Source organism: Triticum urartu, chromosome 5, assembly GCF_003073215.2.
Source record: "Triticum urartu cultivar G1812 chromosome 5, Tu2.1, whole genome shotgun sequence".
Classification (NCBI taxonomy): domain Eukaryota; kingdom Viridiplantae; phylum Streptophyta; class Magnoliopsida; order Poales; family Poaceae; genus Triticum; species Triticum urartu.
Window position 1 is genome coordinate 469,831,237 of NC_053026.1, and position 72,089 is coordinate 469,903,325.

General features: G+C 44.7%; 2 protein-coding genes across 4 annotated transcripts; one reads left to right on the forward strand and one right to left on the reverse strand.

Moving 5' to 3' along the window:
- Positions 1–13,055: 13,055 nt before the first annotated feature.
- On the forward strand, positions 13,056–16,344 carry LOC125509914 (fasciclin-like arabinogalactan protein 2). Its single transcript, XM_048674949.1, has 2 exons — positions 13,056–13,555; positions 15,156–16,344. Exons 1-2 carry the CDS (start codon positions 13,211–13,213, stop codon positions 16,062–16,064), a joined length of 1,254 nt encoding a protein of 417 aa, XP_048530906.1. The 5' UTR covers positions 13,056–13,210; the 3' UTR covers positions 16,065–16,344.
- Positions 16,345–20,246: 3,902 nt separating this feature from the next.
- On the reverse strand, positions 20,247–25,560 carry LOC125509915. 3 transcript variants are annotated; one of them, XM_048674952.1, is made up of 5 exons: positions 25,331–25,560; positions 24,793–24,890; positions 21,165–21,431; positions 20,906–21,073; positions 20,247–20,811 (listed from the first exon to the last, which is right to left on the reverse strand). In XM_048674952.1, exons 1-5 carry the CDS (start codon positions 25,377–25,379, stop codon positions 20,446–20,448), a joined length of 948 nt encoding a protein of 315 aa, XP_048530909.1. In that variant the 5' UTR covers positions 25,380–25,560; the 3' UTR covers positions 20,247–20,445. The 3 variants fall into 3 exon arrangements, with proteins under 3 accessions (XP_048530909.1, XP_048530907.1, XP_048530908.1); XM_048674950.1 differs by having other exon boundaries at positions 21,165–22,052; XM_048674951.1 differs by lacking the exons at positions 24,793–24,890; positions 25,331–25,560 and adding an exon at positions 22,654–24,784 and having other exon boundaries at positions 21,165–22,052.
- Positions 25,561–72,089: the final 46,529 nt, after the last annotated feature.

The following is a 72,089-nucleotide window of genomic DNA, read 5'->3' on the forward strand; positions in this document are numbered from 1 at the left end:
CCGAAGAGTGGCTCACCCATAGTGGAGTATGGGGAGCAATCATCTAGTCTCCATCAACCCAACGCAATCAGGAAAGGTGGTCCATCTTGAGGAGGACAAGATCGTCATCATGTAGCTCAAGTAGATCATGTGCAAGGCAAAGGTTTTCCCTTGATAGGTTTTCTATTTTACCGGTCTCATGGTGGTAGTTGGGAGACCGGGTTATAGGATCGATAGCTGTACTATCAAGGGGGGCTCTCAAGTGAGTAGCTTGATCGTATCGTTCGTCGAGAGCTCAAACCATTGCATCCTTGCATCATGTTTCTTGGTTCTTGTTTGGTTTTCTTTGTGAGTCTTAGAGCTTATGGTCATCTTGATAACAAGCTTGAGTTCATCGAAAACAGAGTTTGCATGCGTCTTCTATGATGTTTTCGGTGTTGGAGGTTTTACCGGTCTTATCCGAGGAAGGGTTCTCACCATTTTCTTTTGGGCCTTTTCTCATTTGCTTCTTATTGTTATTTCTATCAAGATTGTGTTATCCCTTGTCGCTAGCTTTCCAACAAACTTGGTTTCGTCGAATTCGGAGTCCGTTTGTAGAAGTTGTGTCAGTTTTGGTGTTCTGAAAAGAATGTAGTGGTACTACCATGGACAGGAGCGGATGTAATTTTTTACCACCGCTCTTGGGAGCGGTACTACCGCTTGGAGCAGTACTACCGCGGCTACTTCCGTGGCTACTTCCGCTCGGGACCAAAAACTCGTCACAAGTCCAGCGGTGGTAGGCACAGATATAATTTTTTAGTACCGCTCGCAAGCAGTAGTACCGCTACCCTTAGCAGTAGTACCGCTACCCCTAGCGGTAGTACCGTGAGGTCAAGCGGTACTACCGCTCCGATGGTTCTTCTGGCTTTTTTGCCTCCTCGCTGTTGTGTTTCAAAGGGCTACTACCGTCCTAGCGGTAGTACCGCTCGGTGCGGGCTGTGAGCATAACGGTTGGATTTTTCCCCACCTATAAAAGGGGGTCTTCTTCCCAATGAACCTTATCCTTTGAGCTCGTGTTCTTCCCCCATTGTTGACCTTCTTTGAGCTTGCTAACTCTCAATCCCTCCATGGATTCTTGCTAGTTTTTGAGGGAAAAGAGAGAGGAGATCTAGATCCATGTTTCCACCAATCACTTTCTCCTCTAGGTGAGGGGAACCCCTTGGATCTAGATCTTGGAGTTCTTGGTGTTCTGCTTCTTGTTCTTCCTCTCATTTTCCTCCCTAGCATTAGTTGCTTCGGTGGGATTTGAGAGAGAAGGACTTGGGCACTCCGTGTGCCCTTGCCATTGCATTTGGTGCATCGGTTTGAGTTCTCCACGTGATACGTGGAAGTTACAAGTTGAGAAGCTTATTACTCTTGGGTGCTTGGTACCTTTGAGCTTGTTTCTCTTGGGTGCTTGGGCGCCCTAGATGGTTGGTGGTGTTCGGAGCTCAATCATTGTGGTGTAAAGCTCCGGGCAAGCGTCGGGGTCTCCAATTAGGTTGTGGAGATCGCCCCGAGCAATTTGACGGGTACCGGTGACTGCCCCCAAGGGTTGCCAAAGTGTACGGGTTCGGTGACCGCCCCCAAGGGTTGCCATTTGTACGGGTTCGATGACCGCCCTCAAGGGTCCCTTAGTGGAATCACGGCATCTTGCATTGTGCGAGGGCGTGAGGAGATTACGGTGGCCCTAGTGGCTTCTTGGGGAGCATTGTGCCTCCACACCGCTCCAAACGGAGATTAGCATCCGCAAGGGTGTGAACTTCGGGATACATCGTTGTCTCCGCGTGCCTTGGTTATCTCTTACCCAAGCCCTTTACTTATGCACTTTACTTTGTGATAGCCATATTGTTTCTTGTCATATATCTTGCTATCTCATAGTTGTTTATCTTGCTTAGTATAAGTTGTTGGTGCACATAGGTGAGCCTAGTTGTTGTAGGTTTTGTGTTTGACAAATTAACCTCTAGGTTTATTCCGCATTTTTTCAATCCTAAACCGTAATTATTTTAAAGCGCCTATTCAGCCCCCCCTCTAGGCGACATCCACGATCTTTCACATGGTCTAACTGTTGGGGAATGTAGTAATTTCAAAAATTTCCTACGCACACGCAAGATCATGGTGACGCACAGCAACGAGAGGGGAGAGTGTTGTCCACGTACCCTCGTGGACGGAAAGCGGAAGCGTTAGCACAACGCGGTTGATGTAGTCGTACGTCTTCACGATCTGACCGATCCAAGTACCGAACGCACGGCACCTCCGAGTTCAGCACACGTTCAGCTCGATGACGTCCCGCGAACTCCGATCCAGCAGAGCTTCATGGGAGAGTTCCGTCAGCACAATGGCGTGATGACGGTGATGATGTTGCTACCGATGCAGGGCTTCGCCTAAGCACCGCTACGATATGACCGAGGTGGAATATGGTGGAGGGGGGCACCGCACACGGCTGGGAGAGATCAACAGATCAACTTGTGTGTCTAGAGGTGCCCCCTGCCCCCGTATATAAAGGAGCAAGGGGGAGGCCGGCCGGCCCTCTATGGGCGCGCTAGGAGGAGGAGTCCTCCTCCTAGTAGGAGTAGGACTCCCCTTTCCTACTCCTATTAGGAGGAGGAAAGGAAGGAGGAGAAGGAGAAGGAAGGAGAGGGAGGAAAAGGAGGAAAGGGGGGCCGCCCCCTAGTCCAATTCGGTTTGGGCTAGGGGGGCTGCGCGCCCTGCCTCCTCTCTTCCACCACTTGGCCCATGAGGCCCATTACTTCTTCCTCGTATTCCCGTAACTCCCCGGTACCCCCAAAAATACCTGAATCACTCGGAACCTTTCCGACATCCGAATATAGTCGTCCGTCTTTACGTCTCGACCATTTAGAGACTCCTCGTCATGTCCCTGATCTCATCCGGGACTCCGAACTACCTTTGGTACATCAAATCACATAAACTCATAATACAACCGTCACCGAAACTTTAAGCGTGCGGACCCTACGGGTTCGAGAACTATGTAGACATGACCGAGATACGTCTTCGGCCAATAACCAATAGCGGAACCTGGATGCTCATATTGGCTCCCACATATTCTACGAAGATCTTTATCGGTCAAACCGCGTAACAACATACGTTGTTCCCTTTGTCATCGGTATGTTACTTGCCCGAGATTCGATCGTCGCTATCTCAATACCTAGTTCAATCTCGTTACCGGCAAGTCTCTTTACTCGTTCTGTAATACATCATCCCGCAACTAGCTCATTTGTTGCAATGCCTGCAAGGCTTTAAGTGATGTGCATTACCGAGAGGGCCCAGAGATACCTCTCCGACAATCGGAGTGACAAATCCTAATCTCGAAATACGTCAACCCAAGAAGTGCCTTTGGAGACACCTGTAGAGCACCTTTATAATCACCCAATTACATTGTGACGTTTGGTAGCACACAAAGTGTTCCTCCGGTAAACGGGAGTTGCATAATCTCATAGTCATAGGAACATGTATAAGTCATGAAGAAAGCAATAGCAACAAACTAAACGATCAAGTGCTATGCTAACGGAATGGGTCAAGTCAATCACATCATTCTCTAATGATGTGACCCCGTTAATAAAATGACAACTCATGTCTATGGCTAGGAAACTTAACCATCTTTGATTCAACGAGCTAGTCAAGTAGAGGCATACTAGTGACACTCTGTTTGTCTATGTATTCACACATGTATTATGTTTCTGGTTAATACAATTCTAGCATGAATAATAAACATTTATCATGAAATAAGGAAATAAATAATAACTTTATTATTGCCTCTAGGGCATATTTCCTTCAGTCTCCCACTTGCACTAGAGTTAATAATCTAGTTCACATCACCATGTGATTTAACATCAATAGTTCACATCACCATGTGATTAACACCCACAGTTCACATCGTCATGTGACCAACACCCAAAGGGTTTACTAGATTCAATAATCTAGTTCACATTGCTATGTGATTAACACCCAAAGAGTACTAAGGTGTGATCATGTTTTGCTTGTGAGAGAAATTTAGTCAACGGGTCTGCCACATTCAGATCCGTAAGTATTTTGCAAATTTCTATGTCAACAATGCTCTGCACTAAGCTACTCTAGCTAATTGCTCCCACTTTCAATATGTATCCAGATTGAGACTTTGAGTCATCTGGATCAGTGTCAAAACTTGCATCGATGTAACCTTTTATGACAAACCTTTTGTCACCTCCATAATCGAGAAACATATCCTTATTCCACTAAGGATAATTTTGACCAATGTCCAATGATCTACTCCTAGATCACTATTGTACTCCCTTGCCAAACTCAGGGCAGGGTATACAATAGGTCTGGTACACATCATGGCATACTTTATAGAACCTATGGTTGAGGCATAGGGATTGACTTTCATTCTCTCTCTATCTTCTGCCATGGTCGGGTTTTGAGTCTTACTCAACTTCACACCTTTGTAACACAGGCAAGAACTCCTTCTTTGACTGTTCCATTTTGAACTACTTCAAAATCTTGTCAAGGTATGTACTCATTGAAAAACTTATCAAGCGTCTTGATCTATCTCTATAGATCTTGATGCTCAATATGTAAGCAGCTTCACCGAGGTCTTTCTTTGAAAAACTCATTTCAAATATTCCTTTATGCTTTGCAGAATAAATCTACATTATCTCCGATCAATAATATGTCATTCACATATACTTATCAGAAATGTTGTAGTGCTCCCACTCACTTTGTTGTAAATACATGATTCACCACAAGTCTGTATAAAACTATATGCTTTGATCAACTTATCAAAGCGTGTATTCCAACTCTGAGATGCTTGCACCAGTCCATAGATGGATCGCTGGAGCTTGCATATTTTGTTAGTACCTTTAGGATCGACAAAACCTTCTGGTTGCATCATATACAACTCTTCTTTAATAAATCCTATTAAGGAATGCAGTTTTGTTTATCCATTTGCCAGATTTCATAAAATGTGGCAATAGCTAACATGATTCGGACAGACTTAAGCATAGATACGAGTGAGAAATTCTCATCGTGGTCAACACCTTGAACTTGTCGAAAACCTTTTTGCGACAATTCTAGCGTTGTAGATAGTAACACTACTATCAGCGTCCGTCTTCCTCTTGAAGATCCATTTAATCTCAATGGCTCGCCGATATTTGGGCAAGTCAATCAAAGTCCATACTTTGTTCTTATACATGGATCTCATCTCAGATTTCATGGCCTCAAGCCATTTCGCGGAATCTGGGCTCATCATCGCTTGCTCATAGTTCATAGGTTCGTCATGGTCAAGTAACATGACCTCCAGAACAGGATTACCGTACCACTCTGGTGCGGATCTCACTCTGGTTCACCTATGAGGTTCGGTAGTAACTTGATCTGAAGTTACATGATCATCATCATTAGCTTCCTCACTAATTGGTGTAGTAGTCACAGGAACAGATTTTTCTGTGATGAACTACTTTCCTATAAGGGAGCAGGTACAGTTACCTTATCAAGTTCTACTTTCCTCCCACTCACTTCTTTCGAGAGAAACTCCTTCTCTAGAAAGGATCCATTCTCAGCAATGAATATCTTGCCTTCGGATCTGTGATAGAAGGTGTACCCAACATTTTCTTTTGGGTATCCTATGAAGATTTACTTCTCCGATTTGGGTTCGAGCTTATCATGTTGAAACTTTTTCACATAAGCATCGCAGTCCCAAACTTTAAGAAACGACAGCTTAGGTTTCTCACCAAACCACAGTTCATACGGTGTCATCTCAACGGATTTAGATGGTGCCCTATTTAACGTGAATGTAGTTGTCTCTAATGCATAACCCCAAAACGATAGTGGTAATCGGTAAGAGACATCATATATCGCACCATATATAATAAAGCATGGTTACGACGTTCGGACACACCATTACACTGTGGTGTTCCAGGTGGCGTGAGTAGTGAAACTATTTCACATTGTTTTAACTGAAGGCCAAACTCGTAACTCAAATATTTTACTTCTGCGATCATATCGTAGAAACTTTTATTTTTGTTACGATGATTCTCCACTTCACTCTGAAATTCTTTGAACTTTTCAAATATTTCAGACTTGTGTTTCATCAAGTAGATATACCCATATCTGCTCAAATCATCTGTGAAGGTCAAAAAATAACGATACCTGCCGCGAGCCTCAACATTCATCGGACTGCATACATTAGTATGTATTATTTCCAATAAGTCAGTTGCTTGCTCCATTGTTCCGGAGAACGGAGTCTTAGTCATCTTGCCCATGAGGCACGGTTTGCAAGCATCAACTGATTCATAATCAAGTGATTCCAAAAGCCCATCAGCATGGATTTTCTTCATGCGCTTTACACCAATATGACCTAAACGGCAGTGCCACAAATAAGTTGCACTATCATTATTAACTTTGCATCTTTTGGCTTCAATATTATGAGAATGTGTATCACCACAATCGAGATCCAACAAACCATTTTCATTGGGTGTATGACCATAGAAGGTTTTATTCATGTAAACAGAACAACAATTTATTCTCTTACTTAAATGAATAACTATATTGCAATAAACATGATCAAATCATATTCATGCTCAATGCAAACACCAAATAACACTTATTTAGGTTCAACACTAATCCCGAAAGTATAGGGAGTGTGCGATGATGATCATATCAATCTTGGAACCACTTCCAACACACATCGTCACTTCACCCTTAACTAGTCTCTGTTCATTCTCCAACTCTCGTTTCGAGTTACTACTCTTAGCAACTGAACCAGTATCAAATACTGAGGGGTTGCTATGAACACTAGTAAAGTACACGTCAATAACATGTATATCAAATATACCTATATTCACTTTGCCATCCTTCTTATCAGCCAATTACTTGGGGTAGTTCCGCTTCTAGTGACCAATCCCTTTGCAGTAGAAGCACTTAGTCTCAGGCTTAGGTCCAGACTTGGGTTTCTTCACTTGAGCAGAAACTTGCTTGCCGTTCTTCTTGAAGTTCCCCTTCTTTCCTTTGCCCCTTTTCTTGAAACTAGTGGTCTTGTCAACCATCAACACTTGATGTTTTTCTTGATTTCTACCTTCGTTGATTTCAGTATCACGAAGAGCTTGGGAATTTTTTTCGTTATCCCTTGCATATTATAGTTCATCACGAAGTTCTAGTAACTTGGTGATGGTGACTAGAGAATTCTATCAATCACTATTTTATCTAGAAGATTAACTCCCACTTGATTCAAGCGATTGTAGTACTCAGACAATCTGAGCACATGCTCACTGCTTGAGCTATTCTCCTCCATCTTTTAGCTATAGAACTTGTTGGAGACTTCATATCTCTCAACTCGAGTATTTGCTTGAAATATTAACTTCAACTCCTGGAACATCTCATATGATCCATGACGTTCAAAACGTCTTTGAAGTCCCGATTCTAAGTTGTTAAGCATGGTGCACTAAACTATCAAGTAGTCATCATATTGAGCTAACAAAATGTTCATAACGTCTGCATCTGCTCCTGCAATAGGTCAGTCACCTAGCGGTGCATCAAGGACATAATTCTTCTGTGCAGCAATGAGGATAATCCTCAGATCACGGATCCAATCCGCATCATTGCTACTAACATTTTTTTCAACTTAGTTTTCTCTAGGAACATATAAAAATTAAACGGGGAGCAACATCGCGAGCTATTGATCTACAACATAGATATGCTAATACTACCAGGACTAAGTTCATGATAAATTAAAGTTCAATTAATCATATTACTTAAGAACTCCCACTTAGATAGACATCCCTCTAATCATCTAAGTGATCACGTGATCCAAATCAACTAAACCATAACCGATCATCACGTGAAATGGAGTAGTTTTCAATGGTGAACATCACTATGTTGATCATATCTACTATATGATTCACGCTCGACCTTTCGGTCTCAGTGTTCCGAGGCCATATCTGCATATGCTAGGCTCGTCAAGTTTAACCTGAGTATTCTGCGTGTGCAAAACTGGCTTGCACCCATTGTAGATGGACGTAGAGCTTATCACACCCGATCATCACGTGGTGTCTGGGCACGACGAACTTTGGCAACGGTGCATACTCAGGGAGAACACTTTTATCTTGAAATTTAATGAGAGATCATCTTATAATGCTACCATCATAACTAAGCAAAGTAAGATGTATAAAAGATAAACATCTCATGCAATCAAAATATGTGACATGATATGGCCATCATCATCTTGTGCCTTTGATCTCTATCTCCAAAGCATCGTCATGATCTCCATCGTCACCGGCATGACACCATGATCTCCATCATCTTGATCTATATCAATGTGTCGTCACATGGTCGTCTCGCCAACTATTGCTCTTGCAACTATTGCTATCGCATAGCGATAAAGTAAAGCAATTATTTGGCGCTTGCATCTTATGCAATAGAGAGACAACCATAAGGCTTTTGCCAGTTGCCGATAACTTCAACAAAACATGATCATCTCATACAACAACTTATATTTCATCACGTCTTGACCATATCACATCACAACATGCCCTGCAAAAACAAGTTAGACGTCCTCTACTTTGTTGTTGCAAGTTTTACGTGGCTGCTACTGGGCTTAGCAAGAACCGTTCTTACCTACGCACCAAAACCACAACGATAGTTTGTCAAGTTGGTGCTGTTTTAACCTTCGCAAGGACCGGGCGTAGCCACACTCGGTTCAACTAAAGTTGGAGAAACTGACACCCGCCAGCCACCTGTGTGCAAAGCACGTCGGTAGAACCAGTCTCGCGTAAGCGTACGTGTAATGTCGGTCCGGGCCGCTTCATCCAACAATACCGCCGAACCAAAGTGTGACATGCTGGTAAGCACTATGACTTATATCGCCCACAACTCACTTGTGTTCTACTCATGCATATTACATCAACGCATAAAACCTGGCTCGGATGCCACTGTTGGGGAATGTAGTAATTTCAAAAATTTCCTACGCACACGCAAGATTATGGTGATGCACAGCAACGAGAGGGGAGAGTGTTGTCCATGTACCCTCGTAGACCGAAAGCGGAAGCGTTAGCACAACGCGGTTGATATAGTCGTACGTCTTCACGATCCGACCGATCCAAGTACCGAACGCACGGCACCTCCGAGTTCAGCACACGTTCAGCTCGATGACGTCCCGCGAACTCCGATCCAGCAGAGCTTCACGAGAGAGTTCCGTCAGCACAACAGCGTGATGACGGTGATGATGTTGCTACCGATGCAGGGCTTCGCCTAAGCACCGCTACGATATGACCGAGGTGGAATATGGTGGAGGGGGCACCGCACACGGCTGGGAGAGATCAACAGATCAACTTGTGTGTCTAGAGGTGCCCCCTGCCCCCGTATATAAAGGAGCAAGGGGGAGGTTGGCCGGCCCTCTATGGGCGTGCCAGGAGGAGGAGTCCTCCTCCTAGTAGGAGTAGGACTCCCCTTTCCTACTCCTACTAGGAGGAGGAAAGGAAGGAGGAGAAGGAGAAGGAAGGAGAGGGAGGAAAAGGAGGAAAGGGGGCCCGGCCCCCTAGTCCAATTCGGTTTGGGCTAGGGGGGCCGCGTGCCCTGCCTCCTCTCTTCCACCACTTGGCCCATGAGGCCCATTACTTCTTCCTCGTATTCCCGTAACTCCCCGGTACCCCCGAAAATACCCGAATCACTCGAAACCTTTCCGATGTCCGAATATAGTCGTCCAGTATATCGATCTTTACGTCTCGACCATTTAGAGACTCCTCGTCATGTCCTCGATCTCATCCGGGACTCCGAACTACCTTCGGTACATCAAATCACATAAACTCATAATACAATCGTCACCGAAACTTTAAGCGTGCAGACCCTACGGGTTCGAGAATTATGTAGACATGACCGAGATACGTCTCCGGCCAATAACCAATAGCGGAACCTGGATGCTCATATTGGCTCCCACATATTCTACGAAGATCTTTATTGGTCAAACCGCATAACAACATACGTTGTTCCCTTTGTCATCGGTATGTTACTTGCCCGAGATTCGATCGTGGTATCTCAATACCTAGTTCAATCTCGTTACCGGCAAGTTTCTTTACTCGTTCCGTAATACATCATCCCGCAACTAACTCATTAGTTGCAATGCTTGCAAGGCTTTAAGTGATGTGCATTACCGAGAGGGCCCAGAGATACCTCTCCGACAATCGGAGTGAAAAATCCTAATCTCGAAATACGGCAACCCAACAAGTACCTTTGGAGACACCTATAGAGCACCTTTATAATCACCCAGTTACGTTGTGACGTTTGGTAGCACACAAAGTGTTCCTCCGGTAAACGGGAGTTGCATAATCTTATAGTCATAGGAACATGTATAAGTCATGAAAAAAGCAATAGCAATAAACTAAACGATCAAGTGTTATGCTAACGGAATGGGTCAAGTCAATCACATCATTCTCTAACAAATAAAATTGCAATGGCCTAATTAAAATGTCGTGCTACCTATGATTAACTACAATGGCCTAATTAAAACTAGCATGCTCTACAAAAACATATAAATTGTCATGTCCGAAGTAATAAAGTGCCATGGAACATACAACGAAACTACCAGGGCCAAATTAATGAGAATGCGATGGAGTAAAAATAATAAAATATTGCCATGGCCTAAATTATAAAATGGCTATGCTACCTAAAATGAACTCAATGTTCTAATTAATACAGGTGCCATGCTACCCACAAAATGAAATTGCCATGGCCTAATTTATAAAAATGTGATGCTACCTATAATAAAGGTACACCTAATGAAAACTACCATAGACTACTTAAATAGAAAATGCCATGATCTTAAAATTACCATGGCCAAAATTAATAAAAATGCCATGGCACATACAATTAAACTACCATGGAAATAATAATAATAATAATAATAATAATAATAATAATAATAAATTGTCATGGGATTTTAATGAAAAATTACCATGATCTTTGATAATATAAATGTCTTTCTCTTAATAAAAAATTGTGATGCTCTTAATAATAAAAGTGTCGTGCTCTTAATAAAAATGCCATGCTATTTTTACAACAATGTGATGGCAATTAACAAAAATTGTCATGCCCTAATTTATAAAAAATGTGGCGCTATCTATAATAAAACTACCATGACCTAATTAAAACTACCATAGACTAATTAAATAGAAATACCATAATCTCATAATTACCATGGACAAAATAAAAAATTCCATGGTACATACAATGAAACTACCATGGGCCTAATTAACTATTTTGCCATGGAAAAATATAATAAAATTTGCCACGGCCTTTAATAAAAAATGCCATGATCTTTAATAATATAAATGCCATGCTCTTATTAAAACTATTGTCATGTTGTTAATAAATAAAAAGTGACAGGCTCTTAATAAAAAATGCCATGTCGTTTTTACAATAAAATACCATGGCAGTTGACAAAAATGACACGGTTTTTAGTACTCTTCCCTCTTAATTGTGTCATGGACTATAATTAACAATTTCAAAACATGGCAAAACTTCTATAGCAAAACTACCTATAAAAAATATGGCAAAAACAAATATAAAAAATTGCCTTGTTTTTAAGAAACAAAAAAAAATCTGAATTTGAAAGGTGTTTCAGCAATCAAAAAGGATTGTGAAACAGGGTTTGTTAACTTGTTGCATCTTCCCAAGATATGACAAGAAAGCTTATCACCTATAAAAAACTAGTGAAAAAGCCAGTAGGTATCAAATTAACCGCGGTAGTTAGTTTATTTGATTCGAACAAAAACCGGACAAACTGGTGCAAAAGTTATGCGCGGACAGGAGCAGACATTTCCCTTGCTTAAATGTTGACAAAGTGCATCAGCAAAATACAAATGCAGAACTACATACAAAAGACATATAAAAACATGGTAGATCATAAACATTGCCATGACAATAAACATCAAAAATCTGCCAAAGGGCCATAGTAGTTTTCGTTGATTAGGACATGGAAAAATGTGTCTCAATTGTTAGATAAAGAGAAACAAGGCAATTATATTTTTTTGACCCATGGCAATTATCTCAAGAACAGTTCATGGGGGTCATGGCATCAACACTGCTACCATCGGACGGAAGCCGGGCGGCACCGACAACTCGATCTCCGGACACGTCCCCGTCGCTGTTGTCGAGTGAGGAAGCCGGCGGTGCCGCACGCCATGAACTGAGAAAGGGAATGGGGAACAAGCACGAATATAGCGCTCCAATGGGACCAGAGCAAACACCACATGGGCCATCGATCTCCGGAGGCCGGTGCACTTCCTAACCCGAATTGCCACTACGTTTTCATCTACTCGGCAAGTAGAGGTAGTGAATGGCATAAAGAGGGGAACCGGGGGCCACCGTGGCATCATCGTCAAGGAAATACTTGCTATGAAACCACAATTTCAAACTTGTTCTTTTCATTTTGAAAGTAGAAATACAAATCACGAGGCACATAGTCTTGCTAAACATGCTCTAGGTCTTGCCGTCAGAGGCCTTCTTTGGCTCCTACGACCTCCGGACCTACATTATTGCATCCTTATGAACACCAATCCTCGATCAATAAAGTTGGCATGTTTGAGTAAAAAAATCGGCTCATCCCGTTGCACCGCACCGCCGGTCGTCGGCGACGGCATGAGGCAATGCAGGAGGAGTACGACTACAAACATGACACGCGACTCGAGATGCGCCACCATTTACTCCCACGCGATGCACAGAAAGAGAGCAGTGGCAGGGCGAGGACAACCGGTGCAATGTCCAGCCGCTCCGAGAGCCTCATCATAATCCATCCATCGACCCCCAGCAAGCCAGGTCACGGCCACGTGTTGGAGGCCCCTCTCGCCCTTCCTTTTTCTTTCTTCAGCCCCATACTGTCCCTTCCCAACCTCACACGCCTCCCAGATTCGCGAGCGCCGGGTGCGCCCAGCACAACCGCCGCCCCGCGAGGGCATCCCCGTAATTACCCCGCAGCTCCAGGGGCACTCGCGCCACCGACTCCCGTCCCTGCCTGCCAGACCCCGCTGCCGCTACGCGCACACAGCTACTCCTACTACATAGCCCAGCCAGCACTGGGCCATCATTACACCATCACTCAGTGGTGCTCCGCTCTGCTCAGCTCAGCGCCCTCCACCAGTCCGCCCCACTCCATCCCGAGCTGAGCTGAGCCGCCACCAGCACTAGCGGCCAAGCTCTAGACGCCGGCTGCCTCACCGACGAGGAGAGGATAATGGAGGCGCTGCGGCGGACGTTGCTGGTGGCGCTGGCGGTGCTGGCCCTGGCGGCGGCGGCGGCGGAGGGGTACAACATCACCAAGATCCTGGCCGAGTACCCGGAGTACTCGCAGTTCAACAAGCTGCTGACGCAGACGCGGCTGGCGCAAGACATCAACAAGCGCCGCACCATCACCGTGCTCGTCGTGGCCAACGGCGACATGGGCGGCCTCGCCGGCGGGGGCCGCACGCTGCAGACCATCCGCCACATGCTCCAGATTCACGTCCTCGTCGACTACTACGGCGGCAAGAAGCTCCACCAGCTCGCCCACGGCGTCACCGCATGCTCCACCATGTTCCAGGTACCGTACCGTACCAAGTTATTGCCACCGACCACCCTCCTCCTCGCTCGCCGCCGGCCAGCTGCTAGTCCCTGCTCTTACTAGAAGAGTCGCCGGTAGATAGCTGCTAGTCTCGGGTCCGAGACGGAGACGCTGACATGTGGGGACACGCTATCCTCCTGTCGGTGAGCATGAAATTAAGGGAGTAACTTTGTCGGCACCGTCCATTAGACAGTTTTTTAAGCTTTGAACCTCAGCTTAGAGTCACTGTATTAGCATCGTTGGACTCTGGACAGTTCTACCTTTTCAGGTTTTAAAGCTGCACTTAGCTCTAACTAACTGATTGCATCTCCTCCTAAAAAACATTTTCTATTGTACTACTGTAGAAAGAAAAGATAAACGTCTATTCTTGAAATAGCAGTATTCATCGTATGCTGTTTTATCCTCAACATAAACACATCTTGAATCCATTTCCGGGCCATTTTCCCAGCTGCTCCTTTGATGTTTGCAGAAAAGCCGTAGCGCCGCTTCATTATTGTTCTTCCTTCTTCGTAATGCAGTAGCAGTTGGTGGTGGATGGGGTTCCGGATAGAATCATAGAATAGCGAAAGCTCCCATCCATGGTGCTGGATGCCCTGCCCAAGCCACTAATCAAAGTTTAAAGCTAGAGATATGGTACTCTACCAAGCAAATAGGGGCCACCCAAATGTGGAATTAATGGCGTCTTTGTACCACTATCAACAAATGACAATGTCGCTTCGCTGAAAAATACGACCCACTAACTAATTTTGGTTCGATACTGACATGACACACGTCGCTTTCGAGGCTAGGCCTGGCCGGCAATGGTTTTATGCACTGATGTGGGTGCACATGCACATGCCCGGCCAGTCTCTAAATTATTGGCCTGCGTGATTATGAAGCTGTCGAGTGAGTGTAGTGTAGCGTAGTGCACAACGGTCGCCGTGAGTCGTCAAGTGGCCTTTCTTTCTGCCGATTTTATGGTCAATCATCGACCCATCGAATCCCTCGGCTAGCGGGTCATTTGAAAATGATGGGAATTGGAACTCCCCAGGCTGGATCTCGCCGTTTTTAAACTAGTTTAAGCCTTGGAGTGATAGATAAGATTGCCTCTTTGTTTAGATTCTTGTAGTATGGAGTGTGTTGCCAACTTGCTGTCGAGTCAACAACCCACTGGTTAGTTGCTTCAATTTGTCTTTCTGATTGAGGCCAAAACAGTGTACTCCACGTTTGTAATAATTTCGGGATTACTGCACATTTGCCATGAAGATGGCCTACTAATTGGAGCAGTACTAGTGTACACATTTGTCACGGAATTCACTAACTCCAAAAGTAATTGGTTGCTATTAAGCGCCGAATTGAATGGGTCACCCTCAACGTGGACAATCCTTTCCTACTGGCTACTGTTTCTCTGTCTGAAAACATGGGCATGAAGTAGGTGAGCTTAATAATTTGGTTCGTGCAGCATCAGCTAGGAGTATCTACTGTACATGAATTCCCATCAATTCAGCTGCAAATGCTTAATTATGATCTTCTTGTTAGTACGAAACCTTTCTACTAGTTCGCCGCGATTAACTGAGATGGGTTAATGGTCGTGGTGCAGGAGTCCGGCGCGGCCCCCGGCATGTCCGGGTACGTGAACATCACGCAGCACCGGGGCGGCAAAGTGACGTTCACGGCGGAGGACGCGGAGGACAGCGCGCCCTCCTCCGCCTTCGTCAAGTCCGTCAAGGAGATCCCCTACGACCTGGCGGTGCTCCAGATCAGCAAGGTGCTGGCCTCGCCGGAGGCCGAGGCGCCCGTGGCGGCGCCGGCGCCCGTCAACATCACCGAGCTGCTCTCCAAGAAGTACTGCAAGAGCTTCGCCGGCCTGCTGGCCGCCAACGCCGACGCCTACAGCACCATCAACGCCACCAAGGACAACGGGCTCACCCTCTTCTGCCCCGTCGACTCCGCCGTCGCCTCCTTCATGCCCAAGTACAAGAACCTGACGGCCAAGGGCAGGACGGCCATCCTGCTCTACCACGCCGTGCCGGACTACTACTCGCTGCAGCTGCTCACCTCCAACAGCGGCAAGGTCAGCACGCTCGCCACCTCCAACGTCGCCAAGAAGGACTACAGCTTCGACGTCGAGAAGGACGGCGAGACCGCCGAGCTGGACACCAAGGTGAACTCGGCCTCGGTCACCTACACCATCAAGGACGACGACCCGCTCGCCGTCTACGCCATCTCCAAGTTCCTGCAGCCCAAGGAGCTGTACAAGATCGCCAAGGACATCGCCCCCGCGCCGGCGCCCGAGGCCCCCAAGAAGAAGAAGACCACCAAGAAGAAGCCCTCCGCGGCCGCCTCGCCCTCGGACGACGACGACGACGATGACTCCGCCGCGGACTCGCCCGACGACTCCTCATCCGACGACGCCACCGCTGACAAGGACGGCGCCGCGCCGTCCGCGGTGGCCGGGTGGGTGACGGCCGCCGTGGCCGTGGCCTTGGCGCTGGCATTGGCAGCTTAATAAGGTGTGTGAACTAGTGTGTTTTTGTGCTGAGTTCTCCCAAAATTCGTGGCCCTTGTTATTTAGCGCGAAAAATAAGAAGGGCCATTTCATTCATATTTATTACCGCATGTCCTGAAGAAAAAGAAGGGAAAAGACAGGAATTTCCGGGGTTTTTGTTGTGATGATCATTTTGTAATGATAGTGGTCAATGGTACTGGAATGTGTGTTTGTGTTTATAATACTACATATGACAGACATCCTGGAGCTTAGAGTGATGTACAATTTTCTAGTTCTACCACTCTACTTTTGCCTTTTAAGCTGTTCGAATGCCGAACTTTCCCTAGCGACTCGTCAACTTTCATGGAGAAGTGGAGCTTCCCATGTGATCGATTGATTTAACTTTGCTTGTTCAGCTTGTAAAGGGCACGATGTTGTACCCCTTTGCTTCTACAAGGGCATCCTTAGGGTTTCTGGCGCCTCACGCTGGCACCACGGCCGGTCTACCTCATCTCTTATGGTTTAGGGCCATGCCACGGAGACGTGGGCGGGCTTCGGTTTTTAGGTGATTTTTTAAGTTTTATTAAGGTTTGTGTGACAGTGGCTCTGAAGATGAAATAAAGTTTTTCTCGTCTATTTCAGTGGTGCTTCTAACCTCATCAGAGGGTCTGCGAAAGTTTGTCTTCGGCTAATCTTATGGGAATCGGTCAGCGTTTGTCTTATGTGGATCCGATCTTCATTTGTCTTTATCTGTGTGTCTATAGGTTGGACCCATTTGATCTACGTGTCTCTTCGTCAGTGTCAACGATGATTGTTGTTCTGATGCATTGATCCTATATGGTCTTAGCATGATGACTTTCCTATTATCTACTATAATAAAGTTTGTGCGACTCCGTGAGGGAGGAGGGACAATGATAGCGGCGCGTTTTCGACTTGCTCCAATTCTTGTAGTCATCGCTAGGTAGTCTACAAACATTGGAGAATGCCTCCTCTTTCTAGCGACGACTACAAGTGTTGGAGCTCTTTGGAAATTAGCGCGAGGTCTACCTCCTTTTGCTTGACCTCCACTTTCTTGGCTCTTGACCGGTCATTGGCATCATTGAACTTGAGCTTCTTCTTTTGTATTTCAAAGAAGTTCTTCATTGCCTCCTCTTTCCACGCTTCCTTTCTTCTCTCTCTTTCCTCTTCTACTTGACACCTCCTTCTGAGTTATGAACCCTTTTAATATTTCTTGCAAGACGGGTGTTGAATCATCATGCTTTGAATTTAACTTGGAGTTGGTCTTTCCCCTCGGTCTCCTCTCACTTGGGTCGATGACCGATGACCACCCCACCTTTTTTGGGACGCATATTGGTCTTACCGCTTTCCACAATCTTTCTTTGTCATCCAACAATGAGTTAAGATTAATGGCCTGCCCCATGTTCGGCCTTGAAGGTAAAAAGCTTTGATGTGTTCGTTTTTTTGATAGCTTACCACATATTCCATGTGGTAAGATATCCAAAGCTTGAAACACCTACATATATAGATGAAACCAACAAGGTACATTCATATGTATGGAAGGATGATATATACTCATATGAACAAGGAAACAAAAAATATACCAAGTCCTTGATGCCAATGCCACTCACGGGATGGGCAACGACATGACCATAGGAGCCACAAAATTTGTTGCACTCCGCTTGGGTAAAGCTCCACCTCTTCTGAAGCGAGGCACTCTCAAATTTGTAGGGCTCAAACTTCCTATGTTCATGGAAGAATTGCTGGCCCTTGTTCGAAAATGTTCCACCTTTTTTGCTTGGTGTCAATTTTGGGGTCTTGTCCAATTTTCATCCAAGGCTCGCGCAACGCAACTTGTCCTCATCCTCCGTGTATGCTCCGGTCCTCATGCTTTAATTTGACGCCTCTTTTTATGAATTATGACCGGGCTATTTGAGCTAGCTCATTCTCAAACAATGGTTCTTCCTCGATGCTGACACTCTATTGGCATTCGGTCTCTTGGCCACCATCCCCTTGGACACCCTCATTGATCATGTCGCAATGACATCATCTTAGTACCTCGGGTCGTCCGGCGTCAGGGCCGGCATTCCATCAAATAGGTCGCGGGCATCGGGAAAGTTGGCCGGGAAGACCACCCATGAGTGCTTCCTTTGCATCGCAGTGGACTCGCCGGCCACATGTGCGACATTGAGATCAAGGGGAGGCACCATGGGGATGATCGACACGAAATCAAAGATTTTTTACAAGGGGTCTCGAGGTAAGGTGGAGAAGCAGGACGTTGCTTGGTCATGTCCAGGAAGGTACCCATATGTCGGAGTGATGTTGACATGGAGGGCGACTCCGAAAGCCTGGGCGGTCGGGCTGCCGCCGAGCCCGTGCTGGTCGCCACAATGGCGGATGCGAGAAAGGTTGGCTTGTGGACAATCCCTAGCATAAAGAAGGAGGTTTGCTCAGCCTTAGCGACGATGACCTCAGTGTCCGCAACGGTGGCCCGTGCCTGAGCGGTGACGACAATATCTTCTTTTGTCTTGACCCTCCGCTTCGCCGTCTCGGCTACTCTCTGCTCCGAGGTGAGCTCTTTCTTCCGCTTCACGGCGGCCACGACACGGGAAGACACGGCGAGGACTTCGGTAGGGGTGGGTGCGTCGGCCACAACTAAGGTGGGCATGGGGTTTGGAAGAGGAAAGGGCGGACGTGAGATTTGGGAGAGTGGAGATGGTGTGTCATGGGTCTACGATATGACAGGCAATGTTGCCAGTCAGTGTGTTAGCATCGGGTTAGTCGAGAATTGTAGGGCGTGACTTACTTAAGGGGAAAGAGCGGGTTTTCCATTGGGTTTTCTGGGTCTTTTTGTTTCTTTGTTTTCCCTTGTTTTTCATCGGGTTTTCTTCGTTCCTTTCTCCATTTCACCATTTTTCCCTTTCTTTCTTTCTTTTTCTTCGGTTTTCTTTATTACTTTTCACGATTCTCATTTCATTTTTTCTTTTCTTTCCCTTTTCTTTGTTTTGCTTCGGTTTGCTTTGTTTCTTTCTCGATTTTCAATGTTTTTTCTTTCTTTTATCTTCATTTTTCTTTGATTTTGTTTTATTTCTTTCTCATTTTCATCTGCTTTTCTTCTTGTTTTCCCTCATTTTTTTTATTGTTTTTCTATACACATTTTGGTATATATATAATACACTTTAACATTTTTACATAAAAGTTTAAATTTTCTTGAATAAATTGTCAACATTTTGTAAATATGTTTCAAATGCTTGTTAATATTTTTTGAATACATTGTCAGCATTTTTTATACATTTTTAACATTCTTTTAAAATGCTTTATTAAAAAAATTCAAATAAAAGATTAAAGTTGTTTAATACATGGTCAACATTTTTATATACACATTTAACATTTTCCAAATGCTTAATTGACATTTTTATGTACAATGTAAAAAAACATCATCATTTTCTAGTACATGGTCAACATTTTTTGTACACATTTAACAGTTTTCAAATGCTTAATTGACATTTTTTAAATACTTTTTCAACACTTTTTCAAATACTTGTATACATTTTTCATATATGTTATAATTTTTTCTCTATGCACATTTAACATTTTTCAAATGATTGGCAACATTTTTCAAATGTTTTTTGTAGAGTGTTTTTTAAATATATATTTAAAATATTTTAAAGTATAAAAAATCTGAAAATAAAGCAAAAACGAAAATAGGAAACATAAAAAGAAAAAAAAGAGAGAAAATGAGGCTGTGGCCACCTATGCGCGTGGGCTGACCCATCTCGTGGCTAACCCAGCCCAAATTTGAATTATGAAATGGGTATGGACAGCAAAACGGACATTAGTCCGTTTGCGCACTACGCTAGGCCGTGGTTTTTGTCCGCACGTACAGAACACGGATGCAGTCGGATGAAATGCGTTGGCCTGTTGGAGTTGCCCTAAGTTTGCCTATGCATGAACACTACAGAAATCAAATTAAACCACTAAAACCCCCGCATGATTAAGTATCTCCATAACCACTGGAATTATGTTCAGAGCGAAACATTTATTTATTTGACTGAGGTTTCATTAAGTGTTTGGCCTGCTGCATATTCTCATTCCTCCCCAAACTCAGGGTACATGCTTGATCTGTGTGCGTGCGTATGTTTTTTCAATCAACAGCGGATTTTAAAACGAAACCAAACCAGACACAAGTTCCATGTTCAACATCCATAACAACAAACCAACGCAAGGGGCAAAACTACCATATCTCAGCTGTACAACTAGTCTCAACACAACCTTATATACTATAATAACAAAAAGCCTAAAACCAAGGACACAACTAGTCTCAACACAACCTTATACAAGGGACATGTTGTCACTCATCGCTGCATTCTTCATCAGGAACGCCCCAACTTAGCTCCCTTGCAAGTCAAAGGGCAGGGCATCGGCTGCAAGGCTCCACGACATTCAACTTAGCCGTGGAGGGAACTTTTCCCTCGACGTAAGTCTGGATAGCCGCAAGCGCTTTAGGGGCTTCCATAAAAGTTTCTTTACCCACAAAGCATCTGTCAATCTCGGAACAAGTCGGCCCACCATCAGTTATGTCCAGTGTGAGGCACTCGAGCGAGGGTGTGCTGTCAAGAATATGACATGTGAGCTTAACCAATAACTTTGTGGAGCGGAATTTAGTGATCTTCACATGCCTAAGATTGGCATAGCATTGTCCTGGAATCCGCCCCAATTGTGAGGGGGGGTCTTCAAAAATTGAGTCATGCTCCCGGCGTCTCATTGGTACCTGCAGATGAAAAACCAACACCCGTGAATTTATTATTGCTCTAAACAATACAGCAGTCACTAAGAAATATCTCAGCAAGCCAATAGTTACTTACATCTAGGTTAAAAGTCTCCAAGCAAGGAGATGCGTCGAGACAAGAAACCAGCAAGAAAAGATCATAGTCCGCATACCGAGGTGCCGAGGCAAACTTCCATCCAAATACAGAAATATTCAAATACTTGAGGTGGAGGAATTTGCTTGCTAGCGTTGGTGTACTGACCATCTGCATAAATAAAAATATCTAACATCAATCCCTTTGCTATATAATGAGATACGCATATGTCCATAGACACCTCAAGCTCTAGAGTATGTACCTCGTAATACGAATGCATAGTAAGAGTTTCAAGATTCGGCATACTGGATGTGAGCACGACGAGAGCATAATGAAGAACGCAGGAATGTGATATGAAGATTTCCTTCATCTGCAGTGATTCTCCAAGAAATAGCTGTACTTGTTGATCGACATCGTCATCATGAAAAACATCATCATCATGGAAAAAGTGAAAACTGGAGATATTTGGAGCCTCGCTTTCAATCACTTGCAGCATGGAACAACCGGACACCATCACGTAGCTGAGGCGCTGCAGCAGGGAAGGTATCTTTATAGAAAATATCTCACTGCAATCATTGAGTTCCAATCGCTCCAAAGCCAGAGAATTGGAAAGAAGGAACCCCAACTCATCACTCTCAATATTCACACAAGACAGACATAGACTCGTCAGGCTTCCCGTGCAACCGATTCCTACCGTGGGGCGGAAGGCGCAACCTAAAAGGTCTAGCTCACGAATGGTGTTTTCACTGCCATTAGATAAAAGTGAGCATGGAAACTCGTAGATTGCTTCGTTTGATAAATGGTCGATATTTGAAAGTATGAGGCTGAGTTCTTCTATGCCTGGTTTAACAGCAATCTGGAGCCAACTATCAAGATAATTTCTGGTGTTGGCATTGTAAATACCATACAATTTAAGCCTGAGTGTCTTCACACCAGTGCCTAAGTGGTTTCTCAGAATATGGTCAACTCTGCTGTTGTAATCTCTTGTTGTTATTCTCCGCCTACGTGCATTTTTCTTGTAGCCCATTGTTTTCTTACTGAAGGTGAGGTTGGGCCGGCACCTCCAGAAACGTTTAAAGGAGTGAGACACGCTCGCAGCACGCGCAGCATCTTTCAGTGGCAAAAAGGAGCATATATGACGCCAGATATCCTGCATGCACAAGTGCACAAATTCAAATTTTGAATTGCAGAGGCAAAAAGTATTATTAAGTACTCTATCCGTTCCAAAATACTTTTTTCTAGAACTGTGCTAAGTCACACTTCATTAAGTTTGATCATGTATATAGAAAAATATATTAATATCTTACTACATCGAATACATATAATATTAGCTTGGTGTTGTAGATGTTGGTATATTTTTCAGTAAAACCTGGTCAAACTTAAAAATGTTTGACTTGGAACAAGGAAAAACCTCAAGTATTTTGAAACAGAGGAAGTACAAGGTAATAAGACCAAAACCTTTGTGCAGTGTCAGACACAGCATCAGGCATGGTGTGCATACGTGTCCAGGTCGTGGCTAAACATTTTCACGTAAGAAGAACAGTTGTAGCTTCAGACAAGGCTGGGACAGGGTAGGAGCATGTCATCTGGCATGCATGGCCTTGTGCAGCGGAACACGCAAACTAAGAGCATAAGCCGTTGGAAACTAAACGTTCACAGGCAAAAAAACAGCCATCGCAGGCGCAACGCCCCTTCTGATGAAAACCAGGTTTTTCAGCACCTAAACATCCACATCTTATAGGCGAGCATACCTTAGTCCAGTTGACCAAACACTTCCCTCCTTTAGCATCCTCAATTCCTCTTCACCGCACCAAAGAAAGCTTCTACGGATTTTGTCAATCTTTTTGATATGCCACTTGGAAGGTGTGAAAATGGTGAAGTAATAAGCACCGAGTTAACCAGACTACCAGAGTGAGGCGGCCCATTTTGTCCAGGAGCTTTCCCTTCCAGGGCTTTAGCCTGTCAGTAATCTTATCTACTAGGGCTCTAATTCAACTCGCCTACGCAATCTGGTAGGTAGGGGGAGGACCAAATACTTGCAAGGCAGGGAGCCCACCCGTCCTCCAAAAGCAGATAAGATGTCACTGGTATCAAGGTTCTCACATCTTATGGGATAATAAGCAACACACTTGCCGAGATTCAATTTCAGCCCAGACAGAGCCCCATAGAAATTTAGAAGACCTGAGACCATCAACAGGATTTATAAACAGCGCTGCATCATCAGCATAAAAACTGGTCCTCCTCTTAGCAGCTCTTTGCATGACCAGGGAAAAGAAGGCCATTTTCCATAGCAGAGTGAAAAAAAAAGATCTTTTGAAGAGGTTCCAGAGCAAGAATAAAAAGCATTGGGGTTAAGGGATCCCCTGTCTCAGACCTTTCCTGTGCATAAAAAGCCTTCTTGGATCACCATTTAGCAGTACTCGAGAATAGGAGGTGGCAAGAACTAGGGAAATCAAGTCCTTCAATTTGGAGCTAAAACCAAAAGCATTGAGAACTCCGATAGGATAATCCCAACGGACCAAGTCTAAAGCCACGGCAAAGTCGAGCTTTGCGAAAGCAAAGGTTTCTTCTTGGTGTGACTTCTTTCAGAACACTCTTGACGAAAAGAAAATTGTCATGAATGGATCTTCTAATGAACGCACTCCGCCCCGCCGAAACTAAAGAATGCAACTCTGGGGCGAGCCGAGAGGCGAGCAATTTACCAAAAATATTCATGATACTGTGCATTAGGCTTACCGGCCTAAAATCCAGGGCAGAGGAGGCATCGTCTTTCTTCGGGGTGATAATGAGAAAAAAGGAACAGGAAAAAAATGCACGTCACAAGTCTGTCATAGATCTGCATCAGACACTAGTGCATGACCCAAGACTCTTGTCCTCTCATTCCTCCAGTTACCTTCCTCTACATCTTGCGTGCATCGGAGAAGAGGGTGGTTTGGGAGAAGAAGGCGGAGATACAAGAAAAGATAAAATCTGCTTGGCCCGGCCTTTTGCCATCTCTGAAGCTGCTCCATATATTGTTTTAGCAAGTGGCAGCCAATGATCTACAGACGAAGCCTTTGAGGAGTCATGGGGACATTGTAGAGAAAACTACAGGAAGTGGAGGAAATGTGCAATTCATATGCAAGTACAACACGTGGTTAAAGCACACTTGCATAAGACATCCGAGGTTTGGCATCTTCAAAGCGAAGTTGCAGATGCTGGAGAAGACTAAGATTGTAGAACTAGTTGCTGCATTGCAGCGAAGTTTAGATACTTATCCTAGATTGAAGTTTATTACATAACTCATGTTGAGCATTGTCTTCTAGCTCATCCTAGTATATTGAACATTACCCAGCTTTTTTGATCCAGAACTATGATAAATTGGTAATATCAGAGTATAGGACGAGTTTCTTGTTTCAGTTAGCACAAATATATATCAAATATATATTATATGTAGTACACACATTACATCAATTATATTATATTTAGTAGCTGGTGGAATCACTGGGTAGCTTAATGGTAAAACACATGGCCGTGCTACCAAGCAACCCAGGTTCAAACCACTTTCCTTGGGTGTGCTAGTAGCCCTAGGCAGCTAGGCTAAGGACAAGCTGCAATGGCTTCAAAGGTGTTTTCACCGTAGTAATCAGGGTAAATGAGACACAAGATGTTGCTGGTTCCAGGAAAAATAGTTTTACAAAGTATGCACATAATAAAGATATAAAGGAATCAGATACTAGAAACAAAGTTGTGTGCTGGAGAATTAAAAGTGCAACCATTGTAAGTTGGAACAGAATCACAGCTACCAAGGATTGCAGCCGATTGCAGTTCACTCATACATTCAGGTAGCATAGTGATATATAAATCTAATATCGTTAATAGTATTCCGTTATCAGCGTTTCTTGACATACCTCCGGAAGGCTTGAGCCTGAATATGTTAATCTTTTGCCAGTTTGAGAAACATCCACTTGCGAGCGCTTTAGTTTAGCAACTGAACCAACTGATACATCTGCAGCAGGTCATCGTTATGGTAAGTAGACAACGGCAAACGAAGGAACACAGCAAGCACATCAACACACATATATATTGATCTAATATAAGTATGACCCGTTGTGCAGCTTTGTGCAAGAACACCAATGACATTGTAAGAAAGAAAAACTAGTTCCAATTTTATAAGAAGGAAAAGCTTTCTTGTAAAATTTCCAATAGAACATGACAGCGACACACACAATACAGTGAGATCTGAGATGGATATGCTTGGGCAAACTGTCTTTGCACGCCTCCCTACCAAGTCAATATTTTTTGTATGAACAACTGGAACATAAAGGGGGCTAATTTGTTGCATAAGGCGGTGGAGTAATACTTAGTAGCCTGAATTTGAGACCTACAGTATGTGCCAGACAGGGCATATGAAGATAAAACAACAGAGACGAAGAAGCAGTGGCTTACGGCGGCCTTGGATTTGCCGGCGACGAGGATCCTGCTCCGGCGACATCATAAGACGGCGGAGTGATAGCAGCCGGTGGGTCGACACGGAAAATCCCCTCTTTTTCCGCCCTGCCTCTTCTGACTCTTGAGCCCTCTATTTTTTGGGTTTATTTGCACCCAGTTCGTTCGGGATTTTTTCTTGGGAAAAGGAATCCGCGTGTGACCCCGGGCCTCTCCTCCTGTCCCCTGACTGGGCAGGCAAAGCGAAACCCTGAGAAACTCTCTCGCATGGGCCTACCAGGAGATGTTTTTTCTTTTTAAGTTGCCCTTCAGGAAAAAAACATATTTCATCATGTTTTTTTTAACACATTAAACATCGAGCAGCGCTACGCATCGGCCGGCGGATAATGAAAAAATATCCGCCGCCTCGCTGACCATTTGATGGACACGTCAAATAGCCATCCGATGCGCCCACGTGAGCAACCACCACTTTTGCAACAAGGGTGATGTTGCAGAAAATTTCCACAACAAGAGATCTTGTTGCAAAAAAATTATGCAACATATGTCTTGTTACAGAAATTTTTCGTAACAAAGGCTTTGTTGCAAATAATAATTTAGGGAGTTTTTTTTTCTGAAACAGGGCCCTTTTGCAACGAAGAGGCTTGTTGCAATTGAAACATGCCCTTTGCTGCAGAAACAAAACCGCCTGTGATGCCTTGCCGCCTCCGTTAGAGGAGCTTGGCGACATGCCGACCGACTTTGTGGGCATTGTTGCAGGAGCTTGTTCAACCAGATCCAGTGAGGTGAGCACTGCTGTAGGAGCTGGGGCGGCCAGATCCGATGAGGAGGTCGGCGGCGGCCGTGCCGAGCTCGAGCGCACCACGAGCGCTGACAGCCCAGCACGGAAGCAGCGGCTCTCGCGCCAGACCCGGCTGCAACGGCATCGATTTATTATATCCGCCGATCATTGTAGAGATATATAGTGCTGAGTGGGCCCACATAGGACACGCGTCTCACGTACAAGATGGCGGAGGTTCTCGACTGAACGATAGCTTTTTCCTTAAACATCATGACACCCCTAAAAAAATTAAAACATCATGACAGCACAAAAAAATATCATCATAAGTAAGATAAATTATATCCATGTCCATAGATCGTCGTGACTACAATCACCGGAGCAAGCCAATGGCGCGCCGCCATCATTGCCCCTCTCTTATCGGAGTCAGACAACTTTGTTGTAGTAGACAGTTGGGATGTCATCTCCTTCTCCAAAGCGAACATGAGACTAAGGTTCCCGCCTCCCATCGGCGGCGCAACCGATCTGCCTCGTCTTCTTGTCACGCCTAATATGCGACTCTATACTAAAGTGACTCAAAGGTCCCACCAAGGATAGAACCGCATATTGACACACTTTTGCAAGGTGCACATCATTACATCGTACCATGACATAATAGTCGGGATACATACAAAAGGCATACAATGCCACAAGAATACAACAATACATCATACATAAGAACAACATCCAAGTACAGATGAAACAAAAACAGAAGATCAAACGACATTCACCCTGCTAGCCTAGGCTGCCGACCAGGAACCTAACCCAAGATCGACGACGAAGAAGAAGAACTCCAAAACATGCAAACATCGCTCTCACATCATGATCATCGCATTACCTATCCCTGCAACTGTTGTTGTTGTAGTAAACTGTGAGCCACGAGGACTCAGCAATCCCATTACCATGGGTATCAAGACTAGCAAAGCTTAATGGGTAGGAAAGGGGTAAGTGGTGAGGTTGCAGCAGCGACTAAGCATTGCATGGTGGCTAACTTACGAATACAAGAGTAAGATGAGAATCTACGCAAACGGTCGCCAACTAGTAATGACTAAAAAGTGATCCTGAACCACTTACGTTCAAACACAACCCAACCGTGTTCTCTTCTCGAACTTCCCCGAAAAGAGACAGTCATGGTCACGCAACTCGGTTGGTGTATTTTAATTGAGTTTACTTCAAGTCCTCTACAACCGGATATCAACAAATTCCCATCTGCCACATAACCGCGGGCACGGCTCTCGAGAGTTTAAACCCCGCAGGGGTGTCCCAACTTAGCCCATGACAAGCTCACGATCCGTGGAGACAATCCTCCATCGTGGGACCTTCCGATCAGACTCGGAATCTCGGTGCACAAGACATTTCGACAATGGTAAAACTAATCCAGCAAGACCTCCCGGCGTGCCGACACCCTGATAGTAGCCGCGCGTATCTCATCTCAGACCACGTCCGGTTGGGTCAGTGATACGTCTCGAACGTATCTATAATTTTTTATTGTTCCATGATATTATATTATCTGTTTTGGATGTTTAATGGGCTTTAATATGCACTTTTATATTATTTTTGGGACTAACCTATTAACCGAAGGCCCAGTGCAAATTGCTGTTTTTGCCTATTTCAGTGTTTCGTAGAAAAGGAATATCAAACAGAATCCAAACGGAATGAAACCTTCTCTAGGATCTTTTTTGGAACAAACGCAATCTAGGAGACTTGGAGTGGAGGTCAAGGAAGCCACGAGGCGGTCACGAGGTAGGAGGGCGCGCCCAGGGGGGTAGGCGCGCCCCCACCCTCGTGGGCCCCTCGTAGCTCCACCGACCTACTTCATTTGCCTATATGTACTCTTATACCCTTAAAACATCCAAGAGAGCCACGAAACCACTTTTCCACCGCCGTAACCTTTTGTACCCGTGAGATCCCATCTGGGGACCTTTTCCGGCGATCTGCCGGAGGGGGATTCGATCACGGGGGGCTTCTACATCAATACCATAGCCTTTCCGATGATGTGTGTGTAGTTTACCACAGACCTTCGGGTCCATAGTTATTAGCTAGATGGCTTCTCTCTCTTTGATCTTCAATACAAAGTTCTCCTCGATGTTCTTGGAGATCTATTCGATGTAATCTTTTTGCGGTGTGTTTGCTGAGATTCGATGAATTGTGGGTTTATGATCAAGTTTATCTATGAACAATATTTGATTCTTCTTTGAATTCTTATATGCATGATTTGATATATTTGCAAGTCTCTTTGAATTATCAGTTTGGTTTGGCCTACTAGATTGATCTTTCTTGCAATGGGAGAAGTGCTTAGCTTTGGGTCAATCTTGCGGTGCTTGACCCCAGTGACAGAAAGGGAACCGACACGTATTGTATTGTTGCCATCGAGGATAACAAGATGGGGTTTATATCATATTTCTTGAGTTTATCCCTCTACATCATGTCTTCTTGCCTAATGCGTTACTCTATTCTTATGAACTTAATACTCTAGATGCATGCTGGATAGCGGTTGATGTGTGGAGTAATAGTAGTAGATGCAAAATCGTTTCGGTCTACTTGACACGGACGTGAGGCCTATGTTTATGATCATGCCTAGATATTCTCATAACTATGCGCTTTTCTATCAATTGATCGGCAGTAATTTGTTCACTCACCTTAAGATATGCTATCTTGAGAGAAGCCACTAGTGAAACCTATGGCCCCCGGGTCTACTTTACATCATATTAATGTCCCGTCAACTAGCTATTTCCGTCGCTTTTATTTTGCAATCTTTACTTTCCAATCTACGAGTATAAAAAAATACCAAAAATATTTATCTTATTATCTTTATCAGATCTCACTTTTGCAAGTGTCCGTGAAGGGATTGACAACCCCTTTATCGCGTTGGTTGTAATGTTCTTATTTGTTTGTGCATGTACTAGGCGATTTGTGTGTAGTCTCCTACTGGATTGATACCTTGGTTCTCAAAAACCGAGGGAAATACTTACGCTACTTTGCTGCATCACCCTTTTCTCTTCAAGGGAAAACCAATGCATGCTCAAGAGGTAGCAAGAAGGATTTATGACGCCGTTGCCGGGGAGATCTACGCCAAGTTAAGACATACCAAGTACCCATCACAAACTCTTATCCCTCGCATTACATTATTTTCCATTTGCCTCTCGTTTTCCTCTCCCCCACTTCACCCTTGCTGTTTCATTCGCCCTTTTTCCGTCCGCTTCTTTCCACTTGCCTTTTTTGTGTTTGTGCTAGTGCATTTTGTTGCTATCATGTCTGAAACTGGCTGGGGAGGTTATCATTGAAAAGGATAGTAGTAATGATGGGGGAGACGTTGATGCTTTTGATTATCTTCATGAAGAACCTACTATTTTACACACTAAAAAGTTTCGATTGGTAGTGGTAATATTATTGGAAAAGGAGTTATTCAAGATTTCTTTACTTGTACCGGTGCTTTGCCCACCATGAGCGGGTCTATTCTTCATAAAACTAGTAGTATTGCGGATGCTATATCTTTGCTCGTGGTTGAACTTGAAAGACAATTTATTCACATGCATCCTTGCAAATAGAGGATTTTTCTAGAATTTTCTAATATTGAGTATTCTTCTGTTAAGAGAGCAGCTACCATCTTTTTAGCTCATGAGTTCAGATTTATAATAAAAGAGGCCAATGAATTTTTTGCGCACTATAGGGTGGATGCCGCCAGTCCTCCCATAGAAGCAATCCTTTTTTTATCAAGAGGACATAATGCGCTTACGATCTTTAGATCATGTTGCTTTTAATGAAAACCTTAGAAAAAAGGTTCCTACCGATATTATAGTTGACAGGATTTCTGAACTTAATGATAATTTTGCTATCTAGAACAATGGGTTAGGTTTTTCCCTTGAACAAAGGCTCATGACTTTTTGCCAAAAGAATGCTCATAATGATGAATTGGTTGTTCAATATGAGGGGCCAAAGGAGGAACCAATACCTCCCGAGCTTGATCTTGGGGACTTTTGTCCCATTAAATTTAGCCCTTTTGATTACTTTTGCTTGCCACAAAGAAAACTTGCTGCTGAACGTAGGGAGTATGAGATGAGCTTTCGCGATTTTCTCTATCATTATCATGGCAATACCTAGATCTATTCTTGTTTTTATGCCTAGCTAGGGGCGTTAAACGACAACACTTGTTGGGAGGCAACCTAATTTTATTTTTGTTCCTTGCTTTTTGTTCCTGTTTAGTGATAAATAAATCATCTATCCTCTGTTATGATTGTGTTTTTTTATGTTTTAATTAGTGTTTGTGCCAAGTAAAGCCTTTAGGATCTTCTTGGATGATTGTTGTTTGATCTTGCTGAAAAAAAACCAGAAAGTATGCGCTCATGAGAATAATTTTCATTTTTTACAAGAGAGCGATAAAATACCAATTCCAACTATAGTAGATTGATGTCTACTACACAACCTTCTTCTTGTAGACGTTGTTGGGCCTCCAAGTGCAGAGGTTTGTAGGACAGTAGCAAATTTCCCTCAAGTGGATGACCTAAGGTTTATCAATCCGTAGGAGACGTAGGATGAAGATGGTCTCTCTCAAGCAACCCTGCAACCAAATAACAAAGAGTCTCTTGTGTCCCCAACACACCCAATATAATGGTAAATTGTATAGGTGCACTAGTTCGGCGAACAGATCGTGATACAAGTGCAATATGGATGGTAGATATAAGTTTTTGTAATCTGAAAATATAAAAACAGCAAGGTAACTAATGATAAAAGTGAGCACAAACGGTATTGCAATGCGTTGAAACAAGGCCTAGGGTTCATACTTTCACTAGTGCAAGTCCTCTCAACAATAATAACATAATTGGATCACATAACTGTCCCTCAACATGCAACAAAGAGTCACTCCAAAGTCACTAATAGCGGAGAACAAACGAAAAGATTATGGTAGGGTACGAAACCACCCCAAAGTTATTCTTTCCAATCAATCCGTTGGGATATTCCTATAAGTGTCACAAACAGCCCTAGAGTTCATACTAGAATAACACCTTAAGACACAAATCAACCAAACCCCTAATGTCACCTAGATACTCCAATGTCACCTCAAGTATCCGTGGGTATGATTATACGATATGCATCACACAATCTCAGATTCATCTATTCAACCAACACATAGAACCTCAAAGAGTGCCCCAAAGTTTCTACCGGAGAGTCAAGATGAAAATGTGTGCCAACCCCTATGCATAGGTTCATGGGCGGAAGCCGCAAGTTGATCACCAAAACATACATCAAGTGGATCAATAGAATACCCCATTGTCACCACGGGTATCCCACGCAAGACATACATCAAGTGTTCTCAAATCCTTAAATACTCAATCCGATAAGATAACTTCAAAGGGAAAACTCAATCCATTACAAGAGAGTAGAGGGGGAGAAACATCATAAGATCCAACTATAATAGCAAAGCTCGCGATACATCAAGATCGTACCACCTCAAGAACACGAGAGAGAGAGAGAGATCAAACACATAGCAACTGGTACATACCCTCAGCCCCGAGGGAGAACTACTCCCTCCTCGTCATGGAGAGCACCGGGATGATGAAGATGGCCACCAAAGAGGGATTCCCCCTCCGGCAGGGTGCCAGAACGGGTCTAGATTGGTTTTCGGTGGCTACGGAGGCTTCTGGCGGCGGAACTCCCGATCTATTGTGCTCCCCGAAGTTTTTAGGGTATATGGATATATATAGGAGGAAGAAATACATCAGGGGAGCCATGAGGGGCCCACGAGGGTGGAGGGCGCGCCCAGGGGGATGGGCACGCCCCCTGCCTCGTGCTCTCCTCGTTGATCCCCTGACGTGCACTCCAAGTCTCCCGTATTGCTTTCTTTCCAAAAATAACTTTTCCAAAGGTTTCAATCCGTTTGGACTCCGTTTGATATTTCTTTTCCGCGAAACACCGAAACAAGGGAAAAACAGAAACTGGCACTAGGCTCTGGGTTAATAGGTTAGTCCCAAAAATCATATAAAATAGCATATAAATGCATATAAAACATCCAAGGTTGATAATATAATAGCATGGAACAATCAAAAATTATAGATACGTTGGAGACGTATTAGCATCCCCAAGCTTAATTCCTGCTCGTCCTCGAGTAGGTAAATGATAAAAACAGAATTTTTGATGTGGAATGCTACCTAACATATTTATCCATGTAGTTCTCTTTATTGTGGCAAGAATATTCAGATCCATAAGATTTAATACAAAAGTTTAATATTGACATAAAAATAATAATACTTCAAGCATACTAACCAAGTAATCATGTCTTCTCAAAATAACATGTCCAAAGAAAGTGTAGGATCGAAAGTATGTCTAGAGGTAGGGGGTGATTAGACTAGTTGACCAAATAAAAATCTAGTCTTTTCCCAATTTTAGTTCTTGGCAGATTTTAGCAACTTTGAACAAGTCAAGCAATCTTAACACAATTCAAGCAAGCATGCAAAGAGTATATGAGTAGCGGAAAGTAAAGCATGCAACTTGCAAGAATGTAAAGGGGAGGGTTCGGAGGATTCAAACGCAATTGGAGACACGGATGTTTTGTCGTGGTTCCAATAGGTGGTGCTATCGTACATCCACGTTGATGGAGACTTCAACCCACGAAGGGTAACGGTTGCGTGAGTCCACGGAGGGCTCCACCCACGAAGGGTCCATGAAGAAGCGACCTTGTCTATCCCACCATGGCCATCGCCCACGAAGGACTTGCCTCACTAGCTGTAGATCTTCACGAAGTAGGCGATCTCCTTGCCCTTACAAACTCCTTGGTTCAACTCCACAATCTTGTCGGAGGCTCCCAAGTGACACCTAGCCAATCTAGGAGACACCACTCTCCAAGAAGTAACAAATGGTGTGTTGATGGTGAACTCCTTGCTCTTGTGCTTCAAATGATAGTCTCCACAACACTCAACTCTCTCTCACAGGATATGGATTTGGTGGAAAGAAGATTTGAGTAGAAAGCAACTTGGGGAAGGCTAGAGATCAAGATTCATATGGTAGGAATGGAATATCTTGGTCTCAACACAAGTGTAGGTGGTTCTCTCTCTCAGAAAATATAGGTTGGAAGTGTAGGTTTGTTCCGATGGCTCTCTCCACGGGTGAAGAGGAGGTGGAGGGGTATATATAGCCTCCACACAAAATCTAACCGTTACACATAACTTTCCAAACTCGGTGGGACCGAATGGTTAAACTCGGTCGGACCGATTCAGCAAAGCTAGTGACCGTTAGGGTTTTCGGTGTGACCGACATGCAACTCGGTAGGACAAATATGATTAGGGTTAGGGCATAACGTAATCTCGGTGAGACCGATTACACAAACTCGGTGAGACCGATTTTGGTAATAAGCTAACCAGAGAGTTGGTCAGCTAAACTCGGTGGGACCGATCGCTCATTTCGGTGAGACCGAAACGTTATGAAGGGAAAATAGAGAGTTTACATTGCAATCTAGGTGGGACCGATCGCTCATCTCGGTGAGACCGAAATGTTACGAAGGGAAACAGAGAGATTACAACCCCATCTCGGTGATACCGAGATCCCTATCGGTGAGACCGATTTGCCTAGGGTTTGTGGCAGTGGCTATGACATTTGAAACTCGGTGGCGCCGTATAGAAAGAATCGGTGGGGCTGAGTTTAACTTTTGGTTTAGGTCATATGTGGATGTGAGAAAGTAGTTGAGGGTTTTGGAGCATATCACTAAGCATTTTGAGCAAGAACCTCATTAGGCAACACCTCATCCCTCCTTGATAGTATTGGCTTTTCCTATAGACTCAATGTGATCTTGGATCACTAAAATAGAAAATGTAGAGTCTTGAGATTTGAGCTTGAGCCAATCCTTTGTCCTTAGCATTTTGAGGGGTCCACTTTTCTCATCCATGCCGTGCCAATCATTGAGCTTTCCTGAGATATTAATCTTGAAATAGCATTAGCTCAATGAGCTATATGTTGTTAGGAATTACCAAAACCACCTAGGGATAGTTGCACTTTCAATCTCCCCCTTTTTGGTAATTGATGACAACATATAGATCAAAGTTTTGGCAAATCATAATAAGAGTGAAAAACATTGTCGCTTTGAGAAGTATGTGAAAAGCAAGAGCTCTCCCTAAATTTGTGCATAGTTTAAGATTTGCTTTGGACTGCAAATGCACAAGGAGTTAGGATCATGGGTTACTCTTCCATGTCACATACATCTTGGTGGAGCGCTCAAAATGATAATAATTAAAATACATGCACTCATCACCAAGCAAAGTGAATGATCATATAAAAGGATAATGTCATCCAACAAGCATTAAGGTAGCATATGATCAAACACATGATCATCCAAGCAAGCAAAAAGTATAAAGTATCTCAACCAAGCAAATAAATGAAGTTTAACCACCAAACAAGAAGAGAGAATAAAAAGCAACACTCTCTCTTAAAGCCTATGATCTATACATTTTCTCCCCCTTTGACAACAAGTTACCAAAAAGTTCATAAAAAATGCATAGTGCTAGATCGACACTCAGGCTTGATCTTCAGGTGGTGGTGTAGACAGAACTCCAAGAACGAAGGCATCAGTTGATGTATATGGAGCTGGTGGAGTAGGTGCTAGAGCCGGTGGCACTGAAGCTGTAGCTGGTGCAAATGAAGTAGCTCTGGTGTCTGGAATAGGCACTGCAGCAGACCTCTGACCTCTGGGCACTCTAGCAAAAGCATCAGTGGTTGTCTTGCCCTTCTTCTCCTCCACTTCATCCTGAAGTTTCTCAACGACTGACTGGATCTCAGTGACCTTCACATCTAAGTCATAGAACTTCTGCTCCATGATCCTCTCCAAGCTCTCCTGGTTTTAAGTCAGGGTGGCCAGTCCCTTCTCAATCCTCAGAGTGGACGCAATCAAGTAGCCAAGCTGATCTTGCTTGCTCTTTAGAAGATACCGAGGATGCTTCTTCAGTAGTTGGCATTCTTGCAGCCTTTTCAGCCTTTGCCTTCTCCTTCTTGGCTTGTGCATGCACAGAAGATGGTTCATTTTCACCCATCACCACAGTGTTGTCCTCAAAGTCTGGGTAGATGGGCAGGTGCTCCTTGTCCAACAGATATGTGCCAGTGCCCATCTTGGAGTTGATCAGCTCCTGGATCCGTGGGGCATACCCACAACTCCTCTTCTGATCTACAGCTGTCCTCTTTATGGTTTCCACTATTAGGCTCGTGACTTTGAACTTCTATGGAACATCAAAGATGTGAAGCAAGTTAATTGCATGGCCTCTGATCATCTTGTGATCACCTGACTTTGGCAAGAGAGTGTGCCTGGGGATCCAGTTGATGGTTGGCAAGCCTGACAGAAGGTAATGTACAGATCCAAACTTGTGTGTCTCAAGAGCAGCATCTGGGATCTCCTTGTACATGTGTGCCATGGTGTTGTGATCCTTCTTCTTGTTGGCATAGACATCCAAGTCATCTTCACTCTCTTCTGGGGCATTGATCAACTTAGCCCATTCTGCAACTGTGGACTGGTACCTAGTACCTTCAGACATCCAGGCAATCCTTCCATCTGGGTAGAAGTGAGCTGTGGAGTAGAACTGCATGATGAGCTCATCATTCCATTTTGTGAGCTTCTGAGCCACAAACTCATCAACTCCACAAGCCTTGAAGCTGTCATATACACCAGGGAAGTGATCCTCGTTTTCCTTAATGAATGACCAATCAACCCATATCATGTCACACACTATGGGCTTCTTGTCAAGCAAGATGGTCTCATAGAAGTCCTGCTGTTCCTTTGTATGGAATCTGTAGTCCACAGCAGTCCTTCTCCTGGTGGCATATGGATCAGACTCTCTCCAGAGCCTTAGAACAAAGTCCTTCCTGACTTTCATGTTCTATGCAACTGGATGAGCATCATTGTGGTCTGGAATTTTGGCTTCAATTTCCTCAAGACAACAAAATCATCTTCTTCTTCCATTGCAGCTTCAGGCATTGGGGCCTTGTTCTTCTCTGCTGCTGGGATGTTCCCGGTGCTCCTCTTGGGTGCAGTTTTGGGTTTTGGAGCAGTTGGCTTAGGAGTTCCTTTGGGCTTAGATGGAGCAACCCCTGATCTTATGGCAACTCCCATAAGCTTTTGAGCTTTGGATGCTGGTGCAGCATCCTCTTCCTCTTCCTCTTCTTCAGAGTCTTTCATGATTGAAGATCTCCAAAGCACTCTGGCAGTGGTCTTCTTGACCCTCTCTTTCCTTTTCTTTTCTGCCGCAACCTGCTCTTTGGGTGCAGATCCCAAAGTCTCCTGAGTGGATGCTCTGGCTTTAGACATTGGAGCTCTCTTGGCAGGAACCTTTTGCTTCATCCCTGACTTGGTGGCAGCAGCTGTGCCATATTCCTTCTTCAGGACTTTCCTCTTTGAGGTGGTTTCTTCCTCCTCAGGCACATAGTCCTCATCCTCTGACTCCGAGGTTCTTTTCTTGCTGGCCCTTATGGCAACCTTTGGCAGATTGCTGGGTGTGCTCCTGCTGCCATCATCTGAGCTGCTAGAGGGACTAGTGCCCTCACTCAAGTGAACCTGCTCCTCTGACTTGTTCTGACTGTCACTCTGATCTGACATGATGCAAACACTAACAACAGACCCTGTGAATAGATTATAGATGAGGTAGAGTGGATGAGCATCACAAAGTATAGATGTTTTTGCAAAAGAATGAATAAAAAACTTAGTTTTAGTTTTCCACAGAAAGCATTTTGGATCTACCGATTTGCAAACTCGGTGATACCGAAGCAGCTTTTGGAACCTAAACTAGTGAAGTCGGTCAGACCGAGTCACAGTTCGGTGGCACCGAGACTGGTAGGGTTTCACAAAGTGCTGAATTCGGTCACATCGATTTGCAATTCTCGGTTAGAACGAGAATCACATGTGCAATGGCCTGAGCCAAATCGGTGGAACCGATTTCATCAACTCGGTCGGTCCGAGATGGTTTCGGCGGAAATCTAACCCTAAATTTTCAATTCACGACTAAACTACGAAGTGTTTTCGATGGATAGAACGATCTCAATTGTGGCAAGATACATGGCAAAGCAATGTGCTAGGGAATTGGAGTTAGAACAACACAAAGTTCAAGTCCATACCCTAGTTCGGCGATGAACTTGCTACGGCGGGAACGGCGGAGACGATCCCGTTGACAGCGGCGGAGACCAGCGACAGGAGGCGGCTGGCGACGAGGAGGATGATCCGAAGACCCAAGGAGGCAGAGCAGGCTAAGCGCGGGCAAGGAGGTTCGGAGAGTTTTCCAAAATTTGACCCGTGGATATATATAGCCTGACCCTATCGGTGTGATCGAGTGGAACAACTCGGTGGCACCGAGATTCATAACTGCAAGCAGTTACTGAAACTCAGTGTGACCAAAAAGTTCGAATCGGTTGCACCGAGATTGAAAACCTAGATCGACTTAGTGATCTCGATATGACAAAAATGGATGAACCGGTCAGACCGAAACACATAAAGAAGTTTTGGAAGTTTAAGTCTGTGACGAATCGGGGACTCCGAGTGCTCCTCACACATAGTGGTTCGAATCTAACTTGATCAAACTTTGTGATGCAGCATGAATAGAGTTTGAGACGATAAAAGCATAGATAGCTAGAGAAGGTTCTTAGGCATTCTTGTCCATCCACTTGGCTAAAAAAAGGAAACCAATCAATCAAAACAACAAGTGGATGTCCTCGAATGAGTAAATTATGCAACCAACATGCTCACACAATAAAATGACAAATGAAATATGTGGCAAAGCATGCATAAACAATTCTAGCATCTATCAAGCAATTAGCGATGACTAGGTCACCTATATATGAGTATATTGACTTAGGAGTCAAATGAGAACATTTGATCATATGTCATACTCATTGTTTAATCACAAGTGGGGTTACCACTTTTACATAAAGCGTTGTTGTGTTCACACCATTAGAGTTGCTTTAACTCAATTGTTAGAGCAAAGCTCCCCCTAGATGTGATATCCCCTCTAAGAGGGATGAACTAACCTTGGGTTTTGTCGATGATGACTGACGGTGTCCTGGACTAGGGGGTACTCATCACGTTGTCTCCCGATCAGTTGGATTGGGCCGAGGACCCCCATGGCCGTATACTCATGGGCCAGTCCGGACAGGTGCCGCGTACAAGGAAGATTGAACAAGACTTGGTGATCAAGACAAGGACTCCTCCCCCACCGGCGTATTCGGCTAGGACTCTTGTTATCCTAGGCCTCTTAGAGCATCGCTTTGACGATCCCTTTGGTGGAATTGTGCGGAATTGAGTCTACAATAGGAATGCAAAATTTTGTCGAGTTCCGATGGAGGAATCTCCGACAATCTACGATATACCGGAGCCCTATCAAATCTGGACGAGAATCTGGACGAGTTTAGGGCGTGGTCTCCAGAGCCTAGCTCGGAGGTCCCTTGGAAGATCCAACCGTTCATCTACTGCGGAATTTCCATATCTACCACCCTCCAAATTTCATCTCGATCCGATGGTTCAAACTCCGGAAACCTTCCGATGAGTGGATCAATTTTCGGATCCATTTTCTGCACGAATACGGATCCGACCCGAATTCATGTTTCTTTATGAACGTGACATTGGACAACCTTTTTAGAGGAATTCTCTTCTAGGGTATTGTGCGTTGTTTTTAAACACACGCCCGTAAATTTTTAAGCCTCCCCTGAGGTCGCCTTCATCATCATGCTGGTGTCAAACCAGTCCGGCGATATTGCTCCAAGGCTGCCGACCTGTGCTAGACACGTCATCACTTTATTGAGCCGAACTCAACTTCTTCGGATCATCATCTCGGCAAACTGAACAAGAGTCCGACATCGCGAAGGATAAATCATCACCAACATCGCCGCCCCACGGATTACATGAAGCGGGCATACCGGCATCGCCGCACAGTCACTTCATCAAGCTGGCATCGACCACGTCACGACCTGCATCGGCAGGGCCGCACTATTGCTTCTTCAAGCTGGTGTCCATCACGCCGACCTACTTTGACTCATCGGCTGACATCGAGGCTTCGACATCTCGGCTGGACCGGGGGCTTTGCCATCTCTTCATCAACCTACTCCGGAGACTTCGGCGCCACTAGCCGACCAGCTCCGTCATGATAGCTGGACTGAGGGCTTTGCCTCTACGAGCCAACCTTGGCCAGCATCACCATACCATCGCTTTATCGCGCATCAGGCAATGGGTGTGCGGATCGAGTCCCAATTTTGGGAATCACCTTTCTTCGGATTGCTACAACAAATAAACGAGGTGCTATTAATCTTAGTATTTTTTGCTTGTTTGGGTTTATTTTTCCCAAGGAATTATTACTCTGGTTTGTCCATCATCTGTACACAGGTCTATCAAATGATGGCCGCATTAACGACGGTCACGTGGTGGTTCGGTCAGTTTCCGTACATAGTCCGGCGAACGCCGCATCCGGAACTCGAACCGACCTATGAATTCAGGCTTTGCCACGCCTTTACCGCATCACGCCGACGCCCTGCATCGACATTGACTTTGGCGCTAGGCCATATTTCTTTTATTACTCACTTTGCATAAATTATTTATTATGCAACGATTTTTTTTAATTATTATTACTATTATCTCCGATTTGCACTATTTTTTGTGCACAGGAAAATGATCCGGGGACTTCGGCATCATTCTGCCGGTCCACATTGACCGTGCTATGTCACCACTTCGGCGTGTCGAGCTCTCCGCTCCACCACCTCGGGACCGGCTTGGGGGATGGAACCTCGTCCCGCATCAAGCTTGGACCGCGTCATCAATGCCGAACACATTAACCAGCTAAGTCGCTTTCATGCTCAAAGTTTTAATTTTTAACTTGTGTTCGGTTCGACCAAGCATTATACTTTTTTGAAAAAAGTTGCTTGTAAAAAATTTCCTTGTCCAAACTTTGTTTGTGACACACATATTCAAATACCCCATTTATTCCCAGTCAAAACAATACCCCGTTTATTTGGGGTCTTCCTTTATGAAGCTTTTCCTCTTGCATATGATTATACTTGTACGGCTTCGTTCCTTGTTCGTGTATTACGCCACAATATGCACCATATTGACTTAAGCGATTTGCAAGCTGGGTTGCCTGGCTCCTGTGCTTACCCCTATGTTCCCAATTGTTTGGCTAGGGAGTAAAGGGAGCACGTCTGCGATTGTCACGACCGGGTCCTCCGAGCTCTGACCTCAGACTGGGTGAAGCCGAAAGCTAGCGCTCTTATTGTTTTCAATCATGGTTGGCACACAACGGAACTCATGAGTACAAAAAATCTATTGCACAAGTCTCATAGTAATAATGAGCACCGAAGAAAGGTATCGGTGGGGGTACTATTTTCTTCGAAGATGCTTCTTACACTTCGTCTGTAATATAGCATAAGTTCCTTGAGCGCGCTTTGTCTGTTACAGCCTTATGGCCCGGTTTCCTGGTTATCGGAAACACTGTCGATACTCTCGACAGGTGGAGTACATAACACTTTTCGGTCCTTGACCGAAGAGGGAGAAGCCAACGGTCGGTTAAGACACGTTTAAAGTTCGGTTGAACAAAGATATGATATAAGTACTTCGGTACATACAATCATTATACATAAAATCTTTTACCCAAGTCACTTGGGGGATCTTAAAATTTATATGAGCTATTTTATAGTAAATGTGTTTTCTTCTTGGTCGTTGCAAAGTCTTTTTCTATCGCTCCTTTTTCGACGTGAGTGTGTGGTCAATAGCCAGATAACCCATTTTCTCTCTAGCGACCGCTCGAGTTTAGTTCGCTAAACTGGTCTAATGAGAAGCACTCCGCCTTCAGGATAGGAGGCTGCAGCCGTTGCCTGACCCGCTTGAAGTCTTGAGACCGGATGTGTAATATTAATGCATGACAGAAGCACGGTTTTTCCCCAATTTTCGGATTGGCACCGAACACTTGATCTTGTTTGGACGTCAAGTTTTTACTGACGTTTTTTGGTTTTCCAAGCTTATGACACTTTTAAACTATTTGTGTGTTTTCAGCACAAGTCTCGCAGTGCAACGCCGAACACCTTTAGAGATTCGGCAAAAATATTCTCGGATATTGCTATATATGCATCAGTTTCGAATTGTGTCTTCGGTCAATAGTTGAGTTGCCCGGCTCCTGCACCTGCTTCCTACGTTCCGCTTTGTTCGGCTAGGCGTGCAAAGGGAGAACCACTGCGATTGTGCTTCCAGCTCACACGGTTAAGCACCTCAGTGGAGAAAGCCGAAAACTGACTGTCATAATAAGCGTAAACTGGTCAGCGATCCGATGACTGTGTTAAATGACGGGCCATTCATAACAATGGCCGAAGTGTTTACGGCTTGACCTCGACTGTCGTCGAACACTACCGGGGGCTATTAACTGGCCTCCCAAACTAAATCCTTGATATTTTGCTCTTACACTAGAGCTGAGGCTGCATGATCATGCTTAGCATGACAACCCAAAGAAAGGAACCGATAGCGGGACTATTTTCTTTGAAAGACATTTCTTATGTTAAACAGTAATATAACATATCTCTCTGCGTACCTTTGTTTATAAAACCGTATGGCCAGATTGCCTTGTTTGTCGTAAATCTTTGCCCATATAAAGGCTTTATAAAGTAGGACAAACACTCCTCGGCTACTGGCCGAGGAGGTGGAAGCCGATGGTCGGTCAACAAAGTTTTGTACAATGCGGATCCGAGCATTAATGACGTAAAGTACTTGGATACATAGAGTCATTACACACAATTTGTGATTTTACTATGGATATCGATCCTTAATTCGGCCACCCGTGCCCGCATTAAGGCTCGGGGGCTACTGGGCTTCAGGCTTATTATTTACAAATATTAAAGGGGCACATCGATCCCCTGATCTGGCGTTGCCACCCGACCAGTGTCTCAGGGGCTACTGCATTGCCTGTCCAATGCAGAAAATTTTATGTGCAATATAGTTTCTGAGGAGATTTTGATCCTCAGGTTGGTCGACCGCACTGAGCACGCCGCTTTTTGTGTCCCGAAGTATTCTGCCGAGCTAGGACTTGATCCTCAGGCTGATTTTGCAAATCAACCTGAGTCTCAGCGGCTAGTGGGATCAGCGGTCTTACGTCATCCTTGAGGTGCATCTCGGGTTTTAGACCGATACACACCTTGAGGGCTACTGGCTATATATCTCGGCAGAGAATAAATTGCACCAATCAAAAATATTGACAAAAAATCGGCCCACAGTCGGGGTGGTGCACCACCTCGGAAGCAGTCCGGCATAAAGCTCGGGCGCTAATGGCTGGCTCCATAGAGGGCATTTCCGGCATTAAGCTCGGCTAAACTCCTTCAACTTTTTTGAACCAAGGTGATTTATGACAGTCCGGCGTTGGAGCTCGGATATAGTCCAGTGTTGGAGCTCGGATACATTTCGGCGTTGGAGCTCGGAAGCGGTCCGGCGTTGGTGCTCATCTGCAAAAGATACCTCGAATGCAGTCCGGTGTTGGAGCTCGGACGCAAGAGGACACTGCCTCCCGAGAACAACTTCAAACCCGAGGTGTGGCATAAAAATAACAAGGCATTGATAAAGGCCGGAAACCTAAAGGGGCTCCTCGGATACCCGACGTATAAACTCGTCGAATGCATTTCGGCGATCCTCAAGATCGAAGATGAGAAGATTTGTTGAACCAGTTTTCAAGACCGACAACCGAAGATGAAGAGCAGTTCGGAAGAATCGAGGAGCGTCCCTAACTTGAAGACCGGTTCAGGGGGCTACTGACGGTGTCCTGGACTAGGGGGTACTCATCACGTCGTCTCCCGATCAGTTGGATTGGGCCGAGGACCCCCATGGCCGTATACTCATGGGCCAGTCCGGACACCTGCCGCATACAAGGAAGATTCAACAAGACTTGGTGATCAAGACAAGGATTCCTTCCCCACCGGCGTATTCGGCTAGGACTCTTGTTATCCTAGGCCTCTGGTGCATTATATAAACTAGGGCTAGGCTAGTCAATAGATCACATACAAGAATCATACCATAGGCTAGCTTCTAGGGTTTAGCCTCTCTGATCTCATGGTAGATCTACTCTTGTACTACCCATATCATCAATATCAATCAAGCAGGATGTAGGGTTTTACCTCCATCAAGAGGGCCCGAACCTGGGTAAAACATTGTGTCCCTTGCCTCCTGTTACCATCCGGCCTAGACGCACAGTTCGGGACCCCCTACCCGAGATCTGTCGATTTTGACACCGACAATGACTTCATGTAGGTGTTGAAGATGTGGATGCTCTAAGTTGACATAGATCATTCGGAGCTATCCTTTGGAGTGAGTTGCACTTTCAATACCTACACGGGTTAGTCCCACAAGGAACAAACAAGGATATCCATAGACATAGAGTGATGCACACACAAGATGATGTCTATGAGAGCATTAGGTTAACTTGTCCCTTGTCTTACCAACAAGAGGGTTTGTGACTCCTTGAACTAGTGCAAGATGTGGAAGTTGATTGCACTTGTTCTTGCCAAAATGATAAGAGTGAAGTATGTTGGCGGAGTCACCCTCAAGAACTCTCTAGTTCTTCTTCTTCGGGATCCATACCATCTTGATGGGAATCCTCGGAGTTGTAGTTGTACTTGATGAAGTGGAGCTTGATGTAGTCTTGGGAACCCACTTGACCAAGGCCTTAGGAGCTTCTTCAAATGCATCAATTTCCTCTTGAACTTTGTCCTTGCCTTTTTCCTTATGGTCTTGTGGTGGAAGATCATCTTGAGCTTGTGTCCCCTTGAAAGAAGTAGGATCATACTTCTCTTGTTGAGGAACAAACTTTGTCTTGGGGTATTGATCTTCTTTCCACTCAACTCCATTGGCATTGAACTTTCGTTCAAAACCAATACCCTGATTCTTCCGGTGCCTTCCTTGCTTGCGTACAATTTCCTCAAATTGCTTACTCCCGGCAAGGCTCTTGTAAACACCTTTCTCTATGATTCCCTTCAATAAGCTATTTTCTTGATCAAGTGTAACTTGGCTAAGAGAATCATTAGTGGAATCAAGAGAACTACTAGAAGCAACAATATTGGATTTAGCATGATTATTGTTACTACTAGAAGAAGAATCCTTCTTGTTCTTGTTACTAGACTTGACTTGAGGCATGTAAGTGGATAAGAGTAAACGCTTGGCAATGTAAGAAGAACTTTTCTTGCGAAGATCATCATTGATTGCCTTTAAGAACTCATGCTCTTGCTCAAGATTGAGCTTCTCAAATCGTAATTTCTCATGAGTCCTTAAAAGTTCTCGATGATCTCCTAAGATAGTTTCATGAGCTAACTTAAGAGTGTTTAGTTCTTTAGTTAGAGACTCAATCTTCTCCTTATCATTGTCATTCGTTTCATCTTGATTAGCATGATTAATTAACGTTTCATCATAGTATTCATCACTAGAGTTGTCAAAAAGTAAATCATCATCACCTAACAAGTCATCTTCATTACTATTGAAATCAACATACTCGGGGTGTGATACCTTTGGGCCTTTAGCCATGAAGCATCTTCCAATTCCTTCATTTGGTGAATCAAATATGTAATAGGAGTTGGTTGACACAAGTGCTAGACCGGCAACACCTTCATCTTGAGTATATTCGGAGTCAGAGTGATAGCTTCTCTCGGAGTCATTGTCGGAGTCGGAGCCGGATACCCATTCACCAACATGAGCTTGATGTGTTCGTTTTGTGTAGCTCCTTGATGACTTGTCCTTCCTTTCCGAATCCTTGCTTCTCCGGGAGGGTCTTCATTCATAACGATCATCCCTACTCCTTCTCTCCCTCGATGGTGATTCTTCTCTTCTACTTCTTCTTTTGGGAGAATCTTCTCTTCTCGCGTGGGGAGCCGTACACTCATTGGAGTAGTGTCTGGGTCTTCCACAATTGTAGTAGTTTCGCTCTCGACTAGAAGATCTTTTGTCATTGCAGGACCTTGACTTGGAACTTCTCTCTTTGCTTCTATTCTTGTAGAACTTGTTGAAGTTCACCATTAGGCTCAATTCTTCATTGAAGGTTTGTTTCTCACTTGATGATGTGGGAGCTTCACATGAGGCTTTGTAAGCACCACTTGACTTGTTATGGAGCTCCTCCTTATGCTTGAGTGACATCTCATGAGCAACAATTCTTCCAATGACTTCCGTTAGCTTGAGATCTTTGTAATTTGGCATCATTTGGATCAATGTGCATACGGTATCGTATTTTCCATCCAAGGCTCTTAGGATCTTCTTGATGATGAATTTGTCGGTCATCTCTTCACTTCCTAAGCCGGCAATCTCATTTGTGATAAGAGCAAGCCTAGAGTACATTTCAGCGACACCTTCACCATCCTTCATTTTGAACTTGTCAAGTTGACTTTGAAGCACATCCAACTTGGATTCCTTGACGGAGTCGGTACCTTCGTGCATATCAATCAAAGTATCCCAAATTTCCTTTGAATTCTGAAGACGGTTGATTTTGTTGAATTCTTCAGGGCACAACCCGTTGAAGAGGATATCACAAGCTTGAGCATTGTATTGCAACATCTTCAACTCTTCCGCGGTAGCTTCATGATTTGGTTCTCTCCCATCAAAGAATTCACCTTGCAAGCCAACACACACAATAGCCCAAACGACGGGGTTATGTCCAAGAATATGCATTTTCATCTTATGCTTCCAACTAGAAAAATTAGTACCATCAAAGTAAGGACCTCTACGGTGGTAATTTCCCTCACTAGACGCCATACTCTCCTAGGTTGTGAAACCAAGGCTATGATTTCCAAAAGCTATGAAAATCAAGGCAAATGGAGACCAAAGCTCTCATACCACTTGTAGGATCGAAAGTATGTCTAGAGGGGGGGGGTGATTAGACTACTTGACCAAATAAAAATCTAGCCTTTTCCCAATTTTAGTTCTTGGCAGATTTTAGCAACTTTGAACAAGTCAAGCAATCTTAACACAATTCAAGCAAGCATGCAAAGAGTATATGAGCAGTGGAAAGTAAAGCATGCAACTTGCAAGAATGTAAAGGGGAGGGTTTGGAGGATGCAAACACAATTGGAGACACAAATGTTTTGTCGTGGTTCCGATAGGTGGTGCTATCATACATCCATGTTGATGGAGACTTGAACCCACGAAGGGTAACGGTTGCGCGAGTCCACGGAGGGCTTCACCCACGAAGGGTCCACGAAGAAGCAACCTTGTCTATCCCACCATGGCCATCGCCCACGAAGGACTTGCCTCACTAGCGGTAGATCTTCACGAAGTAGGCGATCTCCTTGCCCTTACAAACTCCTTGGTTCAACTCCACAATCTTGTCGGGGCTCCCAAGTGACACCTAGCCAATCTAGGAGACACCACTCTCCAAGAAGTAACAAATGGTGTGTTCATGATGAACTCCTTGCTCTTGTGCTTCAAATGATAGTCTCCCCAACACTCAACTCTCTCTCATAGGATATGGATTTGGTGGAAAGAAGATTTGAGTGGAAAGCAACTTTGGGAAGGCTAGAGATCAAGATTCATATGGTAGGAATGGAATATCTTGGTCTCAACACAAGTGTAGGTGGTTCTCTCTCAGAAAATATAGGTTGGAAGTGTAGGTTTGTTCTGATGGCTCTCTCCACGAGTGAAGGGGAGGTGGAGGGGTATATATAGCCTCCACACAAAATCTAACCGTTACACATAACTTTCCAAACTCGGTGGGACCGAATGGTTAAACTCGATCGGACCAATTCAGCAAAGCTAGTGACCATTAGGGTTTTCTGTGGGACCGACATGCAACTCGGCAGGACCGATATGATTAGGGTTAGGGCATAACATAATCTTGGTGAGACCGATTACACAAACTCGGTGAGACCAATTTTGGTAATAATCTAACCAGAGAGTTGGTCAGGTAAACTCGGTGGGACCGATCGCTCATTTTGGTGACACCGAAACATTACGAAGGGAAAACAGAGAGTTTACATTGCAATCTCGGTGGGACCGATCGCTCATCTCGGTGAGACCAAAACGTTATGAAGGGAAACAGAGAGATTACAACCCCATCTCGGTGAGACCGAGATCCCTATCGGTGAGACCGATTTGCCTAGGGTTTGTGGCAGTGGCTATGACATTTGAAACTCGATGGCGCCGGATAGAAAGAATCGGTGGGGCCGAGTTTGACTTTTGGTTTAGGTCATATGTGGATGTGAGGAAGTAGTTGAGGGTTTTGGAGCATATCACTAAGCATTTTGAGCAAGAACCTCATTAGGCAACACCTCATCCCTGCTTGATAGTATTGGCTTTTCCTATAGACTCAATGTGATCTTGGATCACTAAAATAGAAAATGTAGAGTCTTGAGCTTTGAGCTTGAGCCAATCTTTGTCCTTAGCATTTTGAGAGGGGTCCACTTTTCTCATCCATGCCATGCCAATCATTGAGCTTTCCTGAGATATTAATCTTGAAATAGCATTAGCTCAATGAGCTATATGTTGTTAGGATTAACAAAAGCACCTAGGGATAGTTGCACTTTCAGAAAGTTATCCCTACAAAATCATATAGTCTGGCTATGCTCTATCTTCACCACATGAAATATTTAAATCATGCACAACCCCGATGTCGGTGTCAAAACCGGCGTATCTCGGGTAGGGGGTCCCGAACTATGCGTCTAAGGCAGATGGTAACAAGAGGCAGGGGACACGATGTTTACCCAGGTTCGGGCCCTCTTGATGGAGGTAATACCCTACGTCCTGCTTGATTGTTCTTGATGATATGAGTATTACAAGAGTTGATCTACCACGAGATCGGAGAGGCTAAACCCTAGAAGCTAGCCTATGGTATGATTGTATGTTGTCCTACGGACTAAAATCCTATGGTTTATATAGACACCGGAGGGGGCTAGGGTTACACAAGGTCGGTTACAAAGGAGGAGATATACATATCCGTATTGCCTAGCTTGCCTTCCACGCCAAGTAGAGTCCCATCCGGACACATGACAAAGTCTTCAATCTTGTATCTTCATAGTCCAACAGTCCAACCAAAGGATATAGTCCGGCTGTCCGGAGACCCCCTAATCCAGGACTCCCTCAGTAGCCCCTGAACCAGGCTTCAATGACGACGAGTCTGGCGCGCAGTGTTGTCTTCGGCATTGCAAGGCGGGTTCCTCCCCCGAATACACCATGGAAGAGTTGGAATACAAGGACAGTGTCCGACCCTGCAAAATAAGTTCCACATACCACTGTAGAGAGAGTAATATTTCCACAAATCTAATCTGCTGACACATTTTGATAGCGTGACGTCACGCTATGGCCCGTTTATTATTCAAACCGTTTCTCTCAACACTACAAAAAAATACACTTCCGTGATGATATGTGTTTGTCATAGTAGGTCGCGTTTTTTGTCATGCATGTACATCCATGACAAATTTATGACAGAATTAAGATAGTCATACCTGTGCTGTCGTAGAAGTGTTCCATGACATTACCAAAATTATCATCACGGAAGTGTACACTTCCATGACGATAAATTGCGCGTCACAGAAGTGCTTTCGTCAAGGGTGACCGACACGTGGCATCCACCGTAACGGAACGCCGTTAAGCTATCGGGTCGGATTTTGGATCCAATAACCCATTAACAGCCCCGACCAATGGGCATTTTCCACGTGTAAAATCATCATTGGCTGGAGGAGACAGGTGTCGGCTCACCATTGGGATAGATGTCATCCGCTCATTGGACCGAAGGTGTCTATGATACGGCGACATGTGGCACGGCCTAACAGAGGCCCATTCCTGTGAAAAGGCCGGCCCGTTTGACTTGGTCAAAAGGTGGCGGGCCGGCCCACAGAAAGCCTGTTAACGGCCTGTTCGCATATAGCCCATTTACAGCCCGCTAACCTAGGGCCCGTTACGCCCTTTCCGAATTAGGCCCAGTAGCGTCATCTGGGCCGTCCAATATGATTCAGCCTGTTTTAACTTCTGGCCCATGTGTGGCCCATGACTTCTTTCAGCCCATATGAGGACCTTTGTAACTCTTGGCCCATTAACGGCCCATGGTGAAACTGGCCCGTAATGAATAGTGTATCACTTTATACCCAATAACGCCCCGTTATTTCATTGGGCCGTTTCCAGCCCAAGTTATCTTTCGGCCTTCTCAGGGCCCATTGATTCTTGGGCTCATCTGCAGCATTCGGTTACATATGGCCCATTACTGTCATTTTCTGCTTGTGGGCCAAATTCAGCCCGTCGTTACAGTCGGCCTGTTTGCGGACCGTTAATACGTTGGGCCATTTTCATGTAAAAAAACCCGTTGGGCTGTTTTCATAGAGTTATCAAATACGACCTATTAACGGCCCGTTATGGTCCATGAATAGTATGGCCCATGATTGGCGAAATGATGATACGCCCCGTAGAAGGCCCATGGATCGTACGGCCCGTATGAGGCCCATGGATAGTACGGCCCGTAGAAGGCCCATGGATCGTACGGCCCGTAGAAGGCCCATGGACCCTACGGCCCGTAGAAGGCCCATGGACCCTACGGCCCGTAGAAGGCCCATGGACCCTAAGGCCCGTATAGAAGGCCGATGGATCCTACGGCCGGACGAAGGCCCATGGATCATACGGCCCGTAGAAGGCCCATGATTATTTTGGCCTAGTTACCAAAAATAGGCTATTGTGGCCACTAGAAAAAAACAGAAAAAGAACTGTAGTGACTACAAGCAAACAACTAAACAAGACAATAAGGAAATAAATAAGCAAGCAATTAACGCTAGCCTATTACCGCTATTACACATATTACATCCACTGGGCATCAAAGTTCGCCACCAGTGCAAATATAGGGAACAAAGCAGCACATTACATACACTGGCCGTCAAAATTGGCCACCAGTGCAAATAAACGCGGCAGCAAAACAAGAGAATAACTGAAACAACTTCAGAAGAGCTCAAGAAACGTTATCCTGGGTATACACCATGCTGGCAATAAGCTTAGCAAGCTGATTAGCTTTGTTCTGTTTGGCGCTAAAATCCTCCAACGCTTGCTGTTGCACCAGAAAGTATGCATCTGAATGCTCTAGGGACTTCCACAGTCCTTCCGCTTCTTGTCGCAGCACAGCTGATCGATGTCTTTCAGCTTGTAGTTGAGACTCAAGAAACCGAACTGATTCAGACAATGAGTTTTAATAGCTTGTGCAAGTGGTAGTGGCCAGTAAATCGAACACTAAACCAAGACAGGACTTTGGGGTTGTCTCGCTGTCTTCAAGATAGTCTTCCTTAGCTATTTTATCAGCTTTGTTGGAGACCAACAAGGATGTGTCACTATCCTGAACCTTATCTGCATTACTTCCTTTACCATTGCTTAATAAGACACTCTTCCCTAGTATTCTGTCAGCATTCTAAAAGAAGAAACAAGCAGACACATAACAAGTTTAGCATGTACTAGTATATGAAACTCATTTCGGTGAACCAGTTCATTAGTAAGGTGGACAGGATTAAACTACCAAGTCTTCTATTGCCAAGTACTAGTACATAATAAAGCATCAAACAAACATATATCTATGTCCTATGGTCACTGCATTGTCTTGCCAAATCAAAATAGAGACACGGTTCAAATCATATCAGTTCAAGACAAAGTAGCAGTGAAAGAATACAAAGCGTGGGAAACTACACGGTACAACAAGATTTCAAATGGGTACCACGGGTCTACATGTACAACAACACTATTGGCTCTGTTGTGATGCTAGTAATGTGCATGATATGAAAGTCAACTGTATACACAATTGAAATTGAAATCAACAGAGCTATTGATAAGAGCAAACCTATTAAAGAAACATGCGTGAACATACCTGCTGTGCCATTGGAGTTTCGGTTGGATCCTTTAATTTAAAAATAAGTTTGTATGAGTAAATACATTAATACAAGAGCAAAGCAATCATAGTTAAAAAAGGTGCGCCTAAGCGAGCGCTTAAGCGCGCCTAGGCTCTAGGCGTTGGCAAAACGCATTGCACATAACTACACATAATCTGTGCATAACTGCGCATAAGCATCTGCTTTGGTCAGTAAAGCGCAAGGCGGTGGCAAAACGCACAATTAACGCCTAGCGCTTTTTTGAACTATGATAGCAATGGAATCTTAAATTAGAACAGTTGTTCTTCAGGTTTAGGCACTTGTTCTACATGAACATAGTACAGTAAGATGCAAGAATATAATACTTAAAAATAGAAAATGAGCTCATAGACCTTACCACGTTCTTGGTTCGGGACCAGTACAGAACAAGGCATTCCCAGTCATCGTCCAGTAAATGTGTCTCAGGAGAATGTAAGGGAATTTGATGAGTTTCTTTACCGATGAAGTACGTTTTCTTCAGGTAATTCCGATACTGCCACCAAGCATTCTTGAAGATAGCAGATGTATTGGCATAGGTTACCTCATCCTGAGTTTCCAAATCGGTCCTTCTCTATAGAGAAAAATGGGAAAATTTGCTGTATTATAACCATCATGGAGGTAGGATGCATAGGACGAAGCAAAGTAATTGCCTTGAATAACATTACTTACACATAATCCTGTACAAACACCTGCAACTGGCATTTTCCTTCATCTTCAGTATAATATTTCCAAGATGGGAAGATACGCACATACGATTTAACAACATCAAATGCGATAGATGCTAAACTACAACTAGCTGGTTGTGCTTCCTCCACAGGAATAGGCGTACTAACTGGTGGAGTTTGGGTTCGCTGTGATAGTACTGGCCCTTTGGGCACTGGAGCTGCCTTACTAATTGCTCTTGTTTGGGAGCTCTCTAGTGGAGATGGTGCTGTGTCAACAGGAACTGGGTTACTATCGGCTGGGGTTGGGGTTATATTGGGTGAAGCTGGTTCTCTGTCCATCATAGTAGGGGTACAATCTGCGACAGTTTTGGTTATGTGTGGTAGGGCTGGTTCTTGTGCATGTACAACCGGGGTGCTATCTCCACCAAGAGGTAGCACTGTTTTATTTGAAGACCGTGTTTTTAGTCCGCTGGATACTGGCATCACCCGCTCCAATTCAAATGGTTGATAAACAGGAAACATAGTTGAATGTACAGACATTGTATGAGAGACAGATGCAATAGATAGTGTGGAAAAAAGAGGGCATGAAATAGTTGACATGTATATTGTTTAACTAAAACGGATAACATGACATAATTTCACATATATGATGTCTATCTAAACTGGATAGCATAGCATAACATAATTCAAAGATATGATGAATAACTAAACATGATCGCATGACATAATTCACCTACATGTTATCTAAGTAATCAGGATCGCATCATTTAATTCACATATGTGATTTATATGCTAAACAGAGGGCATACGATATGATGTCTGAACTAAGAACATGGTGTTGAATATTGTGTATATGATGTCTAAACTATGCAATGCAAGACACCGTATGCATGATATGAGCAGTATAACTGTGCCAAGTTAGAGCATACACATCAGTGGGGGAATATGACTGGTCATCTATCTCTGAATCCATCTCTGAGGAGCTATCGGGACCCAACAAGAGATGTGCTTTGACAGGTAGCACTGTCTGCTCTGAAGGCCTTGTTTTCACTCCAGATTTTTCTATCTCCCACCCAAATGGCTGATTCGCAGGAAGAGTAGTTTAATGTACAAACATTGTCGACAAATGGAAATGTAATGAAGAAAAGGATGGGCAAGATATCATTCAAATATATGATGCCTAGTTAAACAGGATGGCATTGCACATTTCACATATATTATGGCTGGCTAAAAGACATGAGACTGCATAATTCCCATATAAGGTGCTACTCCGACCCGGAATCCTGCGTGATGGTTGGTCACCTTACCAATAATCTTCTTAATGTTGGAGAAAATGAGGATCATTGACTTAAATTGGAATTGATACCTAGACTACTTGGTTCTAGCTTGAGTATTCGTCATAGGTATATGGGTCTCATAAACAGAGTGGGGAGACAGTTTTTGAGACTCACTTCCTTTGTTCTAGACATTATACGTTACTCACTGAGGAAGAAGGGAGTAAAGTATCTACACTCGTATCGGATCTGGAGATCTGCCCCGGGATGGAAAGGTATCGATCGACCAAGAACTTGTCGAATTTCTTTGACCTCGGAGCCCGTAGAAAAAACTAGTTTTATCGCCCCTTCCTTCTGCTACAAGCGGATGCCCGAATTCTAGTTGGCAAATACAATTATAGTTTGGAAGATCGCCTGAAGGTGTTAACTCTGAACCTGAAGAAACAGAGCAGGCAAGTTCAGAAGCAGAGAAGAGTCAGAAAAGCGGGGCAATAGCAATCATTGAAGCGGGGATATAGAAACTGAACATGTGGCATTACATAACATGTCTAAACTAAGAAGATGACATATATGATGTCAAAAGTAGGCACTGCAAGGTAACATATGCATGATATGACTAACATCATCATGCTAAGGTAGAGCAAACACCTTGGGGGGTAAATAGGAGTGGTCAGCGGCGCCTGAATCCGCCTCAGAACAGATATCTTCCTCTGGATTACAATCTGGAGAGGGGTGGGGAGGGTTTGCCATTGAACCCACCACGGAGCGATGTCTGCATGACATTGTATTGCCGCAAAAAACTCTTCTCTTTTTCTCTACATGTTCAGCATGACTGTGTACAATATCTGACATGCATACGAAAAAAATATGGTGAGATTATGTAAGGAGAGCATGCAGAAATTTAGAGTGATGGTAACAACCAGTGGATCGATGTTTTTCCGTTGAACCAAAATAGCCCTAATGGATCGACGTGAATGTATAGTAATAAGTGATGCAACAAGTGTACAACCTCTTTGCCGTAGCCGTGTCGACCTCAGCATCATTGGGTTGGTCGCTGAAGCAGTTGAGGCAGAGGTGGCTGTCGGAGGTGTGGAGGAAGATCTGAGGAATCTGTAGATGGCGTCCAGGGCACTGCTCTATTGTGATGGATCGTTCTGTCGTTGGAGCAGCTCCGGTGAGCCGTAAGACGTCAAGGCTGAAGCAGCATAAGACAGACATCGTCAATCTCAAGTGGGATTCTAATAGCATCTCCAATAGATGATGTAAAATGGATGTAAAATTAACATCACCAAAAACCACCTAACTACAAAAAATGAGGTAAAAACCGTTGACTCTGAACTTAACTGTCGAAACTGAAATTTACTGTGGAATCTGAATGCTACTGTCAAAACTGAACGCAATGGTAGCAGAGAGGCACTTGACATGTAGTTTCGGGAGGGCCTGCAGTTCATCTTCAACCTGCACCCCCCTGAGCCGCCAGCCACCACCGGTCGAACCGCCGGCCCCAGCGCCGCCTCGCCGCCCTGAAACAACTCGCCACCGTCACCCCGGCCAGCCCTCTAGGCCCCCCGCCCCCCATCCTGAACCCTAAGATAGATAGTGGGGTACCTCTCTGGCGAGCCCCCGTCCCCACTGCGGGTGGTTCTTCCTTAACTCCGGCGAGCCACCCAACCCCTGAAAATCGACTGACCCAAAATTCGTTTCAGTCGACTGAAGTGTGGCTTAATCGGAGCAGAGCAGCAGCGCAAGCGAGGGGGAGAGCAGCAGTAGCAGTTGGGCGAGCGAGCGATCGAGCGAGAGCCGGAGCAGTAACAACGCGAGCGAGCGAGAGCCGGAGCAGCAGCAGCAGATCCGGCTGGTATGGACGCCGTCGCCGAAGGGGCCTCGCACTGGGGGAGAGTCGCCGTGGAGATGTCGCCCGCGGCGCCGGCTTCAAGGTAGCCACTCCATGGGGGTGCGGGATGGAGCACCGTCGGCGCCGGGAGGGCGAGTTAAGGAGAAGGTGCAATGCGATGAGTGTACAACCTCTTTGGTGGCGCCGAGTAGGCCTCGGCTTCATCCGAGGAGTCGGTGAGGATGCTGCGGTTCCGATGGAGCAGGTTAAGGCGGCGCTGTGGGGATGGAGCAGCCGTGATAGACGAGGAGATCGTCGGAGCAACTCCTTGGAGGTGGAGGACGGGGCGGTTGAACCGGCGGGACGGCAAGATGGAAAACGGATCCTCATCTGGGGAGGTGGATGAGGGACGTCGAGCTGTTGCGGTGGACGACATCGTCGGGGAAGAGGCTCCGGTTGGGCAGCAGTGACGTGCGGACGGAGGAGGGTGGGGTTTCGCGGCTGGAGCGGAGAGGTTATGGCGGCCTGGGATTTCGAATGGCGAAAAGGGGGCGATGGGAGGGGGTGAAGCATGACTTAGGGATGCGCTTGTCGAAAATGTAGGGTGTGTTACAAAAGTACCCCCCACCGATTTGAACTAGCGGCCCTTTTGGCTCAGGGTTAGAAGGGGGATTTCAAGTGTCGGGATTTGGCAGCCGGAGGGAGTTTTCACGTGCGTTGTAATTTCGGGATAGCAAGGCGCGGGTTGTGAAGGCACCAATTTTGGGAGCACGATATCTGAATTTTCGGGATATAACAAGATGTGGGTTGAATTTTAGGGACAAGCCTAACGTGTAGTAATATTGTACTTGTACGTACCAAATCAATTCACACTTCCCTCAACCAAAAAGAAAACGAAAAAATAAAACTATTCACACCACACAAAGAGAGAGTCTTGCCTTGTTTTACTATACAAATGCTATTCAAAGCTACTCCCTCCTTCCATCTATATAGGGCCTAATGCGTTTTTCGATGCTAACTTTGACCAAATATTAGAGCAATGATATATGACATGCAACTTACACAAAGCACACCGTTAAATTCGTCTGTGAAAGGTTCTTTCAATGATATAATTTTCACATTGTGCATGTCATGTACTATTAATCTTGTCAGTAGTCAAAGGCGGTCTTAAAAATCTCATTATGCCCTATATAGATGGAAGGAGAGAGTATAAATCCATGTTATGTACGATTAAATTTTTTTCTTGCTGTATAATGCATGTAACCTACTCATACCAACATTTTAATGCATTCCAAATGTCTATACTACTGCTGCAATTCGAACTAAATTTGAATTCGTTTCTCTATTTCAATGAGAATCTACAATCATGATTGTTGCCAACTTTAACCATCATAGTTTCCTTGCTATCCGCCAAATATAAATCGGACGACCTATAATGCAGGATGGCAGGCACACCATCATCAACAACTCTGTTTTTTTATAAGAGTGGAGATAAAATATATTAAATGTAGTATAACATGTTCATAACCACACCATGTGTATCACTGTCATATATATATATTCACACATGCGTCGGTTTGAAACACTATGATAAATTCTTCAAATATCCGAATTCGCTTTTTATAATGAAGTATATATGATCTCTATTCGTCTTTTACACCCACACAACGCTCTTATCTTTGTAGCTAGCGCTAACTTTCTCTTGTGCATGCACACACCCGTATCCCTCTCATCCTCCGTCAGCATTCTCTAGCTCCATCGCGCAAATTCGTCTTTTCACTTTAGGCCATTCACCCACAGTGTGTGTAGGCCCCCAACTCCTTATTTACGGCACACATCGATCGATATGCCTCTCTAGCCAGGTGTGCCTAGCACAAACACAAGCTTCCCCTCTTCTCTTGTCACCGTCCATGCCTCACTCCCACCACTCTTTTCATCATTCTCGTACTCGCACACTCCTCCCCCCTCGATATAGTATGCCTCTCGTACCACCTCCTACATGCATCCCTCTCTCTCTATCCTTCTCCTCGTGCCTCATTTGCTTCTAACACACACATGCATGTATACCGATCGATCTCCCAACATATACCTAGATCGACTTTAACTACCCCCCCATCGATCGACGTACCTCACAAGTTATGTCTCTCCTTTCTCTAACAAAGGGCGATTGATCTTCCTATGTAGTTACGTCTTCTTACCACAGCCACATCGTCCCCCCTCATCATTCGTGCATGCCTCCTGACCCGTCTCTCACACGCACATGCACAAACAACAAGCATCCATCTCCTCTCTTATTGATATTGTGGGCGTGCCCTCCGTTTGTCTAGCAAGCCTATCCCACCATTTGTTAGAAGCAACTCCACTACCACCCCCTCCAACACTCTAGCTCTGTCTCTCTCCCAACCTTATTCCTCTCCTGCACATATGCATGGATGCCGATCGATCTCCCTTAATACATGAGGCAGATGGATCTCCTTAATACATGAGGTAGGTCTCTCTTCTCCTCCACACATATACCAGCCATTGTACCTCTATAGTTAATTGGGCCTCTCTCTTCCCCCACCACACACCGATAGTCGAGCACTGCAGGTAGGTATCCATGCCACAGAGACAAACTGCACATGTCCCATCTCACGTTCCAGTAGGCCAGCCACTCTATATCTTTGACGTGGGCACACACAAATTCGATGGCACTCTTTATCGATCGCGCGCGCACACACAAACACATCATCCCTCTCTTCGATTCTATGCAGTGGCGGAGCTTAGTGGAGATCAAGCTGGGCCATCGCCCCCCTACCCAGGAGATTTGTTCATATTATCATAAGTAATTGCCCATAGATTCATAGAAATCTAGCCTAAACCTGATGTTAGTTGCCCCCAACCCATTTGCCCCTCCTAAGATGTGTCCCAAGCTCCGCCACTGATTCTATGGACACCTCAAGCCGATGATACCTCCACTCTCTTCTCGTCGATCTCCCCCCTATATATATGTTATATCCAGGACTCTATTTCACACACATTGCATATGTTACATTTTTTGATTGCCCCCCCAAAAAAACTCTCAAGAACCCACACACTATATCTCTCTAGGTTTGTATCTCTCACACACAACCCCACGTAGGTGGTGTACGTATACAAGAAGAGAATAGGTGCACCGTGCATGTACTCATGCTTCGTGCCCAGCCACACTCGCGCGGGTACACGGTGGAGCTCATTTCTTTACGAAATGGCAGCCCATGTGCTAATTTGAACGCCTGTAGTGGTTGTTTACCTAGGGAGGTCGTGTACCACGCGTGCACGAAACAAAGTTCGACTTGACGTGTTGCCGCGTTATTTTTAAATAAAGTTATATCGCTCAATGGCACGCACACAGAATATAAAATGATTTTTATGGAGAAAAAGGTAGTCCGCTCACTATATACAATGGAGCCTGCCTGCCTGGTTTGTCGCTCTTCAGAGTATCTCACACAAGGCTGCGGTGGCCTCTCTCTCTCACCGTTGGTCAATGATCCGGCCGCATCCCGTCCGCCGGGGGAAAGGGAGTGCGGTGGCCTCTCTCTCTCTCTCACCGTTGGTCACTGATCCGGCCGCATCTCGTCCGCCGGGGGAAAGGGAGGAAGTGCATCGTTTCTCTGTTCGACGGCACCGAGGCAGCATGTCCTGATCTACGGTACACGCCGTTCTCTCTGACCAAGCTCCGGCGCGGCAGGGCCTATGCCACCTGCTCGTAGATTCCGCCCGCCACCGCTCACCTAGTTACATCCCGACGACCTCCAAGTATCCCCTCCGGCCTTGCTGCACTGTCCGTCTTCCCACGTCGCTGCATGTGGATCTTCCATAGTTCTTTGCCCAAAACGTAGCTCGTCCGGCGTACTTTCCATATTGCATTCTCGTCCTCACACCATTTTAGACAAACACAACCGTGTTGTTATCTTCCCTTAGGACAAGGAATACGCTTCTTTTTTGTCGTCACATGTGTCATCAACTGTTATTGGCCAGTAATTGTTTCCTTTCTACCTCTTTTTTGCAAACAGGGCTATCCATTTCACCTCGTTGCTATTGCGACCTTTTGGTGAACTGCACAAATCACTTTTTTCCTAAGAGTGTTTTGTGCAGTTGTACTAAAATGTCACACGGGCAACGTATCTACATTTCAGTGCGACTGCACAAAGGGAGATTGGTTTTGCTCTATCCTCCTCATCCAACTCCGAGCCTAATCTTCTCCAACTAGTTAGTCTTAAGAGAGACTGCAAAGGTGACCGGCTTCTATTTGTGTGTTTATTGTTTCATCAACAGTCCTCTATTATCGTAATCACACTTAATATCTTTGGAACAGGGACTCTCAGCTCTATTTTAGTGGAACTGCACAAAATTATCGGAATGTTGCATGCTCCAGACACCTACTTTTTTTCCCAACATGCCTTGTTGATTTAGACAGAGCTGGGGGGACGTTGCTGCCAATGAAAGCATGTATCAATTTTAATTTAACACCTTCTCACAACTCTGTCTTAAGTTGTGATGTAATTATTAGCTCTGATATGCTAATAATTGACATGCATTAGCAAGGAAGTTAGTTTTTTTATTGTTTCCGAAAGAGCATTGATGGCAAGACACGCGAAACAAAAGCTGAAAGCTCACACCATTGTGCAATTTCATGTCGCTGGAAAATTATTTGTATAGTACGTCAATTATGTAAACAAATGATGGAAGCTTGATAGCATTGCCAGAAGCCTCTTCATCATCCTGGTCCATGTGCCATGCACAAAATTATACTCCTTCGTTCCTAAATATTTGTATTTTTACAAATTTCAAACGGGCATATTTTAGAGTGTAGATTCACTCGTTTTTCTTCGTATGTGTACTCCCTCCATTCCTAAATATTCTATTCGTCTTTCTAGAGATTTCAACAAGTGACTACATACGGAGCAAAATGAGTGAATCTACACTCTAAAATATGTCTATATACATCCATATGTGCCAGTCCATTTGAAATCTCTAAGAAGACAAATATTTGAGTGGTCACTCGTTGAAACTCTAGAAAGACAAATACTCCGGAGTATATTTAAGAACCGAGGGGGTAGTGCACAACCGCATGGGAGACTCAGCCTGGTCGTTGCGCCGCATTAATAATGGGTAATGAGTAGTCAAATCATAAGCCCCACCTTTCCCACTGTAAGTTGCTCTGAAGAAGCAACCATCAATACGCTCTTCTTTGAATCCGCTCATACTACTCCATCCGTCACTCTTTATACAACGTGCTTCAGAAAAAAGAAAAAAAATCTGTGGGACCAAGGCGACTAGCGATCGGCCTGAAAAATAGCATTGGTAGTTATAGCACGGCGTCTATTACTAGAGGGAATAATGCGTACGCACATGCATGTAGTGCTTCCACCCCGGGTACACACATGCATGCACTTACTCCACTCCGTAGTAGTACAGTACATGGAGAGAAAATTGTGGACTTGATTGAGGTTACCACGCCCTAATTAATTGAGCATTAAACCAAATGCGTCTAAAGTCTCTCTGGTGGTGGAAATGCATTGAGAGAAATGCATCACAATGAAGTGCGCCTTGTAAACTGTGACGGAGGGAGGAGTAGTATGAAGGTGCAAAACCAAGTACACGTATGGCCAGTCGATCAACGCACGTCCTCTTGGCATATCACTGACATGTGGGACAGGAGTGTGAGCAAACCGATCTCAGTTGACGGCAAAGAGCCAACCCGCCGTTCCTTGAGAGAGACGAGGAGCGAGAACACACAGACGGGCTCGCACGGAGGCCAAGATATATTCGAGCATGGTTGGTTGATCGATATCATTCATTACATGTTGGGCTGCCGTTTTCCGCCCTTTTCCGGAATAAACGTGTACTTTATCAGAGATAAAAAAAATAAGAGTACAGACGCTCCACCATGCGGTTCTAGTAGTAGTACTACTCGTACTACTGCGCTTGGCTCTTCGCCTCTTCGTGAAGTCGAACAATGATGGTACTCCGCATGTTGGGTACTACAGTGTATGCCTCTCACAATCTGACACCGAATGGACTGATGCATATCCACCGAGGGTAGGTTGCATTAGTCAAAAGGCGTAAGCGAGCTTCACCTTGTCCTGCAAGCTTCTCCTCGTTCTGCGAGTTGACGGGACACACCAAAAAGTAGTGCTAGTCCATACTCCCTCCTTTCCGGTTAAGCTCTATGGCTTCGAAACTACTACGCAGACGATACTTGTTCGAACAAAAGCTGGACGATGGTGAATCCATTGGCATGTTGTAGTTTGCTCATAGGCATGGACGGCTTGATTACCACTGTTGTGCAAGAATCGTGCACCATGAGTCGTCTGCATAGCAGCGCTCATATGGCTTAATCTTTTTTGTGGGTAAATGAGAGAGCTTTATTCATATATAAGCATTCTTAGGACGATCAGCCAAGACACTGGTCACTAGGAAGCGAGGTACCCTGCAAAAAAGAAGTAGGAAGCGAGGTGTTTCATCAAGCCAGCTCTCGGCCACATTCAAAGTGCAGCAAGCACGGTTCGCACGAAGATGCGCCGCAAGGTTTGCTGACCTGTTTACATGCTGAATAACAAAAAAAGAGGAAATATTACCGAGTGCTACTATTTGTAACAGGATATGAGCCAGAATTAAGCGAGAATTGCGGCGAGTGTTCCATGCAATCAACTTCAATTATCACATGTGAGAACCCTCGAAGAGAACCAAATGTGTTGAAGATTGCTTTATCACATTTTAAAATTATAATAAGAGTGCAGACGCTCCTCCATCCGGTTCCTAGTACTAGTATAGTACGTACCTTTATAGACTATAGTAGTAGTACTAGTAAACTTTGCGCTTGGCTGTTCACCTATTTGGGAAGTTGAACAATAATAGCACTAGTAGTAGTATAGTGTATGCTTCTGGCAATCTGACACCGAATTAACTGTTGCACGTCCACCGCCTGAGCGAGGGAGAGCTTGCATTAGTCAAAAGTTTCTCCTTGTCCTGCGAGCCACCGCGCGCAAGCTTCTCCCATCCTGCAACCTTCTCCTCGTTCGGCAAGTTGACGGGACACAGAAAAGTAATGCTAGTCCATACTGCCTCCTCTTCGGTTAATATGGCTTAATTTCAAACGAGATAAATACATTGTCTGTCACTGTATATTTGTAAAAATACGATCAGTGGACTTCATAATACGCTCATTGCGCTCAATATATATATTTTTCGGTGTTTATACAGTCACTAGCTCACCCTGACTGTGTATGTGTGTGCATGCACGTGTAGGTTGAGCACTTGAGTGTGACCATGTGTGTTCCGTCATGTGCTCGGACATGCATACATTAGGGCATCGCGCACGTTTTTGCATCCATGTGTACGTGTGACTGTTGCATACACATAGGGGGAGTACGTGTAGGGGCCACTAAGGAGCAGTCAAATCACACAGTAAGTTAGTCTGAAGAAGCAACCATCATTTCACTCTTGAATGACACGTACGCAATATAAAATGGTTGATATGGAGAGAAAAAGAAAACCACTATATATACACTAGCAAGAGCCTAAGCTACAAGCCTGATTGCTTAGGTTGCTCTCTTCACAAGCATAGAACGACGGGCCTGATCCCGCAGCCGGGGGAAGGGAACAATGTTCTGCGTAGACGCGGTCGACATCGGCGAGGGAGAAAACCCACAGCCGGTGCGTCCCAATCGGGGGTCACCGCGGTATGGGCCGATGCCGCGTCCTAACCGCCCTTCTAGCTACAGCCCGACGTCCCAGGTAGTCCATCTTCCTTTTGGAGCCGGCTTGCTCCACTGCCGTAGCTCCATCTCTATGTCGATCTTTCTCTACTTCTACCGGCTTCTACTTGTGATGAGTTTATGTCTCATGAACTAGTGCCAGTACTATTATTCTAATCACACTTCTTCAATATCTTTGCCATCAGGGATGCTCAGGTCGATTTTTGTGGAACTGCACAAAAGCATCATATGATCCGAGGGTGCCAGCCGTCTTTCCTTCGACAGGTTCTACCCAGCCAGGAAATTAAATCATGTTTAGGGTTTAGGGTTTAAGTCATAGTGACCCCATCAGTAATTTTTCTTTCGTACATGCTCTCACAACTTTTTTCTTTAGTTGTGAAGTAAGTATTGGCTATGATCCATGAATCATTGAGATGCATCCGCATGCGTGTTAGTTTTCCTTTGTATTTGATGGAATGTTGTAACGGGGCAACCTTGGAATAGGAATGAAAATGGAGTGGAAAGTTTCCGTTTTTCCGGAGAAAAAATGGAAACGGAGAGAAACCAACGTTTCGTTTCGTTGGATCGCGCCATCGAGCAAAACCAACGTTTAAATCATGTCTGTCGTGTTCGTGTCTCACCCTCCCCACAGCTCGACACCACACGGTCGCTCGGCATGCCACTCACCGCAAACCGAGTATACGATAACTTTCCCGCCTGCTTGTCGATGGATCACGCCATGGAGTACTAGCACTACTGGAAGAGATTGATGAGTTGGGGGAGGACAGCTAGCTGTAGCACGGACTCCCAAGAACTTTTTACATGCATGTTGTAGCCGGCTATTGCGACCTTTGAACGCGGAGCAGCCACGTGCACCCGGAAGCGGCGCGGGCGACGCTCTCTCAGCCGGCGCGCTGCTTCAATGTCGGCGCCAGTGAGAGGTTGCGTCCGCTCTGGCTGGGCATGAATGCGGCATGACTGTTTCGGGCGGGAAGCACGCGCGGGTAATGAAGAGGGTTCGGGTTGGTCAGGACCGGCCGTGACAACGGTCCGGACGTGCGCAAACAAGAGATGCTGTATGTTAATATTGCTGCGTATATAATTAACAACGTAAATAATGTGCCAGTTGGACAAATATGATTGGAGATGGAGATGGAAATGGAATTTTACGTAAACACGGATATGCATGTCTATGTCCATGTGTGTGTGCGCGACGACTCTCGTGACCTGGAAGCGGGGGCGTGTTTTTGATCGAGTTTTCTTTCTTAGAAAATCAGTTTGTCTAATTCACATCTAGATGTTATTTAAGGATATCACATCTAAACTCCCACAAGTACATAATGTAGCAACAAGAAACAAAAAAAACTAGGAAAAAATAGACCACAAACAGAGTGGACATCAACTTAGGGTTTGCACTCTCCACATGCTCGCCGCACTACATATATGTTACACACTGGAGGCTCAGCGTTCATTTGCTAGGGTTTGCTATATTCACAGTCTCTCACCCTCTCTTCACCAGATCTAAACAAGACTGCGTTGGCCTCTTGTCTCTCTCTCCCCCCTCACAGCTGGTGAAGGAGGTGTCCGTATCCCGTCGCACCGGGAAGGGGAGGAGGTGCAGCATTCACTCTATTGCCTTCGGCAAGGGAGGCAATCCACTGCTGGCTAAACTGTTCTCTTTCACCCAGCGCCTGTGCGGGAGGGCCACCGACCCCTTCTTCCTCGCTGCCGTACGTAGTGTGGGCAGATCCGGCCTCCCGCCGCACGCCTTGCCACATCCCGATGACCCTAAGGTATAAGTTTCTTTGAAACCGTCGTTGCTCTAGCTGCATGTGGATCTTTTTCAATCTGTAGTCGAATCTAGGTCTTGGTTCAAAGAGGAAGGAATGGTGCGGTGGGCTGGAGCAAGAATCTAGGACGTGGTTCAATGAGGAAAGGAGGGGCGGAAAGTAGTATAGACTGGCTACCCAGCCGCTTTGTAGGTCGAAAAGGGAAAAAGGGGGTAACCCAGTACACACATATGTAAGGGACCGATCTCTTTGTTGAAAAGGGAAAGAAACTGGGGGGTCGGGTAGTTTGTGCAGGACTAGATTTGCTGCCCTCACATAGGAAGAAGGTTCAAAGAGAACAAATATGGGACCAGCGCATATATGCTGCTTGGCTACATACTCTGCATCACCCATTTATACGTGTGGACGCACATGGTGTTGGCATGTCCCATACAGCTATTTTCCTGTTGTTAATCTAAGAATGCCGCCGGAAAATTGAAGCAATGCCACTGTTAAAAGTAAATTACATTTTTTAACGAATGTCATTTCAAGAAAATGTCTCTGTTAATATGAATCAATGCAACCATTTTAGAAATGCTACTGTCCTACTTTGTTTTCCATCCAAGATAAGTTAGATGCTTCTTTCTGTCACCGTTTGTTTCATCCTCCTTTATCGGCAAGTAATTTTTTCCTTTTTTGCCTCTGTTAAAACAGGGGTATCGATTCAACTTGTTGCTATTGCGACATTTTGCTTCGCTACTCGAAACACTTATGTTTTAAGAGTGTTTTGTGCAGTTCAACTTGAATGTCACACCGGTGACTTTGCTTAATTTTGGTGGAACTGCACAAAAGGAGATTGAGATTTGTTTCCAGTCTTCGTATCGATTCAACTTGTTGCTATTGCGACATTTTTCTTTGCTACGTGAAACACTTTGCTTGATTTCAGTGCAACTGCACAAAACGAGATTGGATTTCCTATTCGTGTTGGCAGATTCGTATTTTATCTTGTCCGTCTCATGAAAGGTCAGTATAGGCCTTCATCCACATGATTGTGCAGTGTGCTTTGAGGTGTTGTGCTACTTGTATTGGTACTATTTTAAATAAATGTCGAATTGAAGCTATTGTATTGCTGTCTTTTCCCATTAATTAGTGAACAAAAATGGGACCAACCCAGACATGATGCTTGTTGCTTTGTTACAACAAACTCTGCATCACCCCCTTTATAAGTAGATGGAAGCACATACTGTTGTTGCGCCCACTCTCCCCTGGAACTGTTTATGCTTTTCGTTAATCTAATGCCGCTGGTAAAATTAAGCAATGCCACTCTCAGAATTAATTAACTACCGAATCTTAGTTCAAAACTGCAACACTTGTTAGGAATGGTACTATCCTGCTTTGTAGTTCTTTCTACATGTTTAACCAAGGTATTGTTAAGATAATGTCTCTGTTAAAATGAATCAGTTGCATTGTTTTAGGAATGGTACTTTTCTGCTTTGTCATTCTTTATACATGTTGAAACAAGGCATTGTTAAGATAATGTCTCAGTCAATATGAATGAATCACACTGATGGAGAATTGCTACTCTCCTGCTTTGTTTCCCATTAAGATAAAGTAGATCAGTAGATGCTTTTCTTTTGGGAGTACAAGTCATCAACCATTATTTCTCAGTAATTGTTTCCCTTATACCTATTGTTGCTTACAAGGATATCAAAATTAAAGATCGGTTTTATTCCGACTTCGATTTTAGTTGAACTGCACAAAAGGAGCCAATGTGTCCAAGGAAAACTGCTGTATTACTGGGTCCAGTTGGTCGTTCCACTTTGCAGAAAGAAGCAGTCACTGTTTGTGCTAGATTACAGAAGGAATGACCGAGAAGCTTTACAAAGTATTATTAGACACCGGTGACATGACTAGTCTGCAGAGACCATTGGCAATTTAACAACACATGGAGTGCCCTGGGCAAAAAGTGCCCAAACAAGTACAAGAAGCTACGACATGACGATCATAGGCAATACATATTTTGAATGGGAAAAGCTTGTCAAAGTTTAATCATTGATGTTAGCAAGAAGACGTTAGTTTAATATATTGGAATTGGAAAACCTTGTCAAAATTTGCTCATTGATGTTAGCCAGAAGACATGCATTTGATATTTTTGAGTGGGACGCCCTTGTTGTGAGCAGCGTCGAATGTTTTTTACTATTCCTGTGTTCAGTTTAGAAGTAAATAGTTAGTCTACTGAGATATTCCTGTGTTAAGAGTTTGTTCTGAATATTTTCTATGTAATGCCAGGCCTTGTGTTTGATTGCAAAGTTGAGCTTGGAATGTTGTGGCATGCGGCATCACGAGCTGTTGACCGTGCCTCCTGAGAATAATGCTTCGTATTGTTTTGCATGTCGATCTAATGCCAGTGATTTGCTTGTTAAGAAGATCATCCTCTTCTGTTGTTTCCGTGCTTAAGAAGTTCATCGTCTGATGTTTCATTCATAGCCTATATGACAAGTCGGGTAGGTTAGACGTGAAACCATATGATCTTCCGACCAACTCATGATATTAGGCCGTGATTGGATCGTCGTTTTCCAACCAAAACCGCTTGTAAAATTGACGCTTGTAAATTAAAGCAAATGGTCTCGGGCGAAGGTGCTTGGTTGGTCGATTTCAACTAGTAAAATATCGGAAGTACTTCACACACGATAAAAACGCTGAACGACACTCGGACGATTGCTAATCCAGCCGTTAGCTGCTGTTTCGGCATTGCCCATGGATGGCATGATACGCACGTCGTGCATGTATCATCTGGTAATGTCGTCCATATAGCAGTGCTTGTAAAATATACACTGGTCTCTCAAATTACACGCGTAACCCGCCGGTTTTACTTACAGACCTCGGGCCATCGGTTTCATTATGCCTGTATTTTACGCGTTGTTTCCGATGACGAGTAAATTACACTTGTATGTTAATACATGTTTGAAATAAACCAGAGCTCTCGAGCGCGGCCTTACCGTTTCACGCCGTCTCAGTTTCTCGAAGGTGCTCATAGGTGTCCGATGATCCTGGCTTCCTGAATGAGCAGCGGGCGCTGTATCAGACCATCCGTAGGGCCCGAGGCCCTCTCCGTTGTCCTTTGAGTTGTTGCGCTTGCCGTGGCGCCGAGCATTGTTAACATCGTCAACAAACATGAGGATTCAGGAGATGACTTTATTTTGACTGGGATGACACTAGGGACCCACTAGGGCCATAGCCGTACGTACGCAAGTGCCTCCTTATTATGTACAACTATGGTTTTTTTTACTTTCTCCTGGTTTCCTGACATCACGGTCCCACACCATTGTCAACCTATGTAGTCAATATAAATGAGAGAATTGCACAAGGTGCGGCCGACAGCTGGGACCAAGCAGCTCGAGCAGTATTTGTGTTTTTGAGGCGTGAGCACTGCAGAGTTTTTCTTGGCGATGATTTCATTGTTGTTTAGAGGAGAGCAGGGTATTAACTGGGCGGGCTGTGGCCCATCTAGCCCAGGCCAGATATCCAGCCCAGATACTAATTTTTTCAAGATGAAAATGGCTGGCCCAGCTATACGTCTTTTAGAGGAATACCCAGGCAAGGTCAACTTGTTATTCTCTGCCCCGCTGGGCTGCAAATCTTTCCTAGGAGGGATGCATTAGGCTTAACAGGAAAATGGGCTTTAAAAAATAATAAATGAGATGTAATTATAAAAACCAGGCAGTAACTATAAAAAAATGCACCAAACACGAAATTAGTTTATAAAATATTATTTATGGATTTTGAAAATCTTAAATTTTCATTGTTGCGCGCGCAATGTTTCGTTGGATTTTTACGTAATACAAATTTATATTTAATCTGACTAGAAATTTCAGGATAAAAATATTTCGGATCCCATCAAAATGTGGGAAATTTTATTGAATTCTGTCTTCAACAGTTGGTTGAAATTATTAATAGTTGTCCTAGCTAGAAAATGGGCTGTACTTTTAACAAACTGTAAATGGGCTGTTGTAAATTCCATTAGAATTCAAAAATGGGCTGTACATTCTTACAAAACGCAAATGGGCTATAAGTTCTCTGCCACACACTTGTGGGCTTACTAAGTGACGCGTCCCCTAAAAAAAAGTTGACGCGTATGCAAGGCTTTGTCAACTTATTATTGTCAACACACGGTTCTAGCAGCAGAGGCTGTTGGATGTCTATCCAACAGATGTCGTGCTTCTTCTTCAATCTTGGATATTCTTAGCTTCGGCTGCCCAAAAAATGATTCCTCCCCCTGACATCTGGGGCGCACCATTTCGGAGGCTGACCTGTGGGCCTACTAAGTTGGAGCGTACCAAGGGCTTTGTCAACTTAGTCAATATAAACGATTCTAGCTTCAGTGACCGTACGATGTCCATCCAACAGCCGCAGTGCTTCTTCAACCTCTGGTCTTCTTGGTCCAGCCGCCCAAAGTAGTGCCGGTTGTGCCGCCTGCTCCTGCCTCCCGTGGCCGGCTGTGCTGCCGCGGAGGCCTCACCGCCCCCATACTACTCCCACCGCTGGCCAGGCCATCCCTCCACTCACCCACACCCCATGTTATTCTGCGGCGACGACAACCTCACACCGCAGCCGAACCAGTGAACGCTCGTACTCCTCTCCGCGTGGGCATCCACTGCCGCGTCTTGCCCGGCTCCGCGTTGTCCCCTTCCTAGGCCTCGCCGTCGTCCACCACCGTGGTGCTCTCGGCGCGGCATGGTCAATGTGGTCAACGACCGACTTCCATCGGAAGAGTACTGTACTGTAACATCCCAAATTTTCAATTTGGAATGTTATACATAGATCATCCATGCCTATCATGATTTATTGCATTTCCGTTTCGCAATCCTCGAAATCCTAAGCAACTCAAGGACCCACGGAGAGAGTTGGGGATTTTTCGGTTTTCATATTTGATTTTTATCAAATAATGAAACGAGGATTTTGATTTTAATAATTTTTCTCTCCGAAAAATATTTCATATTAAATCAAATGAGTGGAGATAATATGACTTCTCCAAAATAATTGAAATATTGGACGAAAAATATTAAAATCATTTATTGAATTTTATTTGGTTTTATTCGGATTTTATTTGCATTAGAAAAATTGCACGTTTTCAAAATTGCATTTTAGGGCCAAGAAAATGTTCAACTCGTCCTAAATATTTTATTTAAACGGTGAAAATTTGTTTTGGCATTTTTAGATTTTTATTTATTTTTCTAGGATTTTCTTCTGTCGGTGGTATTATATATAAAAAAAAATCCCGCGCCCGACTGGGCCTAGGGCCCAGCCGAGCCAGGCCGCCCCGAGCCGCCGCCGCCTCCTGCGCGCGCGCCGCTGCCGCCGCCGACTCGGACGATGAGTCCGAGCCGGACTCCGCCGCCGCCTTGCCCCCTCCTCCAAGCCGCCCCACCCCGCCCCCTTTATATAACAGAACCGCGCCGACGCACCCACCGCCCACACATAAGCGCCTCCCGACGCCGGCCCGCGAGCGCGCCGTGCCCTCCCGTGCCGCTGAGCCCTGCGCCGCCGCCGCCGCTGCAGCATGCCGCCGCCGCCCGCCGCCCGCCTCCCGCGCCGCCGCCGCACCCCGCCGCCTCGCGAGCCGCCGCCCCGCTGCCCAAGCCCTCGCCGGAGGTAGCCGCCAGATCGAACCGCCGGTTTTTCTTAAAAACCGTTTGGTTTTATTTTTTTCAAAACCCTAGTTTCCATTATTTTAAATAGATCGGTTTTTCTTCGGTTTATTTATTTAGCGAGCGTTCGCTCGTTCGTTCGTTTTAACGAACGCGTTCTTTGTTTAGATCCAGATAACGAAAGTTCGTTCGTTAATCTGTTCGTCGTTTTTCTTTTTCTCAGATTTATTCCGCTATTTTCCTCATCGTGATTTCTGATCCGATCTTAATTTCTGTTTATCTTTTCGCTCGTTTATCGGAATCAGGCGATTCAAGCGCCTGGAGTTTCATCTCGAAACCCTCTTTTCGGTTAATCAAATCAAACAAGTTTTTGCTACTGTAAAATTTGACCTAAGTTCAGATTAGTAAATGAAGTGGTTTTCTTTCGCCGTTTGACTTTCGTTGCTTCGTTTGTTTTGATTCTTTTTGCGTTCCGGAGTTCTTAAGTTGAACTTTCTGGTCAACTTCTCTTATTTGAGTTTTGCTTGTGCATCGTTGCTTGTTACTTATGTATGTTATTGTTTGCTTGCGATAGAATTCCCGGAGTGCGAAGCGTGTTACTACGAGTCTCTAGGATTCGCGGATCGTCAGCAAGGCAAGTAATTAACTTGTGGGTTGGGAAGTAGTTGCGTGTTACTTTGATCATATCCCCTTTATTACCCAGTTTTATGCATTAGTTCCAATCCTCAAACATTGCATGATTAGGATGTCATTAACTTGTGGGTTGGGAAGTAGTTGCTGAGGTAGAACCTATTGCCCTGTTATATTCAAACCCTTGGGAGTTACTTCTACGTATTGCTTATATTGCTATGCTATGCTCGTAGACGTGGTTTGGGTTTGAGTGAAATTCATGACAGAGGTGAGATTGTTAATTAATGGTTCAACTTAAGGTGGCAACTTAATCAAACAACTGGGTGGACTGAGGCACCTGGGGAACCTAGTGTTGTCTGTATTTTTTTGGAAATCCCGGGGTACCCGTGTGATCTTCCTATGGACCGCCACCCAGGCTCAAAGGGAACCGAGATGATTCATGCTAGAAACTTCCGTGTGCAGCCACAAGCTATTATGGGCTCTAGCATAGTTGAGTAAGTTACGTGAAGCTCTTGAAGAGGTAGATCAGCAGGTAGTGGGTTTGGTAGGTTTGGTATGGTCTACCCGGAGTAGAGAGTTAACGTTTCTGAAAGACTGTGTCTCGGTCATCCGTTTCTCAAACACTATGTAGTGCAGGAAATCCAACAGAGGCGATCGAGTCTTGTGGGGAAAAGTGCTCAAACCTCTACAGAGTGTACAATCTAATCATGGTTAGCCGTGTCCTCGGTTATGGATAATTCTTGAGTATCTAGTACTTGGGTTATCACATGTATCTCACCATGTTTAATTAATACTGTTGGGTTGTTAATCACTTTAATTGGGATTGAGTTGGGGGTACCTTCTCAATGATGTTTCAACCACCATGATAGTTAAATTAAAATCTATTCCTTTGTTGTAGGGAAAAATTGGCTTTTCGCAAAAACTATAACCATACAGCTTTCCACCAGCCATATATGCATGTAGTGATATCATTATTCTGTTTCTGCTCTACTGTGTTATATTGCCAGCATATTCCATGTGCTGACCCATTTTCGGGCTGCAACGTATTATGTTGCAGACTTTTCAGACGAGGAGTAAGGTTCGTTAGGTCGTTGCCGTGCAGGTCAGCTATGTCGTTGGAGTTGATGGACTCACTTTATCTTCCAAGCCTTCCGCTGTTATCGCATTAGATGGCCTTAAGCCATATTACTGTAATAAGTTCTCTTTTAGACTTTTCGATGTAATAAGTGTGTGATTGCTACTCTGTTATAAATCCTCGAGTACTGTGTGTGTCAGCATTACCGATCCAGGGATGACACTGAAGCACAGAGACTTGACCATCTGAGGTTGGGTCGCTACAAGATGGTATGAGAGCACAGCTGAGTGTAGGACATGACCACTAAGATAAACCCTAGGTCACACTTCTCTACTTATTTCTGACTCCTCTCCATTTTCTACTCTTTAGGATGGCGGAGATAAAGAACAAGTTTGCACAACCGGATGAAGAGACACCTTTTGGACGTCACCTGGAGGAAGTCACTAGGTACTTGAACATTGGAATACCAAGCTTCACCGGGACGTACAACGCCACTTTACCAGAAGA

What these genes read in the sequence shown, in the direction of transcription:
- LOC125509914 (XM_048674949.1), top strand. Translation starts at nt 13,211, where the DNA reads ATGGAGGCGCTGCGGCGGACGTTGCTGGTGGCGCTGGCGGTGCTGGCC. An exon ending in CATGCTCCACCATGTTCCAG is followed by an intron (nt 13,556 to 15,155) that starts GTACCGTACCGT and finishes GTCGTGGTGCAG; the next exon opens with GAGTCCGGCGCGGCCCCCGG.
- LOC125509915 (XM_048674950.1), bottom strand. Translation starts at nt 25,379, where the DNA reads ATGATGTCGCCGGAGCAGGATCCTCGTCGCCGGCAAATCCAAGGCCGC. An exon ending in CAGGCTCAAGCCTTCCGGAG is followed by an intron (nt 22,053 to 24,792) that starts GTATGTCAAGAA and finishes TTGTGCATGCAG; the next exon opens with GATATCTGGCGTCATATATG. An exon ending in TGGAGACTTTTAACCTAGAT is followed by an intron (nt 20,812 to 20,905) that starts GTAAGTAACTAT and finishes TTTCATCTGCAG; the next exon opens with GTACCAATGAGACGCCGGGA.